At 48.2% G+C, this 72089-nt stretch overlaps 2 protein-coding genes across 2 annotated transcripts in view; one reads left to right on the forward strand and one right to left on the reverse strand.

Annotated features, from left to right (window-relative positions):
• LOC116966220 (antigen peptide transporter 2-like) overlaps window positions 1–13679 on the forward strand; it is a 26591-nt gene extending 12912 nt beyond the window's left edge. Inside the window, exons 6-9 of the mRNA XM_033012365.1 lie at window positions 5865–6038; window positions 7951–8110; window positions 12668–12804; window positions 13461–13679. Of these exons, the coding sequence (XP_032868256.1) occupies window positions 5865–6038; window positions 7951–8110; window positions 12668–12804; window positions 13461–13679 (690 nt within the window). The remainder of the gene's footprint in view (window positions 1–5864; window positions 6039–7950; window positions 8111–12667; window positions 12805–13460) is intronic.
• Window positions 13680–29731: 16052 nt separating this feature from the next.
• On the reverse strand, window positions 29732–48542 carry LOC116966275 (E3 ubiquitin-protein ligase TRIM39-like). The gene is made up of 6 exons (XM_033012403.1): window positions 48492–48542; window positions 48320–48415; window positions 37377–37610; window positions 35291–35313; window positions 35079–35194; window positions 29732–30575 (listed from the first exon to the last, which is right to left on the reverse strand). Exons 1-6 carry the CDS (start codon window positions 48522–48524, stop codon window positions 30043–30045), a joined length of 1035 nt encoding a protein of 344 aa, XP_032868294.1. The 5' UTR covers window positions 48525–48542; the 3' UTR covers window positions 29732–30042.
• Window positions 48543–72089: the final 23547 nt, after the last annotated feature.

Genomic DNA, 72089 nt, shown 5'->3' on the forward strand with positions numbered 1-72089 from the left:
TCACGATGGTTAATTAGTTTATTTATTGTCACGTGTACCGAGGTATAGTGAAATAATGGCCTCCATAGTGAAAAGCCTTTGTTGCGTGTTAACAGTCAACAGCAAGACAATACATGATTACATTCGACCCATTTACAGTGTATAGATACATGATAAGGGTACAACGTTTAGTGCAAGGTAAAGCCAGCAAAGTCCAATCCAGAATAGTGAGGGTCACCAAGGAGGTAGATAGTAGTTCAGCGCTGCTCTCTGGATGCGGTAGGATGATTTAGTCGCCTGATCACAGCTGGGTAGAAACTGATCCTGAATCTGGAGGTGTGCGTTTTCACACTTCTATACCTTTTGCCTGATGGGAGAGGGGAGTAGAGAGAGTCGTCAGGGTGCAAGTTGTCCTTGATTATGCTGCTGGCCTTGTCAAGGCAGAGTGAGGTGTACATTGAGTCAATGGAAGGGAGGTTGGTTTGTGTGATGGTCTGGGCTGATTTCGCTGAAATTTCTTGAGGTCTTGGATGGAGCCGTTCCCAAACCAAGCTGTCATGCATCCTGTTAAAATGCTTTCTATTGTGCATTTGTGCATGTTGGTGAGAGTTGTAGGGGACATGCCAAACTTCCTAAACCTTCTAAGGATGTAGAGGCATTGGTGTGCTTTCTTGGTTGGTACTTCAATATGGGTGGTCCAGGAGAAGTTGTTGGTGATATTCACCCCATAGGAATTTGAAGTTTTCAACCATCTCTACTTTGGCGCCATCAATGCAAACTGGTGTGTGTGTGCGCCGCTTGTGCCCAATGTATAGGTATGTTAAAATACTTACCTTCAGCAGCGCTGCAATTCTGCCACTGGCCATGTGCGCGATTTGCGCATTTGAGGGGGGGGGGGGGGGGGGGGGGGGCGGGGTTAAAACGCGGTTTTCTCCGACCTGGTCCTGGATATGTTTTGTTGGCGTGCAAGCTTTTGCTGAACAATTGTTCCGACGGCCGTTCTTTTTAATTTGCCCGACAAGTTCAGCGCTGGAGTAGTTTTAAAATCAGCTTCTAAAGCCGTCAACGCCGACAACGGGGACGGATTTTACGTAGGGGAAAGGTAAAAGATAGTCGTTTATTTTTATGTATAAAAGTGTTTCTTAAGATGCCATTAATTCACATTTTAAGTTGCGAAACGGTAATTTATTTCCCCATGCGAACCGGCAGTATTTTTCCTGCCGATATGGGGTTTCAATTCACCGCAGCCGCAACGTTCCAATTGATCGCGTTCCAGAAAAAAACACTCGCAAGATTATTTAAATGGCCATTAATTTGCAGGTATTAAACACTAAATTCCTTCCATTTGGCCTATAAATTCATTACAATGAGATTTAAAAATTATGTTATATTGTGAATTCTTGTGTGACTGTCATTTGGACACTAGGGCTATTTAAAAATGTTCATCTATTTTTAAGAAATTGATAGATGTCATGTCATGCCATTTATTACATGTAATTTGAACCTCAGTGAGGCTCAAACGGAACTCCGTTTCCACAGCCATACCAACAAAGACAATTTCCTACAGACACACAATTCAATTTACAGAAACATTAATCACAGTGAATCTCCTCCTCACTGTGATGGAAGGCAAAACACTGTGATGTTTAGATCTAGTAATTGAATTTTGTAATTAGCTACAATTAGGTAACTAACTAATTATGTGCTTTAATTTCAAGTTATCTAAGTAAGATTGTTTCATATTTGTTTCAGAATGCTTCAATGTTTAATATCTGAACATTTCTTTCAGTTCTCTTATTTTTTAAGAAAGTTATGGGCTTTTGACTGTCCTCGATCACAGCTTTTGTGTTCAGTCAATGGAAAAGCAATAGGGAACAAGATGCTAATTTCCGAATATGAAAATGGCCATAACTTATTTAATACTGAAGATATGAAAGTGAATTTGGTGTCAAATTAAACTTCTTTTTATGCTTTATCTGATGGGATAAATTACAGACTTGATTTGTTTAAATCTGGACATTTTGTGACATTGCAACAATGCACACAGGGATCAGGTGTGGACAGTAAACCCACAGGACACCCCAGTCAGCCCAGGGTCAATGCTGAAGAAAGGACATCTCCACCATAACCATACCTTTCCACTGTGTAGCACCCTGGAGTTAAACACCTGAAGCTGCTTGAAAAGTCACACGCGTTTAGTAGTCACATGTACCTGCGTAGAGAAACGTACTGGATAATGAAAGGCTTGGACAAAGTGGATGTGGAGAGGATGCTTCCACTCATGGCTGATTCTAGGACCAGAGGTCATAGCCTCAGAATTAAATGATATTCCTTTAGGAAGGAGGTGAGGAGGAATTACTTCAGTCAGAGGGCGGTGAATCTGTGGAATTCATTGCCACAGACGGCTGTGGAGGCCATCAATGGATATTTTTAAAGCAGAGATGGATTCTTGATTAGTATGGGTGGCAGGGCTTATTGCGTGAAGGCAGGAGAATGGGATGAAAAGGGAAAGATAGATCAGGCATGATTGAATGGGGGAGTAGACTTGGTGGGCCGAATAGCCTCATTCTGTTCCTATCACTAATGAACATGTACCACCAAAGGAACAAGGACATTCTTACTTGCCACCGCATTGGTGTTTATCATCTATACCAATGACATATCATGTTTTATGTGATACATGTAAGGTGTTGCTTTATGGAAAGTCTAACTAGGGCAGGACCTACACAGTGACTGGTTGATGCTTTGGGAGCATTGTAGAGCAGAGGGATCTGGAAGTGCAGATACATAGTTCCTTGAAATTGGTGATACGGGTAGAGAGGATGGGGTCAAGAAGGCTTGCAGCACATTGGCCTTCATCAGTCAGAGTATGAAGTATGGAAGTCGGGAGGTTATGTTACAGTTGTGTAAGACACAGGAGAGGCCGCACTTGGTGTATTGTGTTCACTTTTGTTCACCCTGGTATAGGAAATATATTGTTAAGCTGGAATGGGTGCAAAGAATATTGATGAGGATGTTGCCAGGACTCGAGGGCATAGAAACATAGAAACATAGAACATAGGGGCAGGAGGAGGCCATTCGGCCCTTTGAGCTGCACTGCCATTCGTTGTGATCATCGCTGATCGTCCCCAATCAATAACCCGTGCCTGCCTTCTCCCATATCCCTTGACTCCACTAGCCCCTAGACCTATATCTAACTATCTCTTAAATCCATCCAGTAACTTGGCCTCCACTGCCCTCTGTGGCAGGGAATTCCACAAATTCACAACTCTCTGGGTGAAAACGTTTGTTCTCACCTCAGTCTTAAATGGCCTCCCCTTTATTCTAAGACTGTGACCCCTGGTTCTGGACTCGCCCAATATTGGGAAAATTTTTCCTGCATCTAGCTTTGTAATTTTATGTTTCTGTAAGAACCCCCTCATCCTTCTAAACTCCAGTGAATACAAGCCTTGTCTTTTCAATCTTTCCTCATATGTCAGTCCTGCCATCCCAGGGATCAATCTCGTGAACCTACGCTGCACTGCCTCAATCACAAGGATGTCATTTAGCAAATTAGGAGACCAAAACTGTACACAATACTCCAGATGTGGTCTTACCAGAGCCCTATACAACTGTCGAAGAACCTCTTTACTCCTATACTGTAATCCTCTTGTTATGAAGGCCAACATTCCATTAGCTTTCTTCACTGCCTGCTGCACCTGCATGACAACTTTCAGTGACCGGTGTACAAGGACACCCAGGTCTCGCTGTACCTCCCCCTTACCTAACCTAACCCCATTGAGATAATAATCTGCCCCCTTGAGTTTTTGCCGCCAAAGTGGATAACCCCACATTTATCTATATTATTCTGCATCTGCCACCCATCTGCCCACTCACTCAACCTGTCCAGGTCACTCTGCAACCTCCTAACATCCTCTCCACAGTTCACACTGCCACCCTGCTTTGTGTCATCCGCAAACATGCTGGTGTTGCTCCTAATTCCCTCTTCCAAATCATTAATATATATGGTAAACAGTTGCGACCTCAACATTGAGCCTTGCGGCACTCCACTCGCCACTGCCTGCCATTCTGAAAAGGACCCGTTCACTCCTACTCATTGCTTCCGGTCTGCCAACCAATTTTCTATCCACATCAACACCCTACGCCCAATACCATGTGCTCTAATTTTAGTCACCAGTCTCCCATGCGGGACCTTATCAAAGTCTTTCTGAAAGTCTAGATACACTACATCCACTGGCACCCCTTCATCCATTTTACTTGTCACATCCTCAAACAAATCCAGAAGATTAGTCAAGCATGAATTTCCGTTCATAAATCCATGGTGACTTGGACTAATCCTTTTACTGCTATCCACATGCCCCATTATTTCCTCTTTAATTATTCTCCAGCATCTTTCCCACCACCGAAGTCAGGCTAATTGGTCTGTAATTCCCTGTTTTCTCTCTCGTTCCTTTCAAGAAAAGTGGGATAACATTAGCTATCCTCCAATCCACAGGAACTGATCCTGAATCTATAGAACATTGGGCCTGAGTTAAAGGGAGAGGTTTAGCGGGTTAGGACTTTATTCCTTGGAGCACCGGAGGATGAGGGGTGATATTATGGAGGTGCATACAATCATGGGGGGAGTAGGCTAAATATATAGTCTTTTACCCAGACTATGGGAATTGAGAACCAGTGGAAAGTGGACATAGGTTTAAAGTGAGGGGGGAAAGATTTAATAGGAATGTGAGGTTTAGAAGGATATGGGCCAAGCACAGGCAGGTGGCACTCATGTAGGCCGGCATGTTGATCGGCATGGGCATGTTGGGCCGAAGGGCCTGTTTCAACACTGTTTGACTCATGATTCTCTCCTCTCACCGTGAGCATAGGCCCTCTTGCTTTAGGACAATGCGTTAAGGGCCTGTCTCACTTAGGCGTCATTTGCGCATCACACAGGTGGCATGCGAGGATTTTGAGAATTCCAAAATCCTGGGGCGCCGCTCGCAACTGTGCGTCACTGCCTACGACACCACGTCTCAGCACGTGCCTTGCGCGCGTAACGCCTCGTGCATCATGACGCGTAAATGGTGTTGCGTAAATGACACCCAAATAACGCCCAAGTGGGACAGGCCCTTTAAAGTGCTGGAGTATCTCAATGGGTCAGGCAGAGTCTCTGGATATGTATCGGTGATGTTTCGGGCCTGCACCCTTCCTCAGACTAATTGTAATACGGGAGAGAAAGCTGGAAGGGGAAGTTGGTGGGACAAAGCCTGGTAAGTGATAGGTGGATATAGGTGACTGCGAGACGATTGATGGCAGATGGGTGGACACAGGCCAGAGATGGGAGAAAGATAAAAAGCACAAAATGTGAAGCAGAGGAAGAGATATATGTGGAAGGAAATGGAGTGGGGCAAGGAGGGCAGTGGGATGTTGCAGCTTAGTTACCAAAAATTGGTGAATTAAGTACTGTTGGGCTGTAAGCTATCTAAGTGGAACATGAGGAGCTGTTCCTTCGGTTTGTGTGTGGCCTCACTATGGCAATGCAGGAGGCACAGGGTAGAAGGTCAGTGTGAGAATGGAAAGAGGGCCATTTCACTGAAGTGACCCAGTTTCACTGAACACTTGCTCCAGGACCACCCAGATCTGCTGGATCTCCCAGCTGCCAGCCATTATAACTCCACTTCCCATTTGCACACTGATCTCTGTGTCGCAGGCCACCTCCAGAGTCCCCGGTCCGTTCCATGGGTCAGCTCCTGGTGAAAGGCTGTTGGGAGCGAAGGGGGATGGGGAGAGCAGGGTGTGGCGGAGGGAGAGAGGGTCATCTCTCCTTGGGCACGGGGGATGCTGGCAACATCGCAGGGAGTGGGGGCTTTGTTCTATTGCTCACTCTTCCTCTGTGTTTGCAGGACGTGTCGTTCGAGGTGCGGGCCGGGGAGGTGACGGCCCTGGTGGGACCCTCAGGAGGGGGGAAGACCACCTGCGTCAGCCTCCTGCAACGTTTCTACGAGCCTCAGTCCGGCCACATCCTGCTGGACGGGCGGCCCATCAGGGAGTACGAACACAAGTACTACCACAGCAAGGTCAGGGGGCACAGGGGGTCAGGACACATGGGGGTTACACTGGGACAGTGAGTGGTCATGGGGGGGGGTGTCAAAGGGCAGTGAAGGGGTGGTCAGTGGTCAACGAGGGGTGGGTCAGGACATGAGTGGGGGTGAATGAACAGTGTATTGTACCTATGTGTGATTTTTTTTATTTTTTTTTTTTAATTAACCTTTATTTAACCAGGAGAAGGCTCATTGAGATTAAACATCTCTTTTACAAGAGAGTCCTGGCCAAGACAGGCAGCAGCACAGTTCCACAGTTACAGACAATAATTTAAAAACAACAGAGAACATATAAATAGAGTCACAGTCAGAACATCATCAAACAAAGCATGTACAGACAGAAGAGCCCGCTTCAACATCATTAAGAAGGGATTTAAATCTGTTTATAGAAACCAGCTCCTTAAGTTTCAGTTCATTCTACAGCTGGTTCCATGCGAAGGCAGCAGCATAACTAAATGCACTTTTCCCTAGTTCAGTACGGACTTTAGGTACAGTTAGTAAGAACAAGTCCTCAGAGCGGAGCTGATAAGTTCCTGTGCTTTTTCGAATGACATACTTCTGCAGGTATGAAGGAAGAACACCGAGGATAGTCTTATAAATAAGGATATGCCAATGATGGAGTCTGCGGGTGGACAGGGCAAACCATCCAACTTGAGCATACAAAGTGCAGTGGTGCGTGAGGGTTTTAAAATTAGTAACAAATCTCAGTGCTCCGTGGTAGACCGTGTCCAAAGACTGTAGGCATTTTGAAGATGCATTCATATATAAAATACATGTTCACACTGCCATCTTGTGACGTGCAGACATTCAGTGCCCCTGTGTGACACATGTGCGCACTCAGAGCCAACATGTGACGTGTTAACAGTGTTTCCCCATATGATACGTGTACACACAGTGCCCCCCCCCCGCGTGATATATGTACACAGTATTCCCCCGTGTGATACATGTACACAGTGACCCTGTGTGGCAAGTGTCCACACTCAGTGCCACCCTATGTGTGACACATGTAGTGTGCCCGTGTGATATGTGCAAACTCAGTGCCATCCTCCATGTGACATGTGTGAACTGTGTGCCCCCATACGACACGTCTACACTCGATGCCACGCCGTGTGTGACACGTGTATAATGTGCGCCCATGTGACACATGTATACTCAGTGCCACCCCCAGTGTGACACATATACAAGGCGTGCCCCTGTGATACATGTGTACACACTGTGCCCCCATGTGACACGTGTACTCTCAGTGCCACTCCTAGGGTGACACATATACAAGGCGTTCCTCCGTGTGACATGTGTACACACTGTGCCCCAGGTGCCATGTGTACACTCAGTGCCACCCCATCTGCCACGTTTACACTCAGTGCCACCACATGTGCCATGCGTACACACTGTGCCCCCATGTGACACGTGTACACTCAGTGCCCCCATGCTACACGTGTACAATCAGTGCCCCCATGCTACACGTGTACACTCAGTGCCCCCATGCTACACGTGTACACACTGTGCCCCCATGTGACACGTGTACACTCAGTGCCCCCATGCTACACGTGTACAATCAGTGCCCCCATGCTACACATGTACACTCAGTGCCCCCATGCTACACGTGTACACACTGTGCCCCCATGCTACACGTGTACACTCAGTGCCCCCATGCTACACGTGTACACACTGTGCCCCATGCTACACGTATACTCTCAGTGCCCCCATGCTACATGTGTACACTCAGTGCCCCCATGCTACACGTGTACACACTGTGCCGCATGCTACACGGATACTCTCAGTGCCCCCATGCTACACGTGTACACTCAGTGCCACCCCCGTATGCCACGTGTACACTGTGCCCATGTGGTGCCAGCTCCCTGAGGCAGCTGCTGTCTCTTCTCCACAGGTGGCGCTCGTGGGTCAGGAGCCGACACTCTTTGCCCTTTCGGTGCGGGACAACATCTGCTACGGGCTGGATCACTGCCCGCAGGCAGACGTGGCAGCTGCTGCCCAGAGTGCCAGCGCACGGGACTTCATCGAGAGGATGGACCAGGGCTTCGACACAGGTACAGTCGCAGCGCTCCGGGGAGAGGGGGCAGGGAGCCCTCCTGACCATGGCACCCTGGCACTGCCCAGTGCCGGCTACAAGGGATCGGCACACTGGGGCACCACAGTGGCAGGTGGAGTCAGTAATCTAGATCACCAGGGTCTGATCACTATACTAGTGTGGGAGTCACTATAGGCTTAGTGTGCGATCGCTGTAGTGATAGTATGCAGTTCACCAACATCTGATCACTCTACTAGTGTGGGAATCACCAGCGTCTGATCACTACAGTCCCAGTGTGCAGTTCACCAGCGTCTGATCACTATACTCGTGTAGGGATCACCAGGGTCTGACCACTACAGTCCTAGTGTGCCGTTCACCAGGGTGTGATCACTATACTAGTGTGGGAATCACCAGCGTCTGATCACTACAGTCCCAGTGTGCAGTTCACCAGGGTGTGATCACTATAGTGCCAGTGTGGGCATCACTAGGGTGTGATCACTATAGTGCCAGTGTGGGCATCACCAGGGTGTGATCACTATAGTGCCAGTGTGGGCATCACCAGGGTGTGATCACTATAGTGCCAGTGTGGGCATCACTAGGGTGTGATCACTATAGTGCCAGTGTGGGCATCACCAGGGTGTGATCACTACAGTGCCAGTGTGGGCATCACCGGGGTGTGATCACTATAGTGCCAGTGTGGGCATCACTACGGTGTGATCACTATAGTGCCAGTGTGGGCATCACTACGGTGTGATCACTATAGTGCCAGTGTGGGCATCACCAGGGTGTGATCACTATAGTGCCAGTGTGGGCATCACTACGGTGTGATCACTATAGTGCCAGTGTGGGCATCACTAGGGTGTGATCACTATAGTGCCAGTGTGGGCATCACCAGGGTGTGATCACTATAGTGCCAGTGTGGGCATCACCAGGGTGTGATCACTATAGTGCCAGTGTGGGCATCACCAGGGTGTGATCACTATAGTGCCAGTGTGGGCATCACCAGGGTGTGATCACTATAGTGCCAGTGTGGGCATCACTAGGGTGTGATCACTATAGTGCCAGTGTGCAGTTCACCAGGGTGTGATCACTATAGTGCCAGTGTGGGCATCACTAGGGTGTGATCACTATAGTGCCAGTGTGCAGTTCACCAGGGTGTGATCACTATAGTGCCAGTGTGGGCATCACCAGGGTGTGTTCACTATAGTGCCAGTGTGGGCATCACCAGGGTGTGATCACTATAGTGCCAGTGTGGGCATCACCAGGGTGTGATCACTATAGTGCCAGTGTGGGCATCACCAGGGTGTGATCACTATAGTGCCAGTGTGGGCATCACCAGGGTGTGATCACTATAGTGCCAGTGTGGGCATCACTACGGTGTGATCACTATAGTGCCAGTGTGGGCATCACTACGGTGTGATCACTATAGTGCCAGTGTGGGCATCACTACGGTGTGATCACTATAGTGCCAGTGTGGGCATCACTAGGGTGTGATCACTATAGTGCCAGTGTGGGCATCACTAGGGTGTGATCACTATAGTGCCAGTGTGCAGTTCACCAGGGTGTGATCACTATAGTGCCAGTGTGGGCATCACCAGGGTGTGATCACTATAGTGCCAGTGTGCAGTTCACCAGGGTGTGATCACTATAGTGCCAGTGTGGGCATCACTAGGGTGTGATCACTATAGTGCCAGTGTGGGCATTACCAGGGTGTGATCACTATAGTGCCAGTGTGGGCATTACCGGGGTGTGATCACTATAGTGCCAGTGTGGGCATCACCAGGGTGTGATCACTATAGTGCCAGTGTGGGCATCACCAGGGTGTGATCACTATAGTGCCAGTGTGGGCATCACTAGGGTGTGATCACTATAGTGCCAGTGTGGGCATCACTAGGGTGTGATCACTATAGTGCCAGTGTGGGCATCACTAGGGTGTGATCACTATAGTGCCAGTGTGGGCATCACCAGGGTCTGATCACTATAGTGCCAGTGTGGGCATCACCAGGGTGTGATCACTATAGTGCCAGTGTGGGCATCACTAGGGTGTGATCACTATAGTGCCAGTGTGGGCATCACTACGGTGTGATCACTATAGTGCCAGTGTGGGAGTCACCAGGGTGTGATCACTATAGTGCCAGTGTGGGCATCACCAGGGTGTGATCACTATAGTGCCAGTGTGGGCATCACCAGGGTGTGATCACTATAGTGCCAGTGTGGGCATCACTAGGGTGTGATCACTATAGTGCCAGTGTGCAGTTCACCAGGGTGTGATCACTATAGTGCCAGTGTGGGCATCACTAGGGTGTGATCACTATAGTGCCAGTGTGCAGTTCACCAGGGTGTGATCACTATAGTGCCAGTGTGGGCATCACCAGGGTGTGTTCACTATAGTGCCAGTGTGGGCATCACCAGGGTGTGATCACTATAGTGCCAGTGTGGGCATCACCAGGGTGTGATCACTATAGTGCCAGTGTGGGCATCACCAGGGTGTGATCACTATAGTGCCAGTGTGGGCATCACCAGGGTGTGATCACTATAGTGCCAGTGTGGGCATCACTACGGTGTGATCACTATAGTGCCAGTGTGGGCATCACTACGGTGTGATCACTATAGTGCCAGTGTGGGCATCACTACGGTGTGATCACTATAGTGCCAGTGTGGGCATCACTAGGGTGTGATCACTATAGTGCCAGTGTGGGCATCACTAGGGTGTGATCACTATAGTGCCAGTGTGCAGTTCACCAGGGTGTGATCACTATAGTGCCAGTGTGGGCATCACCAGGGTGTGATCACTATAGTGCCAGTGTGCAGTTCACCAGGGTGTGATCACTATAGTGCCAGTGTGGGCATCACTAGGGTGTGATCACTATAGTGCCAGTGTGGGCATTACCGGGGTGTGATCACTATAGTGCCAGTGTGGGCATCACCAGGGTGTGATCACTATAGTGCCAGTGTGGGCATCACCAGGGTGTGATCACTATAGTGCCAGTGTGGGCATCACTAGGGTGTGATCACTATAGTGCCAGTGTGGGCATCACTAGGGTGTGATCACTATAGTGCCAGTGTGGGCATCACTAGGGTGTGATCACTATAGTGCCAGTGTGGGCATCACCAGGGTGTGATCACTATAGTGCCAGTGTGGGCATCACCAGGGTGTGATCACTATAGTGCCAGTGTGGGCATCACTAGGGTGTGATCACTATAGTGCCAGTGTGGGCATTACCGGGGTGTGATCACTATAGTGCCAGTGTGGGCATCACCAGGGTGTGATCACTATAGTGCCAGTGTGGGCATCACTACGGTGTGATCACTATAGTGCCAGTGTGGGAGTCACCAGGGTGTGATCACTATAGTGCCAGTGTGGGCATCACCGGGGTGTGATCACTACAGTGCCAGTGTGGGCATCACCAGGGTGTGATCACTATAGTGCCAGTGTGGGCATCACTACGGTGTGATCACTATAGTGCCAGTGTGGGAGTCACCAGGGTGTGATCACTATAGTGCCAGTGTGGGCATCACCGGGGTGTGATCACTACAGTGCCAGTGTGGGCATCACCAGGGTGTGATCACTATAGTCCCAGTGTGGGCATCACCAGGGTGTGATCACTATAGTGCCAGTGTGGGCATCACCAGGGTGTGATCACTATAGTGCCAGTGTGGGCATCACCAGGGTGTGATCACTACAGTGCCAGTGTGGGCATCACTAGGGTGTGATCACTATAGTGCCAGTGTGGGCATCACTAGGGTGTGATCACTATAGTGCCAGTGTGGGCATTACCGGGGTGTGATCACTACAGTGCCAGTGTGGGCATCACTACAGTGTGATCACTATAGTGCCAGTGTGGGCATCACTAGGGTGTGATCACTACAGTGCCAGTGTGGGCATCACCAGGGTGTGATCACTAAAGTGCCAGTGTGGGCATCACCAGGGTGTGATCACTAAAGTGCCAGTGTGGGCATCACTAGGGTGTGATCACTATAGTGCCAGTGTGGGCATTACTAGGGTCCTGTGCTCTAGGGATGGTGCCGTCTCTGCTGTGACACAGCAGTTGCATGGTTTGCGCGTCGTGTGACCTCAGGTCTGTGGCACGCACACCGTCCACGTGAACGCGCTCCTTTTTTTGTCCTTCTTAACAAGGACTTAATTCAGTATTTGCAATTTACAGTGTAGCAGAAGTTACGAAGACTTTCAGTAGTCGCTTTACATCAGGCAATCATTATAATGCAATAGTGCCATCTTTATCTACAATACACTCAACCCCCCGCGGTGACCAGCATTCATGGATATTTGTACAGGGGCTGCAACCTCTCACACTCCATATACACGTGGAATACAGTATCTTCCTCACCACAGAAGTTACAGGCGGTTGGCAAGTCCCGCACTAAGTCAAATATTTATTTCACACCACAGCCCTGTGCAACACTCTCCCCCCCAGGTCCCCGATGTAAAGGGGTAGGACACTCATATCCCTTATATATAGACCTCCACTGGGGACCGCGCTCTGTGCGTGTGACCGCTCTCTGTCCATGAGGACACTTGCTGTGTTGTTAGTAACGGCGTCTCTCGGTTGAGCAGATGTGGGCGAGGCCGGCGGGCAGATCTCAGCGGGACAGAAGCAGCGGATCGCCATCGCCCGTGCCCTGGTCCGGCAGCCGCGGATTCTGGTCCTGGACGAGGCCACCAGCTCCTTGGACACACACACCGAGTTATCGGTGAGCAGTTGCCGCCTGCCCACAGCGCGCTGTGCCGTTACCGTGTGCACGTCAATGTGGGCTGAGCTCTGGGGAACGAACGCTCACTATCAGCTCAGTCACGCTGTTGTCTCATCTACTTGCCCCACTCACCCTCACCCACATCTACACATCCCCCCACCCACCCGCGCACCCTCACCACTACCCAACCCCAGACATCGTCCACAACCCTTCTCCTGCTGGACTTTACAGGAATATATTAATTAGAGCGAGGCTAACAACGTAAATAGGTGGAAGCTGGGAGGGTGCATTTTTTATTTTTATGTTTATTATACAAATACTTTTAATCAAAATAGAATAATAAACATACAGATTATTAACACAATCAAAAGTAGTTGTTATTCCGTAAATTCACATCTAACATGGAAGAGTCGTTTACAACCAGTTGATCAAACTGTTCACCTCCCTCACCCCCTCCTCCTCTATCATCCCCCCCCCCCCCCCCATGCTATTTCCCCCACCAACCCCATTCCCGCCTCCCAGTGCGACAGTGTCTACCAGCGGCCGGGGCGATGTGAGCCGGCGCCGGACGGGTGTGGGATTTGCACGGGCGGTGGGGTTGGGGTGGCCGCGGGTACGGGGCAGGCAGGCTCTGACTAAACTCCGCTTCCCCGCAGATCCAGCGGGCCCTGGCCCGTGAGCCGGTGGCCGCAGCTCTGGTGATCGCCCATCGGCTGAAGACAGTGCAGCGGGCGGACAGGATCGTGGTGTTGGAGGGCGGCCGTGTGGTGGAACGGGGCACTCACACTCAGCTGATGAAGCTCGGCGGCTGCTACTCCCGCATGGTGCTGCGGCAGTTCACCAACGGAGAGCAGGGAGCGGCCGTGGGAGAGTAGGGGTAGGGTCACGGGGAGAGAGAGTGAGGGTGGGGAGAAGGGGGGCAATGAGGGAGGAAGAGAATGAGTGGGGCGGGGAAACAAGGAGGGACAGGGTGGGGAGTTGGAGTGGAAGGGAGAGAGTGAAGAGAGAGATGAGGGACATAGACATATACATAGAAAATAGGTGCAGGAGTAGGCCATTCGGCCCTTCGAGCCTGCACCATTCGTCATTCAATATGATCATGGCTGATCATCCAACTCAGTATCCTGTACCTGCCTTCTCTCCATACCCCCTGATCCCTTTTGCCACAAGGGCCACATCTAACTCCCTCTTAAATATAGCCAATGAACTGGCCTCAACTACATTCTGTGACAGAGAATTCCAGAGATTCACCACTCTCTGTGTAAAACATGGTTTTCTCATCTCAGTCCTAAACGATTTCCCCCTGATCCTTAAACTGTGACCCCTTATTCTGGACTTCCCCAACATCGGGAACAATCTTCCTGCGTCTAGCCTGTCCAACCCTTTAAGAATTTTGTAAGTTTCTATAAGATCCCTCCTCAATCTTCATGGAGAGTTTAAGGGAGAAGGAGAGAGATGTTGACAGTGCAGACCGAGGAGAGAGAGAGGGTAGTGAGCCAACGAGGGGAGTGAGTTAGATGAGGGAGAATGAGGGCGGGGAAGTTAGTGGTTCTTGCAGATAGTGAAGATGGTTGTGAACGATTGGAGCAGGATCCGAATCGATTGGCCAGGTGGGTTGAGGAATGGTTGGTGGAATTTCATACAGAGAAGTGTGAGGTGTTGCATTTTAGGATGTCTAACATGGGCAGAACCTACAGAGTATGGTAGGCCTCTGGGTAGTGTTGTCGAGCAGAGGGATCTAGGAGTACAGGTGGAGATTGTGGGCGGGGGGGCATGCATGGGGAGAGGATAGCGAGGGGGCAGATAGTGAGGGGGAGGAGGGGGAGGGGGGGGAAAGCGAGTGAATGGACGGAAGGGAAGGTGGCAGTTGGGAAAGTGAGTGGGGTGTGGTGTGTGTGGGTGGTGAGTGTGGGGAGGGAGTGTGGTGTGTGTGGTGGTGAGTGTGGGGAGGGAGTGTGGTGGTGAGTGTGGGGAGGGAGTGTGGTGTGTGCGGTGGTGAGTGTGGGGAGGGAGAGTGGGGTGTGTGGGTGGTGAGTGTGGTGTGTGTGGGTGGTGAGTGTGGGGAGGGAGGGTGGTGTGTGTGGTGGTGAGTGTGGGGAGGGAGGGTGGGGTGTGTGGGTGGTGAGTGTGGTGTGTGTGGGTGGTGAGTGTGGGGAAGGGAGGGGGTGAAGGTGCGGGGTGGGAAGGGGGAGTAATTGTGTGGGATGGGTGGGGAAGCGGATGGGGACGTGCATCCGCCAGTGCAGGGTCTGGGCGCCCCATTTTCCAGCGCCCACTTCCAGGTTAATTACACTTCAGTGCATTAAACGAGATTTTCACTTAAACTGGTATCCGGTTTGAGCTCATTTGTAGACTCACAGTGACCAGAGGGCGTCTGTCTGTAGGTCTCTCTCCCTCCCTCAGTCTCTCTGTACCGAGTGCTGCGATCTGGACGCAGCAAGTCGAGCAGCATCTGTGGGGGAGACTCCGGGGATGGTTTGTACCGCGACACAGCACCGGCACTGGGAACGCGAAAAAAATCACCGTGTGCTGGAGTAACACAGCGGATCAGACGGCATCTGTGGAGAAGGTGGATTGGCGACCTTTCAAGAGACTTATTGAGACTGATTGTGATTGTGGTGGTGGGAGGGAAAGGGGGATGGTGGGGAGCTGGAAGAGGGGAAGGACTAGACAAAGTCTGGCGAGTGATAGTTGGGTACCGGGGAGACATATTTTTTGATTAGCAAATGGTTGGATAAATGCCAGATATGAAAGTGTGAGATATGAAACATAGAAAATAGGGGCAGGAGAAGGCCATTCGGCCCTTTCGAGCCAGAACTGCCATTCATTGTGATCATAGCTGCTCGTCCCCAATCAATAACACGTGCCTGCCTTCTCCCCATATCCCTTGATTCCACTGGCCCACAGAGCTCTGATGGGGGAAATGTGAAGCCAGAGGACGGATAGAGGCGGTGTGAGGGGGGGAGGGGGGGGGGGGGTGGCGGGTAAGGGGGGGGGGGGTAGAAAATGGGATATATGGGTGCAAACCCAAATGGAATACAGGGAAGAGGGGCGCGGAGGGGTGAAGGGAGGGAGGTACATTAGTTACTTAAAGTTGGAGAATCGAATGTTGTAAGCTATCTAAGCGTATGGCCTCACTCTGATAATGGAGGAGTCCCAGAACAGAAAGGTCAGTGTGAGAATGGGAAAGGGAGGTAAGATTAGAGCTCCAGCAGACTTGGATAGTCGGAAAGAAGGGGATCAATATTCTGCAGCGTGACTTTAGAGAGCTCGGAAAAATGCTGAAAAGCAGGACCTCCAGGGTTGTTATCTCCGGTTTGCTTCCAGTTCCTCGTGCTGGTGAGAGCAGGAACAGGGAGATACGGGACCTGAATGTGTGGCTCAGGAACTGTTGCACGAGGCAGGGATTTAGATTCTTAGATCACTGGGATCTGTTTTGGAGTAAGGGGGACAACTGTACAAAAGGGACGGATTGCATCTTAACAGGTGGGGGAACAGCATTCTGGCAGGCAGGTGTGCCACTGCTACGCGGGTGGTTTTATACTGAATAAGGGGGATGGGGTGTCAAATGGGATATTCGAGGATGGAGTTAAATGGAAAGGGCTTCTTAAATGTGTGTGCGGAGAGACAGAGGGGTGTAAAATGAGGGTAGCAGCAGTGGGTAGCAAAGTGAAAAGTAAAAGTGGCAGGCAGACAAATCCAGGGCAAAAATCAAAAAGGGTCACTTGTCAACATAATTGTATAAGGGGTAAGAGTGTTGTAAAAACAAGCCTGAAGGCTTTGTGTCTCAATGCAATGAGCATTCGTAATAATGTGGATGAGTTGAATGTGCAGATAGCTATTGATGACTATGATATAGTTGAGGTCACGGAGACATGGCTCCAGGGTGACCAAGGCTATGAGCTAAACATCCAGGGATATTCAATATTCAGGAGGGATAGACAGAAAGGAAAGGGAGCTGGGGTAGCATTGCTGGTTAGAGAGGAGATTAACGCAATAGAAAGGAAGGACATTAGCTTGGAGGATGTGGAATCGATATGGGTAGAGCTGAGAAACACGAAGGGGCAGAAAACGCTAGTGGGAGTCGTGTACAGGCCATCTAACAGTAGTAGCGGAGTTGGGGATGGCATCAAACAGGAAATTAGAAATACGTGCAACAAAGTTTAAACGGTTATAATGGGTGACTTCAATCTACATATAGATTGGGTGAATCAAATTGGCAAGGGTACTGAGGAAGAGGGTTTCTTGGAATGTATGCGGGGTAGTTTTCTAAACCAACATGTAGAGGAACCAACGAGAGAGCAGACTATTCTAGACTGGGTATTGAGTAATGAGGAAGGGTAAGTTAGCAGTGTTGTTGTGCGTGGCCCCTTTGGGCAAGCGTGACCATAATATGGTTGAATTCTTCATTAGGATGGAGAGTGACATTGTTAATTCAGAAACAAGGGTTCTGAATTTAAAGAAAGGTAACTTTGAGGGTATGAGACGTGAATTGGCCAAGATAGACTGGCAATTGATTCTTAATGGGTTGACGGTGGATATGCAATGGAAGGCATTTAAAGACTGCAAGGATAAACTACAACAATTATTCATCCCAGTTTGGCAAAATAATAAATCAGGGATGGTAGTGCTTCCGTGGATAACAAGGGAAATCAGGGGTAGTATCAAAACAAAAGATGAAGCATAAAAAATTAGCCAGAAAAAGCAGCCTACCAGAGGACTGGGAGAAATTCAGTGTCCAGCAGAGGAGGACAAAGGGCTTAATTACGAAAGGGAAAATAGTTTATGAAAGAAAACTGGCAGGGAACATAAAAACGGACTGCAACAGTTTTTATAGATATGTGAAGAGAAAAAGATTAGTTAAAACAAATGTAGGTCCCTTGCAGTCAGAAACAGGTGAATTGATCATGGGGAACAAGGACATGTCAGACCAATTGAATAACTAATTTGGTTCTGTCTTCAATAAGGAAGACATAAATAAGCTGCCGGAAATAGCAGGGGACCGGGGGTCAAATGAGATAGAGGAACTGAGTGAAATCCAGTTTAGACGGGAAGTCGTGTTACGTAAATTGAATTGATTAAAAGCCGATAAATCCCCAGGGCCAGATAGGCTGCATCCCAGAGTACTTAAGGAAGCAGCCCCAGAAATAGTGGATGCATTAGTGGTAATTTTCCAAAACTCTTTATATTCTGGAGTAGTTCCTGTGGATTGGAGGGTAGCTAATGTGACCCCACTTATTAAAAAGGGAGGGAGAGAGAAAACAGACCAGTTAGTCTAACATCGGTAGTGGGGAAACTGCTAGAGTCAGTTATTAAAGCTGGGATAGCAGCACATTTGGAAAGTGGTGAAATCATTGGACAAAGTCAGCATGGATTTATGAAAGGTAAATCATGTCTGATGAATCTTATAGAATTTTTCGAGGTTGTAACTAGTAGAGTGGATAAGGGAGAACCAGCGAATGTGTTATATCTGGACTTTCAGAAGGCTTTCGACAAGGTCCCACATAAGAGATTCGTATACACACTTAAAGCGCAAGGTATTGGGGGTTCAATATTGATGTGGGTAGATAACTGGCTGGCAGACAGGAAGAAAAGAGTAGGAGTAAACGGGTCCTATTCACAATGGCAGGCAGTGACTGGTGGGGTAACGCAAGGCTCAGTGCTGGGACCCCAGCTATTTACAATATATATTAATGATTTGGACGAGGGAATTGAATGCAACATCTCCAAGTTTGCGGATGATACGAAGCTGGGGGGGCAGTGTTAGCTGTGTGGAGGATGCTAGGTGGCTGCAAGTTGACTTGGATAGGCTGGGTGAGTGGGAAAATGCATGGCAGATGCAGTATAATGTGGATAAATGTGAGGTTATCCACTTTGGTGGCAAAAACAGGAAAGTAGACTGTTATCTGAATGGTGGCCGATTAGGAAAAGGGGAGATGCAATGAGACCTGGGTGTCATGGTACACCAGTCATTGATAATAGTCATGCAGGTGCAGCAGGCAGTGGAGAAAGCGAGTGGTATGTTAGCATTCATAGCTAAAGGATTTGAGTATAGAAGCAGGGAGGTTCTACTGCAGTTGTACAGGGTCTTGGTGAGACCACACCTGGAGAATTGCGTACAGTTTTGGTCTCCTAATCCGAGGAAAGACATTCTTGCCATAGAGGGAGTACAGAGAAGGTTTACCAGACTGATTCCTGGGATGGCATGACTTTCATATGAAGAAAGACTGGATAGACTCGTCTTGTACTCGCTAGAATTTAGAAGATTGAGTGGGGATCTTATAGAAAACTTACAAAATTCTTAAGGGGTTGGACAGGCTAGATTTAGGAAGATTGTTCCCGATGTTGGGGAAGTCCAAAACAAGGGGTCACAGTTTAAGGATAAGGGAGAAATCTTTTAGGACCAAGATGATAAAAACTTTTGTCACACAGAGAGTGGTGAATCTCTGGATTTCTCTGCCACAGAAGGTAGTTGCGGCCAGTTCATTGGCTATATTTAAGAGGGAGTTAGATGTTGCCCTTGTGGCTCAAGGGATCAGGGAGTATGGAAAGAAGGCAGGTACAGGATACTGAGTTGGATGATCAGCCATGATCATATTGAATGGCGGTGCAGGCTCGAGGGGCCGAATGGCCTCTACTCCTGCACCTATTTTCTATGTTTCTATGTTTCTATGATAGGCCGAGCGCAATTGTTGGAGTAAACGGTCGCCTGCCCCACACTTGGTCTTGACGATGTGAAGGAGTAAACATGGAGAAAACTTGAGGAAACTCGAGGAACAGCATCTCGTGTTCCTTTAGATACATTACAATCTGTCGGAAATTCTCAAATTTTAGGTTATAGCATAAATATAACTAGAGTGAAAGGATTATCGATGGTTGGTACAAACTCGATGGGCCGAAGGGCCTGTTTCTATGCGGTATCTCGAAAAGTAACTAAATTACAAACAATACCCCTTCTTCTCCTTGCTTCCCCTTGTCACACCTGCATTCCCCTCCCCGGCACATTCCACTTTTATTCTTTCCTCGGGCTTTTCAATGCGTTCCTCCTTATCTCACACATTTTTGTCTTTACATCTCTGTCTAACCACTCACCTGCCAAAACTCCTCACCCCCACCTTTATCGCCAGAATTTACCCATTCCTCAGCTCTCTTCCAGTCCCCCCCCTCCCTCCCCCCTCCCACGCCCCCAGTACAACCCCCAGTCCTGACTATAGGTGCTGTCTGTACGGGGGTTATACGTTCTCCCCGTGATATATCCAGGTTTTCTCCCGGATATCGGTTTCCACCCACACTCCAAAGATGTGCGGGTTTGTTTGTTAATCGGTTTGGTAAAATTGTAAATTGTCCTTCGTGTGATCGCTGGTCGGTGCGATACTCTAGTCCAAACTTAGTCTCGATGGTTCACCGTGGTTACAATTCTCACCGCATGGTATGTGACTGTCAATTAATCTGGCCTTGTAACTCCAGGGGAGTTCCCTGGTTAACCCGGTCCCCGGTGTGGGTCCAGGCAGCGTAGGCTCAGACCGGTAGAGTGTCCAATAAACGGGGTCCAGGCGCTCTGGAGTTCGGCCGGAGTTGGATCCGTTCTGTATAGGTCCGGCCGGGGAAGGGTGGACCAACGTAACCTCCCAACGATCAGTCTGGGCTCCGGTCCTGTCCCGGGTTAGAGCCGGGAAACTGAACGCGTCCGGGCAGCCAGTTTCGGCTGGCCCGCGATGCTCCGCCGCTGACAGCTCCGATTGTTGGCGCCTTAAAGCCATTTCATCGTGATTATAATCTCCCGGGAGGCCAAGGCAAGGTTGGGAGGTCAGGGCAAGTTGTGTGGCTGACAGGTCAACGGCCCTGCAGCAACGGGACCGTTCAGAAGATACCCCGGTGCCCGATGTTGCGTCCGGCGAGCTGAGGGTCCGACCGGTGTGGGATCCGGCCGTGTGGGAGTCCGAGCGGAATACGGTCCCGATGGTCAATAGGGGCTTCGACCCGTCCTGTTGCCCAGTCTTGGCTCAGACCCTGTCGCGACAGTCAGTATGGGGTGGGTCGGTCTGTCCCGACGTTATGTCTGGACTTTTACCCCGCCAGGTCCCGGGCGGGTCACCGTGTGGGTGGCTGACCGTGCATCCGGTCCGGTAGCGCCCGCAACGATCCCGGGATAAACCCGCGTCCGGAGCATTGGAGCCACAGGGTCAGACATTATGGCAGCGTCCGCGCCACCACCTGGCCTGCGAGAACGTGTAACGGGTACATACGTCCTCGTGGTTACTCTGGGCTCCGATCCAGTCCCGAGATACAGACAGGGTCCTCAACGCCGTCCCGACAGCTAGCGTGAGCTCCAACCCGTCCCTTCGGCCAGTCTGGGCTAAGGCCGCGACCTGCGCCGCTGGGAGCACTGGTATACTGCGCGATACCCCAGCGCTTGCGATGCCATTTCATGGTCGTCCCCATTTCCCGCCCGGGATAATCCAGCAGCGGGTGCTTTCCCGGGATCATCTGGTGCTGGGCGCATGGCCGGGATATCGGGCACCTGCAAAGCGATGCGGTCATTGGCCGTGATGCGGACGGAGCGGCTTAGCGTCCCGCCAGTCAGTCTGATCTGAAACCCCGTCCCGCCGGTCGGTCTGATCTGAAACCCTGTCCCGCCGGTCAGTCTGGCCGACCCGGCCGCTGAAGGCTCCGGAATCTTTGGCACAACTTGCCACAACGACCAACCTGCCGGGACTGTCCCCGGGATAAACCGCCAGCGAGAGTTTTCCCGGAATAAGCCGGTGCTGGGAGTAGGCTCCACCCGCCATATCCTTCTAAACCCCACCTATCCATGTACGTGTCCAACTGTTAAATGTTGGGATAGTCCCAGCCTCAACTACCTCCTGTGGCAGCTTGTTCCATACACCCATCACCCATCATGTTCTTATTAACCCCCCCCCCCCCCCCCCCCCCCCCCCCCCCCCCGGACAAGAGCCTCGATGTGTCTACCCGATCTATTCCTCGCGATCAATTCCATGGACTTGACAATTTCCCGGTGGGTCACCGTGAGGTTGTGTGATTGACAATTCCTCCGCTCCTGCAGTTCCCGGCCGGAAGATTCACAGGATAAACCTGCGCCGTGTCTGCTCCCGGGATCAACCGGCGCCGGTTGTGCTCTGGGATAAACCGACTGAATGCAGGTGGGATTCAGTGCCAGTGAACTGAATTCACGTGGGTCCAGTGACAGTCCAGACAGAGGTGGGCTCCAGTGCCAGTGGTGCGGACTGGCTCGAGTGCCAGTGTACTGGACAGACGTATGCCCAGTGCCGGTGGGCTGGACGGAGTGTCCTGTGCTAAAGAACTACATAGAACAGCACAGCATAGGGTCCACAATGACTCTGCTGAACAAGTTAAATTAATTTCTGCGGGTACATGATCTTTCTACCTCCATTCCTTGTATATATATGATGGCAAACCACTAGCAATATTCATGGCGGTGACGGTGGCGCAGTGGTAGAGTTGCTGCCTCACAGCGCCGGAGACCCTGGTTCAATCCCGACCACGTGTGCTGTCTGTACGGAGTTTGTACTTTCTCCCCGTGACCGCGTGGGTATACTACAAAATCTACCCACCCTCCCACACTCCATAGACATACAGGTATGTAGGTTAATTGGCACGACTTGCGCTCCGGTGAGGGCGGACGGCGCGGAGCTGAGACACTCATGTGTGAGCGGCACGGCTACCGGCTGGAAGGCGCTCCCGTGTGAGCAGCCCGGTGCGGGGCTGAGACGCTGCCTTGTGGGCGGCCCGGTGCGGGGCGGAGACGGTGCTCTGGCGGCTGAGGCGGCGTTCTGGCGGCGGCGACCTGGATCCGGGGCTCGGCCGCGGGCCAGTGGAGGACAATGTCGGGAGCTCGCAGATCACAGGCTGGTGCCTGTTTTACGGAGCACCCGTTGCAACAGCTTCGGGCAGCTTCGACCGCCCCCGGGCCGCGGAGCTTGAACCGCGGGACTGATGCCATCGCCCGGTGGGGTATCGCCTCGGCGCAGAGGGAGAAGAGGAGGGAAGAGACAATAACTCTAAGACTTTTTGCCTCCATCACAGTGAGGAGGTGTTTGGTGAACTCACTGTGGTGGATGTTAATTTGTGTTTATTGTGTTTTGTTATTATTACATGTATGGCTGCAGGCAACAGCATTTCGTTCAGACCGAAAGGTCTGAATGACAAATAAAAGGATTCAGTTGCCATACCATACTGTGATGCAGTTGGTAAGGATGCTCTCGATGGTGCAGCGGTAGAAGTTCACCAGGATCTGAGGAGACAGATGGACCTTCTTTAGTCTCCTCGGGAAGAAGAGACGCTGGTGAGCCTTCTTGATCAGAGTTGAGGTATTGTGGGTCCAAGAGAGGTCATCGGAGATGTTGACCCCCAGGAACCTGAAGCTGGAAACACGTTCCACATCCGTCCCGTTGATGTTGATGGGGGTGTGCGTGCCGCTCGTAGACTTCCTGACGTCTACAATGAGCTCCTTGGTCTTCTTGGAGTTAAGGGCCAGGTTGTTGTCAGCGCACCATGCTGCTAGGAGCTGGACCTCCTCCCTATAGGCCGACTCATCGTTGTTGCTGATGAGGCCAATCACCGTTGTATCATCTGCATACTTGATGATGGTGTTAGTACCATGTACAGGTGTGCAGTCATAGGTGAAGAGGGAGTAGAGGAGGGGGCTCAGCACACAGCCCTGTGGAACGCCGGTGTTCAGGGTGAGGGTTGAAGAGGTGTGCTTGTCTAACCTAAAAGACTGGGGTCTGTTGGTTAGAAAGTCCAATATCCAGTTGCAGAGGGAGGGGGTAGATGCTCAGGTCACCGAGTTTGGTGATCAGTTTAGAGGGTATAATGGTGTTGAATGCTGAGCTGTAATCGATGAACAGCATTCTTACGTAAGTGTCTCTGTTGTTGAGGTGGGAGAGGGCGGAGTGAAGTGCCGTTGAGATGGCATCCTCCGTACTCCTATTCTTGTGGTAGGCAAACTGATAGGGATCCAGTGTGGGGGGTAGGCAGCCTTTGAGGTGTGCCAGGACCAGCCTCTCGAAGCACTTGGTGATGATGGGGGTAAGTGCAGCTGGGAGGTAGTCGTTGAGGCTTGCCACAGTGGAGTATTTTGGCACTGGCACGATGGAGGTGGTTTTAAGGCACGTGGGGACAACTGCTTGGGCAAGTGACAGGTTGAGGATGTCAGTCCAGACGTCTGTCAGCTGCGCAGCACAGGCCCTGGGGACGTGCCCGGGGATGCCGTCAGGGCCAGCAGCCTTACGTGCATTAGTCCTACTCAGTGCCATGTACACGTCGTAGGGGGTGAGTGTGAGGGGTTGGTGATCAGCAGGGAGCACAGCCTTGATGGCTGTCTCTAGATTGTCCCTGTCGAAGCGGCCATAGAAGTGGTTTAGCTCCTCAAGGAAGGAGGCGTCGCTGGATGTGGGGGTGGTGTTCGTGGGTCTATAGTCCGTGATGGCCTGGATGCCTTGCCACATGCGTCGGGGGTCTGAGTTGTTGTTGAAGTGCTCCTTAATCCTGAGTTTATGGCAGTGCTTGGCCTTCTTGATGCACCTCTTCAGGTTAGCCCTGGATGGACTGTAGGCTCGAGCATCGCCTACTGGATTCCACCGCTGGCAGCGCTGACTTTCCAGCCACGGGCGGCGCTGACTGGGAGGTTAATTCGTTGATTTGTAGCGGTCGATCCGGCGGCTCTGGGCCGCTGAGACAGAGCTCCCAATTTATTTTTTTACAATACAATACGGTGTATTTGTCACATTGCACATAAGTGCAAGTGAAATGAATGTGTCAGCAGCGGTACAATGATAAAGAGCACACACAAAAACACAATAAAAATGTAACACAAACATTCACCACAGCATTCCTCACTGTGGTGGAAGGCACACAATTTGGCCAGTCCGCCTCCATTTTCCCCCGTGGTCGGGACCTCAACCCTCCGCAGCCGTTGCTGCGTGAGTCCAGATGGTAAAAGGACAAGGTACAAGTCCAGGTAAGTCCAGAGTCGGCTCTTCCCCACCGGAGACCGCGGCTTTAAGTTGGTGTAGGCCGCAGGCCGGCGGTCGAAGTTTTAAAGTTTAAAGTTCCCGCCGCGGCGCAGCCAGAAGCACCGCAGACCGCAGGCCGGGTGGTCGAAGCTCCCCTCCACGGGTGATGGTAAGTCGCCACCGCGCCCGCGGTAGAAGTTGGCCGCGGGCCGGCAGTGATGGCTTCTTCTTCCCCCGGATCCCCCACGAGGGATCCCGGGCTGTACACGCCGCGCCAGGTGGAACTCTGCAGACCGCGGCTTCAGGCTGCCGGCTGCCCCGGGCCAGCGAAACGGAGCGCTTCCCTCCAGCGAGCCCCAGCGAGGGCTCACCCGCTCCACGCCGAGAGTCCACGCTGTACCCGCCGCTGAAGCCCCGGGCGCGTCTCCGGGAAAGGCCGCGCCGATCCTTGTTGTTAGGCCACTTGGAGGCGACCTGGAAAAAGTCGCCTCTCCATGGAGGAGGCGACCGAAGCGGTTTCCCCCTCACAACCCCCACACAACCCGCCACACAAGACACACAAAGAAACATCAGAAACATACTTCAAAACATACTTAAAAACAAAAAAAGCTGGGAAAAACTGACGCGCTGCTGACAGGGCTGCCGCCATTGCAGCGCCCCCACCGACCAATTGGGCCCCCACGCTGCAGTAATCTACTCTCGGCTCGGGACCCCGGCATCCACTCCCGCCGCCGGCCCACTCCCTTACTTCTCTCCTCCCCTCCCCTCCTTCCCTTCTGTCCCCTCCCTTCCCTTCTACCCACCCCTCCCTTCTCTCCTTCGCTCCTTCCTTCCTCTACCTCTTTTCCCTTCTCTCCTTCCATCCTTTCTTTCTCTCCTCCCCTCCCTCCCATCTATCCTTCCTCCCTTCTCTCCCTCCCTCCCTCCTCCCTTCTCTCCCTCCCTCCCTCGTCTCTTTCCTCCCTTCGCTCCCTCCCCTCCCTTCCTCCCAGACACATCGCGCTCAGCCAACAAACACACACATCACGCACAGACAACTATCACACCACAACTAACACACACACACAGACACACGCCTAAGTTAGGATGGGGTAGAAGCCAGTGCCTCCCCATCCACTGACCTCATCGCAAGTCACTGACTACCTCCTTTGGCAGCTTGTTCATTAAACCCACCACCCTCTGTGAGAAAAAGTTCCCCCTCGGATTCCTATTAAATCTTTTCCCCTTCATCTTAAACCTATCTCTCTCTCTCTCTCCCTCTCTCTGTCTTTCTCTCTCTCTCTCTTTCTCACTGTATAATAATAATAATAATAATGGATGGGATTTATATAGCGCCTTTCTAATACTCAAGGCGCTTTACATCGCATTATTCATTCACTCCTCAGTCACACTCGGTGGTGGTAAGCTACTTCTGTAGCCAGACTGACGGAAGCGTGGCTGCCAATCTGCGCCTACGGCCCCTCCGACCACCACCAATCACTCACACACATTCACACACAAGCAAAGGTGGGTGAAGTGTCTTGCCCAAGGACACAACGACAGTATGCACTCCAAGCGGGATTCGAACCGGCTACCTACCGGTTGCCAGCAGAACACTTAGCCCATTGCGCCATCTGTCTCTCTCTCTCTCCCTCTCTCTCTCTATCTCTCTCTCTCTCTCTCTATTTTCTCACTCAGTCTCTCCAGCTCCACCTTTGCCAGGGAACCACAGATGACCTTTCACCCCCAGAAGGTTCACGACCTCCTCCTGCCTTTAATCACACCATCCCAGCGCCAGACAGAAACAAACGTCTCTCCACGCCGACTTCAAGACAGATTAGATGTTCCCTTTGGAAGGATTTCAATCTCTTTTAAAATTATTTTAATTTGTTTCACTGCCCACAACAAAAATGGCGGAGAAAAGCGGCGATAATGGGAACGAATGGGCAGAGCTGCCCTTAACAAAGATGGCCGTCCTCCCCTGGGGATCCGGGACATTAGTGCCCCTAACAAAGATGGCCGCCCTTCATCAAGTTGCCGACTGGGAAGACATTCTCCTCTTGCTGTGAAATCTCCATCAGTTCAGTGACGTCAGTGCCCGCTACAAAGATGGCCGCATCGCCGTTTCCGGTGCCGGTGACGTCATGGCGGAGCGGAGCAGCAGCGATGGCGGTTTTCCCCGGAGCGCGGAGGAGGAGGCGATGCACAGAAAGTACAGCAAGATGTGGAAGATGGTGGAGTGGAGAGGGTGAGGAGAGACACGGGGAGACAGGGGAGGAGGGTGGTGAGGGACACGGGGAGACATGGGGAGGAAGGTGGGGGTGAGGGGGAGACAGTGGAGGAGGGTGGTGAGGGACACGGGGAGATAGGGGAGGAGGGTGGGGGTGAGGGGGAGACAAAATACAGGGGAAGTCAAGTCAATTTTATTTCTATAGCACATAATTTGGGGGAGGGAGGAGAGGGAAGTGGGGGAGGGGAGGTGGGGGAGGGAGACAGAGGGAGGGGGGGTTCATTTCACTGCATTAATGTGCATGTGACAAATACAATTGACTTTGGGGGAGAGATAGAGAGTAGAGCAAGCTGAGGAAAAAAAGGTGGGGTGGGGAGAGAGAGAGGGGGGGTACAGCAAACTGAGGAAGAAGGTGGGGGAGAGAGAGGGGGAGTGGGAGAGAGTGGCTAGGGCACGGTGGGGGGAGAGAGAGGGGGCATAGTGGAGGAGGGTGAGGGGGAGAGAGCAAGCTGAGGAAGAAGGTGGGGTTGCGGAGAGAGGCAGGGGAGAGGGAAGAGTGAGGGGGAGGATGGGTGGGCACAGAGAGAGAGAGAGGAGAAAATACAGCACGCTGAGGAAACAGGTGCGGGGGGTGACAATGGGGGAGAGAGCGGGGAGGGGAGAGAGGAGGGTGGGGGTGTTGTGATGGGGGCGAGGAGATAGATGGGGGGGTTGGGAAGAGAGGTATTTGGGGGATGAAGGGGGAGGAGAGGCCAGTGATGGAAGAAGAGAGGGGGGGGGGGTAATGGAGGGGAGGGAGGATAGTGGGGGAGGTGGATGGAGGGAGAGGCGATGGAGGAAAGGGAGAGGCAGGTTGATGGAGGGGCGGGAGGAAGGTGATGGGGATGACGAGGGGGAAGGAGTTACGGGGGGGGGGGAGGTTGGGGGTGATGGTGGAAGTCTGTGGGGTGATTATCTGACATTTGAGGGGGAGGTGAGACGGGGGGGGTGTGAGAGAGGGGGGAGAGAGGTGGGGGTTGAGAGAGATGGGTGGTGTGAGAAGGGGTGGGGTGTGAGAGAGGGGGTGGGGGTGAGAGAGTGTCGTTGTGGCTCCCGGTACCTGACCAGGAATGTTCCGTTTGCAGAAGAAAGCGCTGCTGGCCTTGAAGAAGCAAAGTTCAGGAGCTCAGAGCAGCCAGGGAGGCATCAAAAGCTGTTGGTGACCTCGCAGTGACCTCCTCCTCGCTGAATTACGCTCAACACCCCCGCTCAGTCCGTCTGCCAAGCGCAGGCTCGGCGAACGCTTCGCCCAACACCTCCGCTCAGTCCGTCTTAACCCACCTGATTATCCCAGTGGCTCAGCACTTCAACTCCCCCTCCCATTCCCAATCTGACCTTTCTGTCCTAGGCCTCCTCCATTGTCAGAGTGAGGCCCAGCGCAAATTGGAGGAACAGCATCTCATATTTCGCTTGGGTAGTTTACACGACAGCGGTATGAACATTGATGTCACTAACTTCAGATAGCCCTTGCTTTCCCTCTATCTACATCCCCTACCCCTTCTCAGATCTCCCACAAGTCTCACTGTCTCCGCCTACATTCTTTCTTTGACCGCCCCCCCCCCCCCTCTGCTGACAACAGTCTGAAGTAGGGTCTTGACCCGAAACATCGCCTATTCCTTCCCCCCAGAGATGCTTCCTGACCCGCTGAGTTACTCCAGCACTCTGTGAAACGTCACCTATCCATGTTCTCCACAGATATTGCCTGACCCGCTGAGTTACTCCAGCACTCTCTGAAACGTCATCTACCCATGTTCTCCATGGCTGCCTGTCATAGAGTGATACAGTGTGGAAACAGGGCCTTCGGCCCAACTTGCCCACACCGGCCAACAATGTCCCAGCTACCCTAGTTCCACTTGGTCCATATCCCTCCAAACCTGTCCTATCCATGTACCTGTCCATCTGTTTCTTAAACGATGGGATAGTCCCAGCCTCAACTACCTCCTCTGGCAGCTTGTTCTATACACCCACCACCCTCTGTGTGAAAAAGTTACCCCTCGGATTCCTATTAAATCGTTTCCCCTTCACCTTGAACCTATGTCCTCTGGTCCTCGATTCCCCTACTCTGGGCGAGAGACTCTGTGCATCTACCCGATCTATTCCTCTCATGATTTTATACACCTCTATAAGATCACCCCTCATCCTCCTGCGCTCCATGGAATAGAGCCCCAGCCAACTCCAGCTCTCTCTATAGCCACACCCTCTAGTTCTGGCAACAACTCTGAACTCTTTCCAGCATGACAATAGGTGCAGGAGTAGGCCCTTCGTGCCACGTAAAGGATTTTTGTGTCTCCCTCCCCCCCCCCCCGCCAGCAGCGGCCCCTCTCCCCACCTCCCTCCCACCCTAACTGTTGTTCCGCCTCTTCCCCTGCCCCCCAACCGCCCAGTGCTGACCGACACAGCCACGTCCACAGTGGAGGCCAAGATGCTGGTGAAGACGGGAGCCATCAGTGCCATCAAAGCCGAGAACAAGAACTTCGGCTTCAAGCGCTCACGCACCCTGGAGGGGAAGCTCAAGGTGAGAGAGTGCGTGTGGTAGTGGTGGTGCCATTATGAAAGGGACCCGTTAATCCCCACACTTTGTTTCCTGTCTGCCAACCAATTTTCCACCCATGTCAGCATTCTACCCCCAATTCCATGTGCCCTTATTTTGCCCACTAATCTCCTTTGTGGGACCTTATCACAAGTTTCAATCTTTATATTTTCACAATAGTATTTCTGTTCCGTTGACGGACGCAGTTAACGCGTTAAAATGAACGGATCGACAGACAGCTCTGATTTCAATTGCTATTTATTTTACTCTTCCCACATTTACATTCCCCATGGTTTTATTGACTGGAGAGCACGCAACGAAAGGGTTTCACAGTACGTCGGTACATGTGACAATAAACTAAACTAAACCAAACTATTTCCGCGCTCACAGGGGTTTTGCGACGTGAAATTTGGGGATTAAAATAGGAGACCCGCTCCTTTCACCGGTCCCGGCAGCCGACTCTTTTACACACCCGGAGAGGAACCGCCGCAGATACCCAGCCACTGGTTTGGTCCCCAAGGCCCGAAGAAAGGATAAAGTTTCTCCGTGAATTTATTCCCAGTGAAGGTGTGGAGATGGGACATGGTGTCCGCGTCGTAAAATGAAACTGTCCCGGACTCGTAACTGAGATAAACTCCCACCCTCCCGGGGATGGGACGGGCGCGGAGACGGGATGGAGGGGAGGTGACTGAATCAAAGTTGTCACCATCCCGCCTAATCCTCCAGACTCCAGTCTCCGGGGTCAGTTTCACCCCTTTCTTCCTCTCCACAGACTCTGCGGCGACTCCCAGACTCCAGCCCCGACTCCCCGCCACCTCCACCTCCCAGTAATGTCTCCCTGATGTGAATCCCTCCGATCCCAGCACACACGCCCGGACTGTAAACCTCTTCCCGGTGTCAGGAAGACTCCTCCGGGTCCCCGTCAGTCTCACACTCTTCCGATCCTCAGACACTTCGAGCCCCGGATGCGCTGTTTCCTCGTCCAGAGTGACGGAGACTGGGGGGAGAAGCAGAGAATCAGAGAGTCCCCGGGGGTCGGGGGGGAGACTCGGGCAGCGCGGCCCCGGGACCGGGGGAGAAGCTGCTCGGCCTCAGGCACAGGCGGGCGGACAACTGAATTAATTCTCGGGGTTCCCCCCCACCCCCCTCCTCAACAACATCGGACGGACAACAGTTATCATTACCGGAGTTGGGGACTTTCTCGGATTATTGGAAACGGGATGGGGCAGGGCGTGCGGCCAGGGACAACGAGTAAAGAAAGTGCGTGAACGATTGCGGGTGGGGATGGAGAAATAAGGCGGGTATTCCCATACCTTGCCAGTAGATGGCGAGGGAGAGTTAGATTGGAGGATGAGGAGGTAGACAAAAAACTGGAGAATCTCAGCGGTGAGGCTGCATCTATGGAGCGAAGGAAATAGGCAACGTTTCGGGTCAAAACCCTTCTTCAGGAGACAGGTGTGAGTGGCAATTAGAGGTGGTTAAAGAAGAGGTTGAGACGTGGGGTGGAGTTGCCGTGATCATACAGAACGGGAGTGGACTATAACTGATTTTGTGAGTGGTCGGCGAGACAGAGGGAGGGGTGGCTTGGACCATCGAAGGAAGCATAGGTTGAATAATTAAGAGTTAAGTAGAATGTGTGGAGACTTGGGGTTGTAAGGCCACTAGAAGTGAAGGGATTCAGTGTGGATTTGATGGGTGTGTACAACCAAGTACACACTGGTTTCATTGTGAACCAATATATGAAATTCAATGAGGGACCAGACAATGGGCCGCATGTAAGGCTGGTCCCGAAAGCGAAGGTAGGTGGTTTCCGAGCGAGCTGGTAAAATTGATCCCAAATTGGCTTGCTGCTTTGAGGGAGAAGGTAACGGTGGAAGGATGATTGTTCTGCTTGGAGGTCTGGTGACTGGTGCAGAGATCGGGCTGCAACCGTTGCTATTTATTAAAATATTTTCATGGCTTCGATCTGGATGTAAGAGTTGTGCCTAGAACATTTCTGGAGAACGGGAAATGTTGTGGATAGCGATGAAAGTGATCAGATTCTGCAGCAGGATATAAGATAGATCATCGAACACTTCTTCTAATGCAAGGATATCAAATCTGGAGGGTGTGGGTTTAACACGAGAAGATAGAGTTTTAAAGTGGATCTGAGTGGTCAGTTTTCTTCACATAGATAGTGGTTGATACCAGGAATATTTTGCCAGAGGAGATGGTGGAATTGGATGTAATCACAACATTGGCGTTGTGATTTAACAGACGAGGTGTGGAATAATACGGTTCTAATGTGGGCAAATGGCATTAGAGTGGCTGGGAATAAGGTGGACATGGACGTGATGGGCCAAAGGGCCTGACTCTGTTATGTACAACCATGGCTCTCTGGCTCCAAGAGCACTGAATGACTGATTATCCACAGTCACCGGTGCAGGGAATTCCAAAGGTTGCCCAGTCTCTGCGTGCAGTAAAGTCTGCTCATCTCTGTCCGAAATGGTCCAGCCCACATTCTGCGAGTGTTTCCGCTGACTCCAGACCCCTCAGACAGGACAAACATCGTCCCTGCATCCAGCCCACTGAGCCGTGTAAGGACTTTGTGTTTCACTGAGATCTGCATGTATAAAATCACAGGAGGAATAGATCGTGTAGATTCGCAGTCTCTTGATCAGAGTAGGTAAATCGAGGACATCGGTTTGAGGTGAAGGGGGAAAGATTTAATAGGAGGGAATAGTAAAAAATTGGAAAAAGCCATGGTTTTCAAGGGAAATTGGACACGGTTCGGAAAAAGAGCGAGATCTACAATAATTATAGGCAGCATGGAGTAAATGGGGTGCTTGAGGAGTATAAAGAATGTAAAAAGAATCTTAAAGAAATTAGAAAACCTAAAAGAAGATATGAGGTTGCTTTGGCAAGTAAGGTGAAAGTAAATCCAAAGGGTTACTACAGCTATATTAATAGCAAAAGGATAACGAGGGATAAAATTGGTCCATTAGAGAGACAGAGTGGACAGCTATCTGCAGAGCCAAAAGAGATGGGGGAGATATTGAACAATTTCTTTTCTTCGGTATTCACCAAGGAGAAGGATATTGAATTATGTGAGGTAAGGGAAACAAGTAGGGTAGCTATGGATACTATGAGATTCAAAGAAAAAGAAGTACTGACACTTTTGAAAATATAAAAGTGGATAAGTCTCCAGGTCCTGACAGGATATTCCCTAGGATATTGAGGGAAGTTAGTGTAGAAATAGCCGGGGCTATGACAGAAATATTTCAAATGTCATTAGAAACGGGAATAGTGCCCGAGGATTGGCGTACTGTGCATGTTGTTCCATTGTTTAAAAAGAGTAAACCTAGCAATTATAGACCTGTTAGTTTGACTTCAGTGGTGGGCAAATTAATGGAAAAGATACTTAGAGATAATATATATATAAGCATCTGGATAAACAGGGTCTGATTAGGAACAGTCAACATGGATTTGTGCTGGAAGGTCATGTTTGACTAATCTTGATTTTTTTGAAGAGGTTACTAGGGAAATTGGTGAGAGTAAAGCAGTGGATGTTGTCTATATGGACTTTAGTAAGGCCTTTGACAAGGTTCCTCATGAAAGGTTGGTTAAGAAGGTACAATTGTTGGGTATTAATGGTGGAGTAGCAAGATGGATTCAACAGTGGCTGAATGGGAGATGCCAGAGAGTAATGGTGGATGGCTGTTTGTCAGGTTGGAGGCAGGTGACTGTTGGGGTGCCTCAGGGATCTGTGTTGGGTCCACTGTTGTTTGTCATGTACATCAATGATCTGGATGATGGTGTGGTAAATTGGATTAGTAAGTATGCAGATGATACTAAGATAGGTGGTGTTGTAGATAATGAAGTAGATTTCCAAAGTCTACAGAGAGATTTAGGCCATTTGGAAGAATGGGCTGAAAGATGGCAGATGGAGTTTAATGCTGATAAGTGTGAGGTGCTACGTCTTGGCAGGACAAATCAAAATAGGACGTACATGGTAAATGGTAGCGAATTGAGGAATGCAGTTGAACAGAGGGAACTAGGAATAACTGTGCATAGTTCCCTGAAGGTGGAATCTCATGTAGATAGGGTGGTAAAGAAAGATTTTGGTATGCTAGCCTTTATAAATCAGAGCATTGAGTATAGAAGCTGGGATGTAATGTTAAAATTGTACAAGGCATTGGTGAGACCAATTCCGGAGTATGGTGTACAATTTTGGTCGCCCAATTGTAGGAAGGATGTCAACAAAATAGAGAGAATACAGAGGTGATTTACTAGAATGTTGCCTGGGTTTCAGCAACTAAGTTACATAGAAAGGTTGAATAAGTTAGGTCTTTATTCTTTGGAGCGCAGAAGGTTAAGGGGGGACTTGATAGAAGTCTTTAAAATGATGAGAGGGATAGACAGAGTTGACGTGGATAAGCTTTTCCCATTGAGAGTATTGAAGATTCAAACAAGAGGGCATGGCTTCAGAATTAAGGGACAGAAGTTTAGGGGTAACATGAGGGGGAACTTCTTTACTCAGAGAGTGGTAGCTGTGTGGAATGAGCTTCCAGTGGAAGTGGTGGAGGCAGGTTCGTTTTTATCATTTCAAAATAAATTGGATAGGTATATGGATGGGAAAGGAATGGAGGGTTATGGTCTGAGTGAAGGTAGATGGGACTAGGGGAAAATAAGTGTTCGGCACGGACTTGTAGGACCGAGATGGCCTGTTTCCGTGCTGTGATTGTTATATGGTTATAGGAGGGGTTTCATTTTCACACAAAGGGTGGTGGGAGCAAGCTGCCACAGGAGGTCTTTGAGGCAGGGACTATTCCAACATTTAGGAAACATTTAGACAGGTACGTGGATTGGACAGGTTTGGAGGGATGCGGGACATACGCGGGCAGGTGGGACTAATATAGAACTGTTGGTCGGTGCGGCAAAGTTGGGCCGAGGGCCTGTTTCTATACTGTATCACTCTATGACTCTTTCTCCCATAATGCATGTGAACCCTCGAGTACACAGGTCCACGCAGTTTCATCCCACACAGCATATATAATCACGGGGAAAAAGTATTGTCAATCTTTGCCGCAATCCCTCTGTGTGGCATCTATCCTTTTTTTACGTACGCATGAGCACAAGAACACAAGAAAATAGGCCCCGCCGCTCGGGCCCGCCACTCCATTCAATGTGATCATGACTGGTTGGATCTTGCACCGATTCCTGTTCTGTGTGAGGTCACAATAATCTTGGCCAAAGGGGCGGAGGGACGGCAGATGGGATTTATTCACGTACAGGTGAGCTGATGCACTTTGCTGAGAGAATCCACGGCAGGACACACACACAGTAAATGGGGGAGCTTTACAGAACTAGGAGATTGCGGTGTGCTTCTGTTTCTGTGGTGCTTTGCTCTCTGACTCTGGGATGCTTTCCCCTCAAGTCCATTAATAGCATTAACTTCGCAACTAAGCATTCCATAAAAATGGCGTTAAAAAAAGAACAATGGAAAAGGTATTCTATTTACCTCGCTTGATGATATCAGATGCTTCTCTCAATGCCATGTTGAAAAAGGAGGGATCAAACTTTTCAATCGGCCACGCACCATCTACCACCAGCATTGGTTTGGCTTCATCACTAAACCTGCAAATGTTGAACAGCTGGTTATTAACTGAGCATTAGCAATTTTTAAGCTGTTCTATAATAACATACCGTGTTTCAGTCAAAAGCATGTCCTACCTGCTCTTGCGACCAGCTTCTTCCTGAAATAAATAAAACACAACTCAGTTAACTGAGATGGATCGTCATGAACCCGACAGCGGGTATTTCACCAAATTGCTACAAAAAACACTCTGATAATTCCCATTTCCCAACTCTTTCCCGTGTCACACAGACAGAAAGTGGATATTGTTGTCGAGACACCGAACACGGGGCAAAACGTTAGGAAGGTAGATTAAAATAACAGAGCATGTAACTTACGAGTAAGACCGGGAAGGTCGTGGGATATTAACTGGAAATGATATCAGAGATAATGGGATGGAATATTTTAAGTTAGTGGCGGGTTCAAATGGGTGGAGGGTATAAATAATATTAATACTTGTGGGGAGACCAAAAATTGAAGCTAGATTGGCCTTCAATAAAGTCCATTAGAAATGTAGTAAAGACAACGTGGAACTCACAGGACGCCATGGTCATTATTTGAGATAAATTTAAGTTGAAGTGGGATAAATACACGAGGATTCCTGGAAGTCGGTGCATTATTTCCGCATGTGGTGAGTAGTTGAGAGGGTTCTTGAAAGGAGCAGCAACATGGGGACAAGAAGATAGGCCGAATGGCATTTTGTTCTATGGTGAACATAGAGGGAAAATACAAGCGGTGCAAAGTACCCCAAGGTGATGGGAACCGGATACAGATGATAAACCTGATGTGTGAGTCACGTTCTAGATTCCATTGTGAATCCCCACAATGTGGTCAAAGCTGATCTAGCCCAGGACAGAACTTTTCCTCATTCCCTCACCCCCTTCGTTTTCAGTTCCCAGATTTTTCCAAAAAATATATTGCCCTCTAGTTTAAATACTTCCAACAAGTTAAGCCTCACAAAGACTCTGGCTTGGAGATGACCAGAGATCCACTGCTCTATTTCCAGCTGTGGACCGTAGGATCAGTTATAAGTAGGGAAAAGGGGAAGTACAACGGGATTGTTGGGTACTTGTTCATCTGTCAATGAAAGTAAGCATGCAGGTACAGCAGGCAGTGAAGAAAGGGAATGGCATGTTGGCCTTAGTAACAAGAGGAGTTGAGTATAGGAGCAAAGAGGTCGTTCTGCTGTTGTACAGGACCCTAGTGAGACCACACCTGGAGCATATGTAGTGTGCAGTTTTGCTGTCCAAATTTGAGGAAGGACATTCTTGCTATTGCGGGAGTGCAGCATAGGTTTACAAGGTTAATTCCTGGGATAGCGGGACTGTCATATGCTGAGAAAATGGAGCGGCTGGGCTTGTATGCTCTGGAGTTTAGAAGGATGAGAGGGTATCTTATTGAAAAATATAACATTATTAAGGGTTTGGGCACGCTGGAGGCAGGAAACATGATCCCGATGTTGGGGGAGTCCAGAACCAGGGGCCACAGTTTAAGAATAAGGGGTAAGCCATTTAGAACGTAGACGAGGAAACACGTTTTCACACAGAGTTGTGAGTCTGTCTCAGAGGGCGGTGGAGGCGGGTTCTCTGGATTCTTTCAAGAGAGCTAGATAGGGCTCTTAAAGATAGCGGAGTCAGGGGATATGGGGAGAAGTCAGGAATGAAGTACTGATTGTGGATGATCAGCCATGATCATTGGCGGTGCTGGCTCAAAGGGCCGAATGGCCTACTCCTGCACCTATTATCTATTGTCCATAGCATCATCCGTGATTGTTCTGAACTGCAAAGAATACAAACGTCACGTGCTTACCCACGACTGATAAAACAATGCTACGATCCCAGAAATTGCCTGGTGATTAAAGTTGTCCTGCGTCCAATGCCAGGACATCCTCTCTTCATTAAGGTCACCAGATCTATGTACATTGCTCCAGGTGTGGTCTCGCCAACACCATGAACAATTGAGAGAGAAAATCTCCCTATTTCTAAATTCCAAACCCTTTACGCAAAAGGTCAAAGTGCCAAAATCTGAAAGATTATATGGGAGGCCATTCCGTTTTGGCACAATATCAGCGCAGCGCTAGAATAGACGAAACATTGAACTATTACAGAATTACTGGTAAATGCAGAATTTATTTCAGAAATGTAACCCATCATTTTGTAAATGTACACATTCACTTCGCCTCACCTTCAGAAATATCATGTTGTCCTTGTGGTCTATCTGTCCCTGTAACATTAATAGTTCATCCTGAATGGAATTTAAATTCTCTTGAATCGCTTGAAGATTTGTCTCCATTATTTTGACAATCTTCTCTTCTTCTTCCCGAATATCTCCGAGTAAACGCTGCTCTTTCTCCGTGAGAATCTGGTGCAGTTCAGCAAACTGGGATATGGTCTGTGACTGACGGTTGAGTGACTCTTCCTGTCAGATGAAAGATGAGAATCAATATATTATGTCACTGCCGTGTTTCCTCAGGACATTTGGCTCGTCAATGTCGAGTTCTGGAATGCAGAATTAGGCCATTATGCACTGTATGTATCTGCACTAATCCCATTTACGAGCATTTCACTCGTAGGTTTCATTCCTTCGGCAATTCAAGAGGTTGTCTCGATAATTCTGAAAAATATGGTGAAAGGAATGTACAATCACATAATTCCCATTTCCCCAATTCAATTCCCTGCAAGCTGTTACATTTCATGTGTCCATTAACCTTCACTGGACAGAACCAGGTCACCAGAACTAGGAGAACTATGTTATCCCACTTTTTAAGAAAGACGGGAGAGAGAAAACAGGGAAGTACAGACCAGTCAGCCTGACATCGGTGGTGGGGAAGCTGCTGGAGTCTTTTTGCGTATGGCGTGCACAGCCAAAAGTTGTAGGACAACTTGTTCTATTTAATCTTATTTGATTGTGCATGCCAGGTTGATTGCATTTGTCGAAACGGCGTACCACATGAAGGTTGCAATGCTGGAGTCAATCATAAAAGAAGAAATAGCGGGACATTTGGATAGCAGTAACAGGATCCGTCTGAGTCAGAATGGATTTACGGAGGGGAAATTATGCTTGACTAATCTTCTGGATTGTTTTGAGAATGTAACTAGGAAAATGGACAAGGGAGAGCCAGTGGATAGAGTGTACCTGGACTTTCACAAAGCATTTGATAAGGTCCCACATGGGAGATTGGCAGGCAAAATTAGGGCACATGGTATTGGGCGTAGAGTGCTGACATGGATAGAAAAAATCGTTGGCAGACAGGAAACTAATAGTAGGGATTAACGGGTCCCTTTCAGAATGGCAGGCAGTGACTAGTGGGGTACCGCAAAGCTGGGTGCTGGAACCGCAGCTATTCACAATATACATCAATGATTTAGATGAAGCGAATCAAAGTAACATTAGCAAATTTGCAGATGAAGCAAAGCTGGGTGGCAGTGTGAACTGTGAGGAGGATGCTAGGAGAATGCAGGATGACTTGGACAGGTTGGGTGAGTGGGCAGATGCATTGCAGATGCAATTTAATGTGGATAAATTTGAGGTTACCTGAAGCCTCGGCCTCAGGTTTAACAGCATCCCGAGAAGACATCTCAAAGAAGAAGTAAAAGACTGAGATGGAAGAATTAAAAACGTTTCTTAAGGAGGAACTTAAAAATCTTAGACAGAACTTTAAAGAGGAGCTGACATCTTTTAAAAAAAGAAATTAAAGAACAAATTAAAGAAGATGTTACAGAGATTGTACACGAAGTCCTTGAAGACTGGAAATTAGATATGGAAAGAAATTTGACTCAAAATGTTGAAGAAGTAAATGAAAAACTGAATATGATGGAATCCATATTTGATTCTAAACTTGAACCTATCTTCCAGACATTAAACCAACACCACAAGATTGTAAAAGAACTTGAGGAATTTGCTGAGACAAGCACCGCAACTACAAAACAACTCATCACTGAGAACCAACGCCTATCAAAGTTATTGCGTCAAATAACCGAAAAATGTACAGACTTGGAGGGACGACAGAGGCTTCAGAACTTAAGAATCGTGGGCATCCAGGAAGGCAGAGAGGGGACTCGTGACCCCCGTGAATTTGCTGCAGATGTACTGAAACCAATTTTGAACCTGGACCAGGCGCCATTACTTGCCCGAGCGCACAGAGTGCCGAGACGTCCCCCAAAGGTGGGCGACCCTCCAAGAATAATGATAGTAAAGGTCCAATATGACCATGTATTGGATGACATGATGAGGAAAATTGTCAAAAGCAGAAATCTTGTATATGAAGGAGACAAGATTAGCGTATTCAGAGATTATCCTGTGGAAGTTGCTAAGAAAAGAGCATTGTTCACAGAAACAAGAAGAATACTGAAGAACATAAAGAATTTGAGATATGGACTCTTTTACCCCGCAACACTAAGAGTTAGTTACGAAAATAAGGAATACTTCTTCATCAAGCACACAGAAGCATTTGAATTTGCCAAGAACATCGAGGACAAGATCGAAGATTGAAAAATATTCAACACTCAACACCTACCTGGATACTGCTATCTCGCAGAGAAGATATGGAACTCTAAACTCTAAACTTTAAACCATTATATTTAAGAGTTGTCTAAAATTCGCAATAAGATTTGGGTAAATATCCTGCAACGGATCTATAATACTTACATTTTAGTACTAACTTCTAACAACTTCTAACAACTATTAATAATCATGAATACTAACTAACACTAATTATTGATAATTAGATTATTTAGATTATTTAAGAATTAACTAAAAGTATGAAACATAAGTAAAGTGTGATACAGATATTTTACAATGAAAAATGTATGGTGGCTCTCTCTCTGATGTTTTTGTTTTTGATTATTCTTTTATAAATGTTTATATTATACAAAACTAACATTTCAATTTGAGACTACTAATTATATCATTAATGGAATATAATCATTATTTCTTTCCCCCCCCCCCCACAAATTGTTTACATCGAATTGGAAACTTTCCTTTCAAGGAAAGTACGGAGCTAGTATTTTTATTAACCAAGAGCTACGGAAGTCCATAGATGCTTAGCCACATTAGGGTGGCTATCACTAACTGCACTAATTGTAGTTGTAGTTGCTTTTTCTTTTTACTTTCCACACTTTACTAATCCAATTTGCTATTACTTTTTTTATTTTATATCATATTATATTTTGTATTTGGAATGGAATTGCATATTTTACTTAAGGAGATATGTTCGGATGGAAAACAGACGTGACCTAAAATTCATCTACCTGATGTTCGAGTATAAGGTAGGGTTGAGTGTGCTGAATCAACTGCTCTAACCACTTAATCACAAGATGCAAGACATGAATATAAAAATTGGGGGTGAGGGAATTAAATTCTGTAGTTGGAATGTTAAGGGAATTAATGAACCTATCAAGAAAGGCAAAGTGTTAGCCCATTTAAAATCATTGAAAACAGATATAATATTTCTCCAGGTGACACACCTTAAAAAGGAAGCACAACACAAATTGAAAGCAAAATGGATTGCTAAAGCGTACCACTCTTCATTCTCACATAAATCTAGAGGTGTTGCAATATTAATTCGTAAAGGTATACCCTTTAAACATATATCAACGATAGAAGACACTGAAGGCAGATATATTGTAATAATAGGGGATTTATACTTAAAAAAGGTGACTCTCCTCAATGTGTATGGACCAAATTTTGATAGCCCACTGTTTTTTAAGAGAATTCTTAACAATATCCCGGAATGTACACAACAAAACTTAATAATCGGTGGAGATTTAAATTGCACAATGGATGCCTGTTTGGATAGATCATCAACTCAAAGATAACTAAAATCTCGATCAAGTGAATTTTTAAACTCATACATTAATACTACTAATATTAAGGACGTTTGGAGAATTGAAAATCCATCGGGCCGAGAATATTCATTTTACTCACCAGTACATAAAACTTACTCAAGGATAGACTATTTTTTAGTAGATTCAAAACTAATCCCATTTACCTATAACTCGCAATATCATAACATCATAATCTCAGACCACGCTCCACTAACATTTATGATCAAACTAAACGGAATGGTAGAGACACAGTCACAATGGAGATTTAATCCCCAAATCTTAAAAGATAAGTTATGTAATGAATACCTAGTAAAACCGATTAAAATGTATTTTGAGGCTAACGATAGCCCTGAAATCTCTGCTTTCCTTCTTTGGGAAACATTTAAAGCATTTGTACGTGGAGCATTAATTTCTTCCCAATCATTTTTTAATAAAGAGAATAGGGCCAAACAACAGAAACTGGAAATGGAAATAAAGCAATTAGACACAGAAAATGCAGCAGCACCATCCACGATAAAACACAATAAAATTGCAGTACTGAAATACAAACTAAACAAGATATATTCAGACCAAGTTATAAAACTTTATCAACATACAAAACAATTAAGTTTTGAATTTGGTGATAAACCACAAAAACTTCTAGCACGTCAACTTCGAAAATTGGATGGGGAAAAAACAATATACAAAATTAGAACAGACAAGGGAGAAACATTAACACTGCCTAAAGATATTAATGATAGATTTCTACAATACTACCAAAAATTGTATTCATCTAAAATAACAGAACAATCAACGGGAATGGAAACATTTTTACAGAATTGTAAGTTTGCGGGTCTAGATCAGAAAGAGAGAGAATTACTAGGGGCTGAAATTACGATAAAAGACATCGAAGAGGCAATCAAATCTTTAAAAAACGGAAAGGCTGCAGGTCTAAATTCTGAATTTTATTAAAAAAATTATGATTTGCTTTCCCCACGCCTACAGACAATGTACAAATACGCCTACACTCAACAGAAACTCCCAGAAACTCTAAATTAATCTACAATCATACTCATACCAAAAACGGACAAGGATCTTGAAGACGCAGGTTCATACAGAGCTATATCCCTCTTAAATACTGATCAGAAAATATTAACTAAAATTGTATCTAATAGATTGAGCTTAGTAATCAGTAAATGAATACATCCCGACCAAACAGGGTTTATACCAAAACGTTATTCATTTTATAATCTGAGAAGATTATTTAATATTATATACTCCAATAGAATTCCTAATGCAGATCTAGCAATTATTTCGTTAGATGCTGAAAAATCATTTGACCAGGTAGAATGGCCATATTTATTCTCGGTGATGGAAAAATTTAAACTAGGAGACAAGTACTATACATGGGTTAAATTGTTATATTCTAATCCAACAGCCAGAATATTAACAAACAAAATGTTATCAACTAAATTTAATCTCTCTAGAGGCTGTAGACAAGGATGTTCACTGTCCCCACTATTATTTGCTCTTGCAATCGAACCCCTAGCAGAAACCGTCAGAAACCATCCAGGAATATATGGATACAATACTAGAGACACAAGGAATAACATTTCCTTATATGCAGATGATGTACTAATATATATTACAAAGTTAGAAACTAGTATTCCAAACTTATTAAATCTAATAACTCAATTTGGTCAGTTTTCGGGATATAGAATTAATTGGAATAAAAGTGAAATCATGCCAATAACAAAATTCATTTTACATACAATACAACAATCCCCTTTTAAAATAGTTAAAGATAAATTTAAATACTTAGGAATCTATGTAACTAAGACATATACCTCTTTATTTAAACTAAATTTCCCACCCTTACTGAATAAACTACATAAGGATATTCAATACTGGAAAACACTCCCCATTTCTATGCTTGGGAGAATTAATGCTATAAAAATGATTTTTTTACCGCAACTGCTGTACCTATTTCAATTAATTCCGATATATATTCCAAAAACTTTTTTCAAAAAAGTCGACTCCATTGTTACAAATTTTGTCTGGGATTATAAGAATCATAGAATAAGTAAAAAACATTTATGTAAGTCAAAGATAAATGGAGGTTTGGCTTTGCCAAATTTCTTATTTTATTTTTGGGCAGTCCATATTAAAAACATGAATTTCTGACTGGAAGAAATGGATCGACAACCAGATTGGTTAATGATGGAAAAGGAAGACTGTCTACCTTTTGAAATAGGTCCGATCATATTTGCCCCCACAAAACTGCACAAAAAAACCTATAAAGAAAACCCCATAATACATAGTGGAATACGAATTTGGAAACAAATAAAAAAAGATTTAAAATTGAATAATATACCACTATGCCTTCCCATTGTAAATAATCCTTCATTCAAATCATCCTTATGGACAAAGGTTTCACACAATGGAAAAATTATGGAATCACAAATATTGGACATCATTATGGGAAAGGCACTTTTCTTTCATTTCAAGAGTTACAACTGAATTATGGACTGCACTCAAATAATTTCTTCAGATATCTACAAATTAGAGATTATGTTAAATCTAATACACAAGTCTACAGGAGTAGGGAATCAGAAATTCTTGATGAATGTTTGAACAGGCATCCTAATACTGAAAAACTAATAGCTTATATTTATAACACCCTACTAAACAACGAGGTACCACCGACCGAACCATATAGATACAAATGGGAAAATGAAATAGGTCACCCTATAACGAAAGATATGTGGGACGAAAGTTTACAACAAATAGATCAATGTTCATTAAATGCCAGACATACTTTAATACAATTCAAGGTCTTACATAGACTACACTACTCTAAAATAAAACTAAATAGAATCTTCCCACAAATCTCTCCTATTTGTGATAAATGTCTACATCTTGAGGCTAATTTAACACATACGTTTGCAAACTGTATAAAACTTAAACATTTCTGGACTGATATTTTTGAAATAACTTCAGAAGTTATTAATACAAAACTGGACCCAGACACAAAATTAATAATACTTGGAATATCAGAACAAAGTTTAACACTCACAACAAACCAAAGAAATTTCCTCGACTACAGTATAATAATCGGAAAAAAATTAATATTAAAATTTTGGAAAGGTCCTACAACCCCCACAATTAATATGTGGATTACGGAAATGTCGGAGACCCTATACTTAGAAAGAATTAGACTTGTCTTAATGGAAAAACAAGATATTTTCGATAAAATCTGGTCTAAATTCATTAACTATCTGAAGGGATAGATTGGCACAGCACGAGGACCCAACTGAAACTTGAACTCAGGACCAGATGAAAAGCTATACTTTATAATCTACGAACCTATCTCCATTGACGTATTACAGGTAACCCATTCCGCCTCCTTTGTTTTTCTGTGTTTTTTTATTTATTTTTTATTTGTAACTTTCTAACCTCTTTTTCTCTCTTTTTCTATAAAAAATAAAAACACTAGAAGCAGAAGTAATTGATAATTGAAAATTTTAATAATGTATGACTGATGTATATGAAAAGTCTTTTTACTATAGTATGTAACTATACTTTATAATATGTCTACTTCTAATAAAAATATTAAAAAAAAAAAAAAAAGTTACCCACTTTGGTAACAAAAACATGAAGGCAGATTATTACCTAAATGGTGTCAATTTGGGAAAAGGGGAAGTATAACGGGATCTGGGGGTCCCTGTTCATCAGCTAATGAAAGTAAGCATGCAGGTACAGCAGGCATGAAGAAAGCGAATGACATGTTGGCCTTCATAACGATAGGATTTGAGTATAGGAGCAGAGAAGTCCTTCTGTAGTTGTACAGGGCCCTGGTGAGACCGCACCTGGAGCATTGTGTGCAGTTTTGGTCTCCACATTCCAGGAAGGACATTCTTGCTATTGAGAAAGTGCAGCGTAGGTTCACAAGGTTAATTCTCGGGATGGTGGGACTGTCATATGTTAAGTGAATGGAGCGGCTGGGCTTGTACACTCTGGAGTTTAGAAGGAAGAGAGGGTATCTTATTGAAACACATAATATTATTAAAGGTTTGGACAGGCTAGAGGCAGGAAACAAATTCCCAATGTTGGGGGATTCCAGAACCAGAGGCCAGTTTAAGAATAAAGGGCCAAGTCATTTAGAACAGAGATGAAGAAAGACTTTTTCACACAGAGTGTTGTTAGTCTGTGGAATTCGCTGCATCAGCGGTGGAGGCCGGTTCTCTGGATATTTTAAGAGCTAGAAAGGGCTCTTAAAGATAGCGGAGTCAGGGGATATGGGCAGGAACGTTAGAAATATAGAAAATAGGTGCAGGAGGAGGCCATTCGGCCCTTCGAGCTAGTACCGCTATTCATTGTGATCATGGCTGATCGTCCCCCATCAATAACCTGTGCCTGCCTTCTCCCCATATCCCTTGATTCCACTAGCCCCCTAGAGCTCTATCTAACTCTCACTTAAATCCATCCAATGACTTGGCCTCCACTGCCCTCTGTGGCAGGGACTTCCATAAATTCACAACTCTCTGGGTGAAAATGTTTTTTCTCACCTCAGTCTTAACTGACCTCCCCTTTATTCTAGGACTGGCCCCTGGTTCTGGACTCGCCCAACATTGGGAACATTTTTCCTGCATCTAGCTTGACCAGTCCTTTTATAATTTTATATGTTTCTACAAGATCCCCCTCATCCTTCTAAACTCCAGTGAATAGAAGCCTAGTCTTTTCAATCTTTCCTCATATGACAGTCCCGCCATCCCAGGGATCAATCTCGTGAACCTACGCTGCACTGCCTCAATCACAAGGATGTCCTTCCTCAAATTAAGAGACCAAAACTGTACACAATACTCCAGATGTGGTCTCACCAGAGCCCTATACAACTGCAGAAGAACCTCTCTACTCCTATACTGAAATGCTCTTGTTATGAAGGCCAACTTTCCATTAGCTTTCTTCACTGCCTGCTGTACCTGCACGCCAACTTTCAGTGACTGGTGTACAAGGACACCCAGGACTCGCTGTACATCCCCCTTACCTAACCTAACCCGATTGAGATAATGATCTTCCCCCTTGTTTTTGCCGCCAAAGTGGATAACCTCACATTTATCAATATTATACTGCATCTGCCACGCATCTGCCCACTCACTCAATCTGTCTAGGTCACCATGGAACCTCCTAACATCCTCTCCACAGTTCACACTGCCACCCAGCTTTGTGTCATCCGCAAACTTGCTAGTGTTGCTCCTAATTCCCTCTTCCAAATCATTAATATATATGGTAAACAGTTGCGGCCCCAACACCGAGCCTTGCGGCATTCCACCCGCCACTGCCTGCCATTCTGAAAAGGACCCGTTCACTCCTACTATTTGCTTCCGGTCTGCCAACCAATTTTCTATCCATGTCAACACCCTACCCCCAATACCATGTGCTCTAATTTTAGTCACCAGTCTCCTGTGCGGGACCTTATCAAAGGTTTTCTGAAAGTCTAGATACACTACATCCACTGGCATCCCTTCATCGATTTTACTTGTCACATCCTCAAAAAATTCCAGAAGATTAGTCAAACATGATTTCCCTTTCATAAATCCATGTTGACTTGGACTAATCCTTTTACTGTTATCCAAATGCCCCATTATTACCTCTTTAATAATTGACTCCAGCATCTTTCCCACCACCAAAGTCAGACTAACTGGTCTGTAATTCTCCGTTTTCTCTCTCGCTCCTTTCTTGAAAAGTGGGATAACCTTAGCTATCCTCCACTCCACCGGAACTGATCTTGAATCTATTGAATATTGGAAAATGATCACCAATGCGTCCACTATTTCTAGAGCTACCTCCCTGAGGACCCTGGGATCCAGACCATCAGGCCCAGGGGATTTATCATCCTTCAGTCCCATTAGCCTACCCAATACTATTTCTCGCCTAATGAAAAATTATTTCAGTTCCTCTACCCCCTTAGATCCTCTGTCCTCCAGTACATCTGGGAGATTGTTTATGTCTTCCTTAGTGAAGGCAGATCCGAAGTACCTATTCAACTCTTCTGCCATTTCCTTGTTGCCCATAATAATTTCTCCCGTGTCTGCCTTCAAGGGACCCACGTTTGACTTTGCTACTCTTTTTCCCTTAATATATCTAAAGAAGCTTTTACTGTCATTCTTTATATTCCTGGCCAGCTTCCCCTCGTACTTCATCTTTTCAGCCCGTATTGCCCGTTTTGTTTCCTTCTGTTGTCCTATGAAAGTTTCCCAATCCTCTGGCTTACGGCCACTCTTTGCTGTGTTATACATCTTTTCTTTAATTTTATTCTACCCTTAACTTCTCTTGTCAGCCACGGTTGCCTCCTACTCCCCTTAGGATCTTTCTTCCTTATTGGAATGAAATGATCCTTCGTCTTCCAGATTATGCCGTGAAATCCCTGCCATTGCTGTTCTACCGTCATTCCTGCTAGGATCCCTTTCAAGTCTACATTGGCCAACTCCCCTCACATGCCCTCATGGTCCCCTTTGTTCAACTGCATCACTGACACTTCCGATTTAACGTTCTCCTTCTCAAATTGCAGATTAAAACTAATCATATTATGATCACTACCTCCAAGCAGTTCCTTTACCTCGAGTTATCTTATCATATCTGGATCATCATTGGACAACACTAAATCCAGAATTGCCATTTCGCTGGTCGGCTCCATTACCAGCTGCTCTCAGAATCCATCTCGATTATGGATGATCAGCCATGATCACATTGAATGGCGGTGCTGGCTCGAATGGCCGAATGGCCTTCTCCTGTACCGATTGTCTGTTATCTATTGAGACAGCAGAATGACAGACTTCATAGTCATACAGCAAGGGGTGTTAGATACCGACCAAGACGCCCCATCTGCGGTATTTCCATGTCCGCATTTGCCCAGATAGTTCGAGAACTTTTCTCTCACGAATTTGTTCAAATATATTTGAAATGTTGTTATGGTACCTGACTCAAGTACCTCATCTGGTAGCTCGTTCCATATACCCACTACCATATGTGTGAAAAAAGGTTGCCCTTCAGGTTCGTATTGAAGCTTTTGCCGCTCACATTAAACCTATGCCATTGCATTTTCGACACCCCTATTCAGGGTATCAGTCTGCACACACCATCATTATCATGTACACATCCATATGGTCACCTCCCTGAATCATACGCTCCAAGGAATAAAGTCCTTGCCTGCCGAACCTCAGGCCCTCGACTCCTGAGGGGTAGAGGGCTGCGCTATTTTCTACACGCATCGCGCGGATCAAATCTGCACAAGATCTGCAAATCGAAACTGGAAAGCCTCACCTGAACATTAGAAATTCCCAATTTCTGTCGCTGCTCCATTTGCTTGATTTCTGATTTCTTTTCTGTGAGAGATTCGATGGAAGATTTAACCTGATCCTGATCAGAGAATAAAAATGTCAGACAATAAAGAAGGAAGTAAACAATCATGTGATCAAAATCGGTTTGCTTTTACCTTGTAGGTTTCAACAGCTTCTTTAACCGGCATGAAGCTGTGAGACTTGTGTTCTCGCCCAGCTGCACAAATCACACAGATCAGCTTCTTGTCCGTTTCACAAAACAGCTTCAGTTCTTCCTGATGTTCCTCGCACTGAAGTTTACTTTCCTTCTCTGTCCGATTCAGGCTCAGTGTTCGAGCTTTCTCAGACAGTCCAACCAAGGCCCGGTTCACCCTGAGGGTGCGGTCTGTAAACTCCTCTCTACATTCCGGGCAGGAGTTTCTCCCCTCCCTGTCCCAACTCTGTGTGATACAGGAGCGGCAGAAGTTGTGCCCACACTCCAGTGCCACCGGATCGGTGAAGAAATCCAGGCAGATGGGACAAACTGCTTCCTCGGTCCAACTCTCGACCGGGTCTTTCGCAGCCATTTTAATCCTCCACTTCCTGGTTCAAAGTCTTTCCCACTGCGCGCGCTGCGGTCTCGGGGAATGAATGTGATTTGGCTGCAAGTGTTCAGTGTTCGGTGTCCTGGCCGCTCCCAACTAATCTCACTCGAGGGAGGGATCAGTTAGACATTAAACCGGCCTGAATAGACGAAAGCGGAGAGATTGCCTTGGGATTGTCTAAGGCAGGACAGAAAGGGACAGGGACCAGCGCTAAGGAGGTGTAACTGAGGAGTCGTTGCTCCTGTTGGAAAGTGGAACCCGCCGCCCGCATCTCCCTTCACAGCCCGGGATCAGGATGGAAGTAGACATATTTTAATCCACATCAATACACTCGTCTCTGACGCTCCAGTCTTCAGGCGCATCTATATTTGGAGAAACCGTGCATCATTTCATATTATGGATGGTCACTTTGGAGTAACATGTTCAGCTTTGTTCACTCTGCTGTGGATACTTTGGAAAGGGAGTAGACAATATTTATGTGGATGTTGCCTGGGCACTAGAGGGGGCAGACAAGGCCCTTATTCCTTGGAGCGCAGGTGGATGAGGGGTGATAGAGGTGTGTAAGATCGTGTGCGGACGTGGCGCCGACGGACGAGAGGCCGAAGCAAAGAAGTCGAAGCCAAAGAACCGAATGGGAACGAGGCCTAAACGCCAATCAACGGGAAGAGTCCGAAGACGAAACTCCTACTAACCGAAAGGGCGGGACGCCTAAATGCAAACTAACCGAAAGGGCGGGACGCCTAAAAGCCAACGAACCGAAAAGCTGCATCGCCTAAAATCAAACTTACTGAATGCCCGCTCTGTCGATACGCCACCTACCCGAAAGGTGGCGTCGCCTACAAGCCAAAGGACCGACTGCCGCTCAACAGAAAGTCCAATAACGGACATCAAATCACTGTGAAGGCATGAACATTGTCCCAAACCTCCGCTCCACCCGACCCGCAGCCCACGGAGGGTGGCCGTGGGAGAGTGAGGGCTGTCCCGTGCGATGCGCACATTCGGCCGCTTTCAACTTGGTGCTTGGATTCAGATTGCCCAGTCACCTATGGCTTGTGTGGGAAAAGGAACTCCGCGCTCCCGTCTCCCCCCTCTCTTTCCCTTCTCTCTCTCCTTTCTTCTCTCTCTCCTCCTCTCTATCCACTCTTCTCTCTCTCCTCCTCTCCCCCCCCCCCCTGCCTCTCTCTCCCTTCTCCCCCACCCCCCTCTCTCTCCCATTCTCTGCCCATTCTCTCTCTCCTCCGTCTCCACCCGCGGGAGCGTCCCACAGTCACTGACCGCGATGCACCACCATCGGACCCCAACCCCTTCACCAGGCTGAGTCACCCCCACCGCGGGGACAGACGGTTTATTTATTACCGTCGCGGTGTTTGCGGAACGCACCCAAGCTCCCACGCACATAACAGTCAGCATCTCTGGAGAGAAGGAATGGGTGAAGTTTCAGGTCGAGACCTTTCAGACGCACTCTGTAGAATGGTCTCGGCACGAAACGTCACCCATTCCTCTCTCCAGAGATCCTGCCTGGTTTGTGCGTGGGAGCATGGGTGCGTTCCGCAAACACCGAGACGGTAATAAATAAACCGCCTGTCCCCGTGGCCGGGGTGAGGAAGGGAGAGAGAGGAGGAGAGAGACGGGAGATGGAGAAGGGAGAGAGAGAGGGGGCGAGAGAGAAGAGGGGAGAGAGAAAGAGACGGGAGCGTGGAGTTCCTTTTCTCACACAAGCCATAGGTGACTGGGCAATCTGAACCCAAGCACCAAGTTGAAAGCGGCCTAAGGTGTGCATCGCACGGGACAGCCCTCACTCTCCCACGGCCACCCTCCGTGGGCTGCGGGTCGGGTGGAGCGGAGGTTTGGGACAATGTTCATGTCTTCACAGTGATGTGATGGACGCGGGGGTCTGGACCAATCGCTGACAAGTCCCGCCCCCCGGCAACGTCATGTCTATTATTGGACGTTTCTGTTGAGCGGCAGTCCGTCCTTTGGCTTGTAGGCGACGCCGCCTTTCGGCTAGGTGACGTTTCGACAGAGCGGCCATTCGGTAAATCTGATTTTAGGCGACGCAGCTTTTCGTTTCGTTGGCTTTTAGGCGTCCCGCCCTTTCGGTTAGTTTGCATTTAGGCGTCCCATCCTTTCGGTTTGTAGGCGTTTCGTCTACGGATTTTCGGTTTATTATCGTTTCTGCCTCGTTTCCATTCGGTTCTTTGGCTTCTACTTCTTTGCTTCTTTGGTTCGGCTTCTTGTCTGTCGGCGCCACTGGTGCGTGTAAGATCATGACGGGAATAATTCCGGTTTTAAACATGGTTATTAACTCAAGGGCCGCAATCCAATAGGAACTGGTGAACTCGGAGAATCAACTGAAGGTTGGGGTGCGGTGATGAGGCATCGATTTAGTTATCGAACGAGGAATCCAGTGGCACAATCCAGGGACACAATTTTAAGTATTTTCTCCCACCTTAAATACACCGTAATCACCTCAAATGCTTGAAACAAAAAAACTGTCTGAAATACGATGACCGCAACACTCTTATTTTGTTCAAGATCCAACTCGTACTAAGTGGTTGAAGATCAAATGTACTTGGAAATGTCCGAGCGATCTACGCACAGGGCAATTAGTGATGTGCAATAAATGCTGGTCTTGCAGCGACATCTACATCTTGAGAAATTGATCAGCTACTTACATGAATTCCTTAATAAGGTTAAGTTCGGTTTAGACAGCTCGGAGGTAGACACAAATATGTGACGTTCCGGGTCGAGACCCTTCTTCAGTCTGAAGGTCTCGACCCGAAACTCACCTATAGGGAGGTTTCACGGCAGTCGGGTCACGACCCATGACCCGTACTGTTGTTACGCTGCACCAAGTGGAGTACACGCGATGAACTGCAGGTAGGCACTTACCATTGTTTCCAGCGTAGCGGGTCCGTTAAAACCCCACCGCTGAAATTGTCAATTTTTGCGCTGTAAATAATGATGGAAATCGGGGTGAGCGTGTGACACATTTAGCCTACTTCAGAATTCCAAAAGTGAGGAGAAATGACGGTAGATAGAAGCGAGAGCTGAAGGGACAATAACAGCCCGAGTGCTTGGCGAACATTGGCCGTTTGCTCACTGCATTTCATCAACTAAGGCATTATTTGTGTTTTTCTTGATTCCTTTGGCATCTAAAAAGTTGCAGAAGTGATAAATCTGGCTGTAAAATGTTTTAATCGCCCATGGTTCCCAAGTGGGTTTTTACATACAAAATGAAAACGCATCTGAAAAAAGATTTCAGCCAGATTTATCACTTCTGAGACTTTTTAGATATCAAAGGAATCAAGAAAAACCACAAATAATGCCATGAAATGCAGTGAGCAAACGTGATAATTCCCAATATTTTCAATTCCGATATGTGCAGGGCCAATGTTCGCCATGCACGTTAGCTGTTGTTGTCCCTTCAGCTCTCGCTTCTCTTTACCTTCATTTCGCTTCACGTTTGGAATTCTAAAGTTGGGTACATATCTCTAACACTTACCCCGACTTCCACATTTTTTTACAGCTGTTTTTAACAGGTGGGAAAGTACGCGTTTCTTGCATTAATATCATATACCAGAGGTTACGGATGTCCTCCAGATGGATTGAGCGGCCCCGTGCGTCAAGCCATATGACCCAGTGACCTTACGTGCAACCTCCCTATTTCCTTCGCGCCATAGATACTGCCTGACCCGCTGAGTTTCTCCAGCATTTTTCTCTACCTTCGATTTCTTTCTTAAACATTTAAACAGCTTGGCATCATTTGAAAGTGGCACTTGCGTGAGGTTGCGTGCATGAAATTGCTACTAACCTTCTTGACGTGCTACTTATTTTTCAACCAAATCCTACTATTTTGAAGTTCTACAAGCATGCGATTTATTTAATGTAACAATTCGCACGACCGATAAAACGCACAGAACCTAATAGAAAAGTAGTGTTTATTCGAATTTCGTGCATTGGTGCTTTCAGTGTTTAAATGAAATAAACACCAAACTGTATGGACTTTAGAGCTTGGTTTTAAAATCTGCTACAGTGTAAAGCTTTTGTTGCATGCACTCCAGTCAGCGGAAAGACACTGCATGATCACAATCGAGCCATTACAGTGTATCATAATCATAATCATAATCAAGGCCGCCAGCTCCATGGTGCTAGACCGCAGAGCGACTGGAGATATGGTCCGGAAAATCATCGCATCTCCGGCAAGGTAAGAGATTGAAAAAAGTTTTCTCCCGACCCATCCCCCAACCCCCGACATAAAACAAACCAGAGAAGATTAACCCACAGTTTTAAAACACACTGAAAATAACAAAAAAGTTGAAAAAGCAGACAGACTGTTGTGTGATGCAGATCTACCAGTGAGGTAGATATTAGTTCAGCACTGTTCTCTGGTTGTGGTAGGATGATTCAGTTGCCTGATGACAGTTGTGGGAAGAAACAGTCCCTGAGCGTTTTCACGCTTTCAACAAGCCAATGGAATACAATGTTCGTCTGAAGATCGGATTCCGAGGGCGATGGTAGAAGGTTGCTCCTCAGAATGGAGACAGACGGCAGATGGTTTGCCGCAGGGCTCGGTGCTGGCTCAACTGGAGATCATTGTTTAAAATGTAAACGATTTGGATGTGTATGTAGGTGGCAGAGTTAGATAGAGACATAGAAAATAGGTACAGAATTAGGCCACGCGGTCCTTCGAGCCAGCACCGCCATTCAATGTGATCATGGCTGATCATCCAGTGAGATATATCCAGTGAATCGGCCTCCATTGCCTGAGGTAGAGGATTCCACAAATTCACACAACTCTCTGGGTGAAAACGTTTGTCCTCATCTCAGTTCTAATAGCTAGTCAGTTTGAGATGAGACTAACATTGGTTAAAACAATTGTCCCTTGTATGTAGGATAGTGTTAGTGAATGTGTGATCGAGAATGGACCGACAGGGCTAATATTCACTGGAATTTAGAAGGATGAGATGGGGTCTTGTAGAAACATATACCTTTTTACCAGATTGGATAGGCTGGATGCAGGAAAAATGTTCCCGATGTTGGGGGAATCCAGAACCTTCACAGTTTAAAATTAAGGGGTCATATAGGACTGAGAAGAGGGAGAACTTTTTCACCCGGAGAGTTGTGAATCTGTGGAATTCACTGTCACAGAAGGCAGTGGAGGCCAATTCACTGGATGTATTCAAGTGAATGTTAGACATAGCTCTTAGGGTTAATGGAATCAAGGGATATGGGGAGAAAGCAGGAGCAGGGTGCTCTGCTGGACCCATCCCAAGCCCACTTGACTATCTCAGCTTTGTCCACCCACACAACTGAGGTCTGGGCTCAGGCAAAAATGTCTGAGTCAGAGATTTTACAACCCACTTTGTTGGGAGTTGGGAATGCTGATTACAAATCTGGAAGATTACGGACATGGGGGATGGAATGGCAACATTCCTTGAATGAGGAGTGAGGATTATTTACCAACATTGGAGTCAGGAAGAGAAGCGTGGCCCACAGTTTAAGGAGGGTAAGTCGTGAGGAGTGATATATATGCAAACTCAGGTTAAGGACAAGTAAGAATTTCATTACTCCGCCCCGGTACATATGACAATTAACAACTCAAGACAAATTCTCTCTCTTGGGCTGAGGCCGGCGATTAAACTTTCACCTGATGGATTGGGTGAAAGAATGGAAGAAACAGAGGCAGATAATCAGAGGAAAACATGTAAAAGGGGTTGGTTCATTGAAATCAAACCCACTTACAATGTTGTAGGTCAGTAGATACATACAACAGATGCATTTAATACCCGTTTGTTAAAGTTGGATAATTCGTACAACCAATAACATTCATAAGAACCGAATAGAAAGATTGTGTTTAATCGGATTATGTGCTTGGCGCTTCTAATACTCTAATTGTAATAAACCGAACCCGGTGTGGACAGTATATCTTGTTTTTAAACTCTGTTTGTGAATGTTCCTGACTGCAGGTTGACTGATGCATTTCAATTGGAGTTCGTGGCTGCACTTTAAAGAGATTTACGTCAATAAAACACTTTGTGGTCTCCTAAAATATATGCGAGGACCTTGTGTAAATGTAAGCGGGTTGTTGCTGTACGCACTGGATCTCGGAGGGAATATTCAATTTTCGATGAGCAAACAGGGATAGTGGATAGACAAGGCAGCCGATGGCGTCCGCGGGCTTGGAATGGATTTTAGCCTCTCGAGTTTTCTCTGAAACGGTGACAAACACGGCGAGAAAGCGAAGGGAAGGGTCGGGTCTCGAGCAGAGGAAATTGGGAGCTGGTTGGAAACGGGCAGTGAGGGAAATGAAGCGTTAAAGCGGTGAACGAGAGGCAGCAAACATGTTCCCGATGTTGGGGAGTCTGGAACCAAGGGCCACAGTTTAAGAATAACGGGTGAGCCATTTAGAAGGAGACAAGGAAAAACTTGTTCACACACGGAGTTGTGAACCAATGGAATTCTCTGCTTTAGAAGGCAGTAGAGGCCAATTCTCTGGATGCTTTCAAGAGAGTTGGATAGAGCTCTGAAAGATAGCAGAGTCAAGGGATATGGGGAGAAGGCAGGAACGGGGTACTGATTGTGGATGATCATCCATGATCACATTGAATGGCGGTGCTGGCTAGAAGGGCCGTATGGCCTACTTCTGCACCTATTGTCTATTGGCTGTTGTCTATTGACTGATCTAAACTGATGTAAGCAGCTCACCCTCTCCACAGTTGTCCCATTTATCTCCAGTGGTGTGTACTTCCTCGGATGTTGTGGCCTTCTAAAGTCCACAATCATCTCCTTAGTTTTTGAGACAATCAAGAGGAGGCTGTTGTCCTGACACCAGGGTGCAAGATCAGCCACCTCCTCCCTGTAGGCCTTCTCATCCTTATCGGAGATCAGGTCACCCACCGCGGTGTCATCAGCAAACTTGATGATGCAGTTGGAGCTGACCCTGGCCACGCAATCATGTGTGTACAGGGAGTACAGTAGGGGGCTAAGGACACAACTCTGGGGGGATCCTGTGCTCAGGGTGAGGGGTTGATTTAGGATGATTCAGTTGCCTGATGACAGCTGGGAAGAAACAGTCCCTGAATCTGGAGGGGTGCCTATTCACACTTTAAACAAGCCAATGGGATACAAAATTCACCTGAAGGTTGGATTCCGATGGCGATGGTAGAGGGTTACTCCACAGAATGGAGACAGACGGCAGATGGTTTGCCGCAGGGCTCGGTGCTGGTTCAACTGTTGACCATTTTTTAATGTAAATGATGTGGATGTGTATGTACGTGGCATGGTTACATAGGTACAGAGAAAATAGGTGCAGGATTAGGCCATTCGGTCCTTCGAACCAGCACCGCCATTCAATGTGATCATGGCTGATCATCCACAATCAGTACCCCGTTCCTGCCTTCTCCCCATATCCATTGATTCCTCTAACCCTAAGAGCTCTATCGAACTCTATTTTGAATGCATCCAATGAATCGACCTCCACTGCCTTCTGATGCAGAGAATTCCACAAATTCACAAGTCGGGGTGAAAAATGTTTGCCTCGTCTCAGTTCTAATGGTTAGTAAGTTTGTTAAAACAATTGTTCCTAGTGTGTAGGATAGTGTTTGCATACGGGTAAACGAGAATTGATCGACTGGGCTTATATTCACTGGATCAGCCAGGATCTTATTAAATGGCAGTGCTAGCTCGAAGGGCCGAATGGCCTACTCCGGCACCTATTTTCTATGTTTCTATGTGACAATAAACTAAACTGAACAACTGACCTGACTGCTTTTATAGTACCTACCCCCTCACCTCCATCCAGGGATCACAGCCGACTGGATGGAGAGAGGAATCACTCCGACTGAATGCCTCGCCAGCAGGCACGACCTCCCATGGCCAACCTGGAAGACCCTCAACAGATTACGAGTGGAGCAGGGGAGGTGCAAAGCACTTATGAAAGCATGGAACTACCAGGCAGAAGACACATGCAGCTGTGGAGCAGTACAGACAGTGTCCCACCTACTGGAGTGTGACGACGCCCCCCCCCAGTGCAGCCCCCAGGACCTGGCTGAACCGACCCGACCAGCAGTGACCTGCGCCAGCCACTGGCAGAACGACATCTGAGATTGCAACGGACTCGAAGAAGAAGAAGCCGTCCTTCCAAATGAGACAGAGGTTCACGGTCATCTCATCTACTGCATCCTGTATTCCTGGTGACGCCTGGTGCGCATTCGTGAGTAAGTCCAGAGTCGCCGACCATGTGGCTGAACACTTGCACTCCGTCCGCCAAGGACTGTCGGATGCCAACCATTTTAACTCCTCTTCCCATTCCCACGTTGACATTTCTGTCCTGGGCCTTCTCCGTTGCCAGAGTGAGGTCATACACAAACTGGAGGAACAGTGCCTCATATTCCCAACAACATCAATAACAGTATTTTTAATGTGCAGCAGGACTGACAGGGTCAGGGAAAATTTCGACCAGGGACTCGGAATGCGAACTCATGTCCTCTCCTCGCAGATCCTGCCTAACCAACTGTGGACCCATCCCAAGCCCACTTGACTATCTCAGCTTGGTCCACCCGCACAACAGAGGTCTTGTCTCAGGCAAAAAGGTCTGAGTCAGAGATTTTACAACCCACTTTGTTGGGAGTTGGGAATGCTGATTACAAATCTGGACGATTACGGACATGGGGGATGGAATGGCAACATTCCATTGTTCGCCAAGTACTTTAGCTGTTGTTGTCCCTTCAAATCTCGCTTTTCTTTACCTTCATTTCGCTTCACTTTTGGAATTCTAAAGTCTAAACATTCTAAACATTGGCCGTGCAGATATCGGAATTGAAAGTATTGGGAATTCTCGCGTTTGCTCACTGCATTTCATCAACAGTAAGGCATCATTTGAGTTTTTTATTGATTCCTTTGGTATCTAAAAAGGCTCAGAAGTGATCAATCTGGATGTAAATTTTGCTTCAGAGACGTTTTATTTTTGTATGTAAAAACCCACTTGAGAACCATGGGCGATTAAAAAAAATTACAGCCAGATTGATCACTTCTGAAACGTTTTAGATGCGAAAGGAATCAAGAAAAAACACAAATAATGCGTTAGTGTTGATGAAATGCAGTGAGCAAACGGCCAATGTTTGCCAAGCACTCTGTCTGTTGTTGTCCCTTCAGTTCTTGCTTCTATCTACCGTCATTTCCCCTCACTTTTGGAATTCTGAATTATGCTAAATGTCTCACACGCTTATCCCGATTTCCATAATTATTTACAGCGCGTAAATTGACAATGTCGAGGGATTTTAACGGGCCCGCTATGCTGGAAACAATGGTAAGTGCTTACCTGCAGTTCATCACGTGTACTCCACTTGGTGTAGCGTAGCAACAGCACGGGTCATGGGTCGTGACCAGACTGCCGTGAAACCTCCATATACCGGAAGTTACGGATGTCCTCCAGGTGGATTGAGCGGCTCCGTGCGTCAAGCCCTATGACCCAGTGACCTTACGTGCACACCCCCTATTGCCATTCCTGGCTGCACTTCAAAGAGAATTCCACACTTTGTGGACTCCTAAAGGAAATGCGAAGACATTGTGTAAATGTAAGCGTGTTGTTGCTGTACGTAGCAATGTTACAACATTTTGAGATTTTAAAAATCAAGTCTGAAATTTATCCCATCAGATAAAGCATAAAAATAAGTTTAATTTGACACCTAATTCACTTTCATATCTCAAGTATTTAAAAGGTTATGGCCATTTTCATACTCGGAAATTAGCATCTTGTTCCCTATTGATTTTCTATGGACATAACAAAAAAGTTGTGATCGAGGACAGTCAAAAGCCCATAACTTTCTTAAAAATTAAGAGAACTGAATGAAATTTTCAGTTATCATAGATTGAAGCATTCTGAAACAAATATAAAATAATCTTACTTGGATGACCTGAAATTAAAGCATATAATTAGTTAGTTACCCAATTGTAGCTAATTTCAGACTTCAATTACTAGATCTAAACATCTATCCATTTCTTAATAAATGCTTAACATTTTTAAATAGCGTAAGAGTCCAAATAATATTCACAAATAATTCACAATAAAATATGATTTTTAAGTCTCATTTACATTAATTTATAGGCCAAATGGAAGGAATTTAGTGTTCAATTGCTGTAAATTAAAGTCCATTTAAATCAGCTTTCTAGTGGGATCCTGTGAACGCGCTGGTTTAGAACGTTCACATTGCGGTAGGTTTGTGCCCCAAATGCCCAGAAAAATACTGCGGGATATAATGGGGCCCATATGAGCTACTCGCAACATTAAACTTTGTATAAAGGGATCTTAAGAAGCCCTTTTTAATGTAAAAATAAACAGCCTACCTTCCGTTTTCCCCTGTATGAGATCCGACCCGTTGCCGGCGGTCGGGGGTTTAGAGGTTGATTTTTAACCTACTATAACAAGTATAGAAAATCCTTAAAAGTAAAAATAGCTCCAGCTACGGAATCTTCCAGTGATTTTTCGTTAATAATTAACTAGGCTGAACATCCTCGATTTGAACAGCCTAGTGAAAAATCGCGTTTTAAACCCGCCCCCCTCTAAACGGCGCCAAAATCGCGCACACGGGCTGGGACAGATTTTCAGTGACGCTTCAGGTAGGCTTTGCAACATACCTACTGTACGCACTGGATCTTGGATGGAATATCCATTTCCGACGCGCAGAATGGGGTATTGGATAGACGAAGTAGCTGATGGCGTCCGCGGGCTTGGAATAGACTTTGGCCACTCGCGTTTTCTGTGAAACGGAGACAGAGACGGCGAGAAAGCGAAGGGAAGAGTCGGGGCTCGAGCAGAGGAAAGTGGGAGCTGGTTGGAAACTGGCAATGAGGGAGATGAAGCGTTAAAGCGGTGAACGAGAGCAGGAAGCAGCACCGATTCAGATATGATGTACCTGAGAGAGAGGTGAAGGAAGGATCTGGAGGCGACTGAAACAAGGAATGATCTACATATTCTACAGAGAGACAGGCAGAGCCTGAGCTCAACGGGCTCCCACCTGGAACCGGGAATTTAGTTTAAACCCATTCTTCCAAAGATCCGTTCCACAGTAAACGAATCTGTTGTGTGGAGAGCAAATGCCGCAAACACGCTATAAATTCACAGAGTCGGCGGACTTTAGCACCCGGGGGAGCCCGGAGCTCTGGACCCGCCGCCCGCGGCTGCTGCTGAACCCGCGGGAAGGGAGATTGTTTAAATCTTTATATTTTCACAAAAGGAATTTCTGTTCCGTTGCCGGACGCGGTTAACGCGTTAAAATGACCGGATCGGCAGACAGCTCTGATGTAAGTTGCTGTTTATTTCACTCTTCCCACATTTACATTCCCCCTCGATTTATTTCCGCGCTCACTGGGGTTTCACGAAGCGGAATTTGGGGTTTAAATGGGAGCCGTTCAGCGCCGCCCTGTTGTCCACCGGGTTACTGCCCCACAGCCCCTGAGCCCCGCTCCTGACGACGGTCCCGGGACCCGACTCTTTTACACACCCGGAGCGGAACTGGAGCAGATTCTCAGCCACTCTTTTATCTGCCAAGTCCAGAAGAAAGGATAAAGTTTCTCCGTGAATTTATTCCCAGTGAAGGTGTGGAGATGGGACTTGGTGTCCGCGTTGTAAAATGAAACTGTCCGGGACTCGTAACTGAGATAAACTCCCACCCTCCCGGGGATGGGACGGGCGGGGAGAGGGGATGGAGGGGAGGTGACTGCTTCAAACACGTCATCAATCCGCCTGATCCTCCAGACTCCAGTCTTTGGGGTCAGGTCGACCCGTCTCTTCCTCTCGACAGACTCTGCGGCGACTCCCAGCTCCACCACTCACTCCCCGCCAACTCCATCTCCCAGTAATGTCTCCCCGATGTGAATCCCTCCGATCCCAGCACACACGCCCAGTGTGTAAACCTCTTCCCGGTGTCAGGGAGACTCCTCCAGGTCTGGGTCCATCTCACCCTCTTCCGATCCTCAGACACCTCGAGCAGCGGATGCGCTGTTTCCACATCCAGGGTGTCGGAGACTGGGGAGAGAATCAGAGAATCAGAGAGTCCCCGGGGGTCGGGGGGAGACTCGGGCACAGGCGGGCGGGTAACTGAAACATTGCCCAGGGTGACACCCAATCACGCGAGATGGACCACACAAACCTTTCAGCGCGTTTCACTCCGAGGAAAGGGGAGGGTCGGAGAGAGAGCGAGAGAGAGCGAGGGAGAGCGAGAGAGAGAGAGCGAGAGAGAGCGAGAGAGGGAGAGGGTGGGCATTTGGAGCTGTTGGACAGGGTTTTGTGAGCTCTCGCTGTTAGGTGGTGGAGAGGGAATCAGATTATCAACTAGCGGATTGAGATAAATCGTAACAGGAAGTATGTATAAAGGCAGGCAGGATGTCGGATGTAATATTGGAGAATTGGGGCCTAGTGTGGAACTGGCACATAGCAAGAGTTGAGACCTGGGGCAGAGTCCGCATCATCACACTGAATAGAGACAACTTCAAATGCCAGTTGTGATCCTTCTGCTCATCTTCTCTGCAGCAGAGGGAGAGACAGAAAGAGGGGTGGCTTCCACCACTAAAAATGTCGGGATTGAATGGCCCTTGTGCCATTCATTGGTTCATTGGTGGAAATGATCCTGGACCTGTAACCAAAAATTCATTCAACTCTGGCTAAACCAATATATGGGCTTTCGTGAGGCATTGGACATGTTCCCTCATGGTGGGCGAGTGGCCACTGGTCAGCCTCACTTGGTGTATTGTGTGTAGGTTGACACACTCAAGGAAGATGTGTTTGTGCTGGAGAGGGAATTGAGGATATTCATTGGGATGTTGCTTGTGTTGGTGGACTTTCATTACAGGGAGAAAATGAGCGTAAAATCTCAATTTTCAGGTGCATATGTGCAAGAGGATCTCATGGACAAGTAACTGGGTGTTTTCCACCGAGACAAATGCCCAAACTGAGGTCAATGCTAGTTTCCCAAATCAATCTAATTCAAACAATGCCTCAGTATGATCGAGAGTTAATAACAGTGAACCTCTCGATTCCCACAGGGGGCAACACTGAGTTACCAGAAACTTCAGTCACTGACAGATTAGGCCGAGTTAAAGGACAGATTTCTTCCATGAAGATCGCCCATAAATGTTGATAACAATCCCGGTCAGCTCATTGATAACGGATTTCAATCCTTATCAGATCATAAAGTTATAATTGATGGAAGTAGAACCCTTCCCATTAAGTCTACTTAATAATGGCTGATCTATCTCTCACTCCTAACCCAATGTTCCTGCCTTCTCGCCATAACCTCTGACTCGTGTGCTAATCATGAATCTATCCATATCTGCCTTAAAAATATTCACTAACTTGTGCTCCACAGATTTATGTGCAAATAATTCCACAGATTCACCACCCTCTGACTAAATACATTTCTCCTCATCTCCTTCCTCAAAGGCCATCCTTTAATTCTGAGGCTGTGCCCTCTAGTCCCAGACTCTCCCACTGGTGGAACCATCCTCTCTGCATCCACACTATCCAATCCTTTCACTATTCTGTATGTTTCAATGAGATTACCCCTTATCCTTCTAAACTCCAGTGAGTTCAGGCCCAGTGCCGACAAGCGCTCATCATGGGTTAACCTACTAATTCCTGGGATCATTCGTGTAAATCTCCTCATGCCCTTCTCCAGAGCCAGCACATCCTTCCTCAGATATGGTGTCCAAAATTGTTCACAACATTCCAAATGCGGCTTTACCACCGCCTGATAGAGCCTCGCCATTACCTCCCTGGCTGCCGTCAATGCGAGTGTGTCTAACGGGACGTATTAAATAATTTTTTTCTTTTCTTTAACGACTTCTCTTTTGAGAAGCCAGGATGGAAGAATATATCTATTATTATATAAAACTCTCGCCCCATCCGTCCGACATCCGTCCGGCTCCCTTCCTGCCTTTCGATTCGTTCCCGCCGTGCGATGTCACAATGCCCGATGCTCGCAGATGTCCAATCGCGATGCCCGACGCTCGCAGACGTCCAATCGGAATGGAGTCATTTACATGTACGGCTTCCGGCCGCATTTCTTCCTTTGATTCCCTGCAACTCCGAAACCGGACGCGGAATCGCCGACATCTTTTCCATTTCGGTAGGGATTTCACTTTTCTTTCTAAGTATCCGCTCCTCATTACATTTCGTCGTGTTTAAGTGCACGTTTTTAATCAAATCCTTCACCCGCCCCCCCCCCAATATTTCAAAAATAAACTGGCTTCACACCCATAGAAGCCCCAGCCCCTGGTGAATGTTCCATTGTGTGATGTCACAATGCCCAATGTTCACACATGTCCAATCGGAATGGATTCATTTACATATGCCTTTGCAGGAGCCCCAGCCAATGGTGAACGTTCCATCGTGTGATGTCACAATGCCTAATGCTCAAAGACATCGTTGCCATAGAGAGGGAGTACAGAGAAGGTTCACCAGACTGATTCCTGAGATGTCAGGATTTTCAAATGAAGAAAGACTGAATAGACTCGGTTTGTACTCGCTAGATTTTAGAAAATTGAGGGGGTATCTTAAAGAAACGTATAAAATTCATAAGTGGTTGGACGGGCTTGATGCAGAAAGATTGTTCCAGATCAAGGGGTCACAGTTTAAGGATAAGGGGTAAATATTTTAGGATCGAGATGAGAAAAACATTTTTCACACAGAGAGTGGTGAATCTCTGGAATTCACTGGCACAGAAGGTAGTTGAGGCCTGTTCATTGGCTGTATTTAAGAGGGAGTTAGATGTGGCCCTTGTGGCTAAAGGGATCAGGGGGTATGGAGAGAAGGCAGGTACAGGATACTGAGTTGGATGATCAGCCACGATCATATTGAATGGTGGTGCAGGCTCGAAGGGCCGAATGGCCTACTCCTGCACTTAATTTCAATGGTTCTGTTTCCCTCTCCCTCTCCCAACCATCCCTCTCTCCCCCACCCACATTCCCTCTCTACGCCACCCCTTTCCCTCTCCACCCGCCCCCTTCCTCATACCCCTCTATCCCTCTTCCATCACTCCCCCTACCCCTCTCCACCTCCCTCCCCACTCTTTCACCTCTCCCCTTCCCCCTCCACTCTCCCTCCACACTCTTTCCCCTCTCTCCCCCACCCCTCTCCCCCTCCCTCCCTCCTCCCCATCCCCCCTCTCCCACATCTCTCCCCCCATCTCTCACCCCCTACCCCGCTCTCCTTTCCCTCCCAAATCTATCCCGTTTCCTCCTCCTCCTCTCCCCTCCCTCCCCTCCGTCCCCTCTTCTCACCCCCCCCACCCCCCCAAACGCGCGTTGGGTAAACAGACCCAACGGGTCTGCACTTGGTCTAGTTATTATATAAAAGTCTGTGGCTGCCGCGTCCGTCCGGCTGCCTGCCTGACTTGTGGTTGCCAGCCTTTGATTCGTTGCTACGCCAAAACCAGACGCAGAATCGCCGAGATTTCTTCCATTTCGGTAGAGATTTCACTTTTCTTTCTAAGTCTCCGCTCCTGATTACATTTCGTCGTGTTTATGTACACATTTTTAATCAGATCCTTCTCCTTCTCCTCTCCCCCTCCCCCCCCCCACCCCCCCCCCCCCCCAATATTGCAAAAAAAAAACTTGCTTATAACCCATAGAAGTAGCACCAGCCCCAGGTGAACGTTCCATCGTGTGATGTCACAGTGCCCAATGTTCACAGATGCCCAATCGGAATGGATACATTTACATATGCCTTTGCCCCAGCCCCAGCCCCAGCCCCACCCCCGCAGCCTGTGTCATCACGTGTGTGGGAATAGAGAAAGAGGATTGGAGGTGAAAGGGAATGGGGAACAGATGGACTGTCCCTCCCCCTCCCCCTTCATCTATCCCTCCCCACTATTTCCCCTCTCTCCCCCCCACCCCTCTCCCCCTCCCTCCACACTCTTCCCCCTCCCTCCCGTCCCATCTCCCTCCGCCCCCCTCCCCATCCCTCTCTCCCCCTCCCCATCCCTCTATCCCCCTCCCCATCCCTCTCCTCCCCTTTCTCAATCTCCCTCTCCTCATCCCACTACCTCTCCTCCCACCCCATCCCTCTCTCCGCCACCGTCTTCCCTCTCCCCCCCACCCCCTTCCCTCAACCCCACCCCCTTCCCTCTCTCCCCCACCCCTTCCCTCTCTCCCCCACCCCCCTCCCCACACCCCCTTCAGTCCCCCACCCTTTCCCCCCTCCCCACTCCGCCCCCTCCATCCACTCTTCCCCCTCTACCCCTACCACATCTCCCTCCTCGCCTCCCTCCCCTCTCCCCACACCTCTCTCCCCTCCCCCACCCCTCTCCATTTCACTCTCCTCAGCCCTCTCCCTCTCCTCCTCCTACCTCCATCCCTCTCACCCTGACCCCATCTCCCTCCCCCCCTCCCTCACACCTCTCTCCCCCTCCACTCTCTCTTCCCATCCCCCACCCTCTCTCCTCCCCCCTCTCCATCTCCCTTGCCAAAGACATTCTTGCCATAGAGGGAGTACGGAGAAGGTTCACCAGACTGATTCCTGGGATGTCAGGACTTTCATATGAAGAAAGACTGGATAGACTCGGCTTGTACTCGCTAAATTTTAGAAGATTTAGGGGGGAACTTATAGAAACTTACAACATTTTAAAGGGGTTGGACAGGCTAGATGCAGGAAGATTGTTCCCGATGTTGGGGAAGTCCAGAACAAGGGATCACAGTTTAAGGATAAGGGGGAAATCTTTTAGGACCGAGATGAGAAAAACATTTTTCACACAGTGGTGAATCTCCTCCCCCTCCCACCCCATCCCTCTCTCCCTCAACCCCCCCTTCTCCCTCACTCTACACTCTTCCCCCTCTCTCCCCTACCCCATCTCCCTCCTCCCTCTCTCCTCCCCTCTCCCACCTCTCCATCTCCCTCTCTTCACCCCTCTCCTCACCCCATCCCTCTCCCCCACCCCCCTTCTCCATCCCCACTCTCCCCCTCTCTACCCCACCCCATCTTATTCCTCCCCTCCCCCTCCCTCTCCCACAACTCTCTCACCCTCCCCTCTCCTCCCCTCCCCTCTCCTCCTCCCTCATCTCCATCCCTTCACCCCTCTCCATCTCCTTCCCCTCCTGCTCCCACCCCATCCCTTTCACCCACCCCCCTTCCCTCTCTCCCCCCCACCACTCCATCTCTCCCCCCGCTCCCTACCTCTGTCCCTCTTCCACCACCCCGTTCCCCTCCCCCTCCCTCCCCACTCTTCCCTTTCTCTCCACCTTACCCCACCCCTCTCCCTCCTCTACCCCCTCCCTCCCCCCTCGCTCCCGTCTCTCGCCCTCCCCTTCATGATGTTATAGGCCGCGGGCCGGCAGTCGGAGCTCTTCTCGGGCGAGGGATCCCAGATTCTGCGAGGGAAAGTGCACGCTGCCCGCGCGACAAGAAGCTCCGCACACCGCGGCTTCAGTGTGTTATAGTCCGCGGGGCCAGCGATCAGAGCAATTCTCCCGGATCCGCGATCTGAGCTATAGGAAGAGATCGGCCTCAAGACAGAAAGTTATCATTTGTTCTTACCTTTCGTCTTTAGTTGGGAACCTGAAGAACCACTGCTATAAAGTGCTTGAATCACTCACATTGGCGATTCAAGCACTATAGCAGAACGGCTCGCCACACGTGTAGATGTGGGCTCCATGACAGCAGCCCATTAAAAAAAACCCTAATATCTATGATTACCAAAATGACGCGCCACAAATTACCCATGAGCCCATGACCGTACTACAGCTTTTTCGTCGAGTGGTTTATCTTGCTCCTCTATAATCTTTGCTCACCACTCTCTGTGGGAAAAAGTGATTCCTCGTCTCCGTTATAAATGGCCGACCCCTTATTCTTAAACTGTGTGTGTGGACCCTGGTTCTCGACTCCCCCAACATCAGGAACATGTTTACTGCCTCTAGTGTGTCCAAGCCCTTAACAATCTTCTGTTTCAATAAGATACCCTCTCATCCTTCTAAACTCCAGAGTGTACAAGCCCAGCTGCTCCATTCTCTCAGCATGAGTCCCGCCATCCCGAGAATTAACCTTGTAAACCTACGCTGCACTCCCTCAATAGCAAGAATGTCCTTCCTCATACTAGGGGACCAAAATTGCACACAATACTCCAGGTGTGGTCTCACTAAGGCTCTGTACAACTGCAGAAGGGCCTCTTTGCTCTTGATATTTGATTCCATTGATATAAAGGCCAACATACCAGATTCGCTGTCTTCACTGCCTGCTGTACCTGCATGCTTACTTTCATAGACCGATGTACAAGGAACCCCAGATCCCGTTGTACTTCCCCTTTTCCCAACTTGACGGCATTTAGATAGTGCGGGAATAGGTGCAGGAGTACTAGTTGCCTCATGGCAACATCCTTGTAAAAATCTTCTCAAGAGCATTTTCTTTCTACCTCTCTGTTATTTAATGCAGAATAAGAACATATTGACTGCATGATATTTTCTGTAATTTCAGATGTCGACAGTGTGTCCAGAATACTCGCTGACATGATCTCCTACACTGAACTGTGGAGTATTTGTCAAATAACTGCCATCTTATGTACATTGTGTGAAATTGTGATTTGTTAGCTGCACAAAACAATGCAAATGGCGATGTATTTATTATTGTATCTACGTTGGACGTTTTGCTCTTTGGTGAAGTAGGGGTGGGGCTATCATTGTGTTACAACGTTGAATTGTACATCACTTTCACGGTTAGCTGAAATGCTGAACACTGCAACCCTGTATATCTCGCGCACAGAATAATGTGAATTATGTAATTATTATTATGCATGTCAGAAATAAAGTGTTATCCATGTTAATGGATTTCTATTATGAATTATTTAAAATTGAGTGGGTTGGTGCAATATTGGTGCCATATGCTGCTAATGTGTCGTTATCAGATATTCAGTGTTAAAAAGAGAAAGATCACAATAAAAACGAAAAGATGTTCTTTCCATAGCGTGCGGGGAGTCTGGCCTGGATCAGCACGGATGAGACACCAGAGTGAAGTTGCGGGGAGGTTTACAATGTTTTTTTATTTAATGTTGTCCCTTGTCTAGTCTGAAATAAAGTTCATCATTGGATATAAAAATCGGAAGAAATGTAAATGTGTGTGCTATATTATCATATACATCTATATCACATTCATGTATTTGTGTTCTTTCCAGCACAATCTAATCAGTTGTATGCTCGCTGAATAAAACCATCCTTAAGTTATACATCATTTGTAAATCTTGCTCATTACAAATTTAATTTTGTGAAATACTTAATTTAGATAACCCCACCATTACAGACAGATCTCATTCCACTCTCTGGCTATTGGGAAGACCAGACCCATTTTATTGTGGAGAAACAACTCCATAGACACAAAAACATTAAGGAACATTCCAGGGCGATAGGAACTGGAATCTTCATATTGTAGCGCGTGTCTTGGAATAAAGCACGAAGTCGTGTTTAGAGAGACACTTTTTATTCTGATCCTCCCGGTTGTAGGGAAGACCAAACGAGAGAAAGATGGCACCCAAACCCCAGCCTTTAAAGCCTCCGGCTAAGGGCCGCCTCCGGACTGAACCACTCCTGTGCCGAGGGGTTCGACACTAAGGTGGCACGACCCTTGGGAGCCGCCACAGGACCCCCCCCCAGAACCAGAGGCACGAAACGCACCGGCGGGCGAACGACCCGGCCGGCCCGTGTGCGGAAGTTAGCCGCTCGTGGGGCTTGCGGAGGCATAGGTGGAGGGACAGGACGAGGGACCGGCGGGAGGACAGGTGGAGTGACAGGCGGAGGGAGCCGTGAAGGGGGGCGCCCTCGAGGCCGAGTTTGGGCAACCAGCACCGGCTGGTCAATGTCCAGGTGTGCCGGCTTCAACCGGTCGATCGACACTGCCTCCGGCCAGCCCCCCATGTCCAGGACAAAAGTCGACTGCCCGTGTTCCAGCACTCGGAACGGACCCTCGTACGGCCTCTAGAGTGGAGTCCGGTGGGCATCACGGCGCAGGAAGACGTACGGGCAGTCCCTGAGGGCTGATGGCACGTGTGGGCGAAATGTCCCATGGCGGGACGTCGGGACGGGTGCGAGCCTGCCAACTTGCTCGCGAAGGCGCTGTAGGGTGGATGAGGGCGTTCCCTGCTGCCCCGGCGCCGACGGCACGAACTCCCCGGGCACCGTGAGTGGCGACCCGTAAACGAGCTCCGCCGATGATGAGCCCAAGTCCTCTTTGGGAGCAGTCCGGATGCCCAGCATGACCCACGGCAACTCGTCCATCCAGTCCGGGCCGGAGAGTCGTGCCTTCAGTGCTGCCTTCAGCTGCCGGTGGAATCTCTCCACCAGACCGTTAGCTTGCGGGTGGTAAGCCGTGGTGTGGTGTAGCCGCACCCCCAGCAAGTGAGCCATGGCTGACCACAGCTCGGAGGTGAACTGTGGCCCCCGGTCTGAGGAGATGTGCGCCGGCACCCCGAAGCGAGCAATCCAGTGCGCGGACAACGCACGAGCACATGTAGCCGTTGAAGTATCGGTCAACGGAATGGCCTCCGGCCACCGCGTGAAGCGGTCCACCATTGTAAGCAGGTGGGTGATGCCCCGGGACGGCGGGAGAGGCCCTACAATGTCTATGTGGAGATGGTCGAACCGCCGGTGAGGTAGACCAAACTCCTGGAGCGGCGCACGGACATGGCGCTGGATTTTTGCCATCTGGCACGGAATGCAGGTGCGAGCCCAATGGCCAACCTGCTTGCGCAGACCGTGCCACATGAAACGAGCGGCCACTAGTGCCGTTGTCGCCCGGATTGATGGGTGAGCCAGTCCGTGGATCACCTCGAACACCCTCCGGCGCCAGGTGGCAGGGACGATGGGGCGCGGCTGACCGGACGACACATCGCACAGGATTGTCACTCCACCGGGACCGAGAGGGACATCCTCAAGGCGGAGGCCGGAGATGGCAGTCCGGTAGGCGGGCACCTCATCGTCCGTGAGCTGTGCCGCCGCCAGAGCAGAATAGTCCATTCCGGGCGCCACCTCGAACACGGCGTTGATAGCGGGCCGGGACAATGCGTCGGCCACCCGCTTGTCTTTCCCCTTGATGTAGCGGATGGATGTCGTATACTCCGATATATAGGCCAATTGCCGCTGCTGACGTGCGGACCAGGGATCGGAAACTTTCTGCAGGGCGAAAGTGAGCGGCTTATGGTCGGTGTAGGCGGTGAACGGGCGGCCCTCCAGGAAGTAACGAAAATGGCGCACAGCCAGGTACAGAGCCAGGAGCTCACGATCGAACGCGCTGTACTTGGTCTGCGCACGGTTGAGGTGCCGACTGCAAAAGGCCAGGGGCCGCCAACCTCCGCCCGTCAGCTGCTCCAGCACAGCACCAACCGCCGACTCCGAGGCGTCCACCGTGAGAGCAGTCAGGGCATCTCCCCGCGGGTGTACCAGCAGTACGGCCCGAGCAAGGGCCTCCTTCGCGCCGTCAAAAGCTGCCTCCGCCTCGTGGGTCCACTCAACGCTCTTGTGCTGCCCACCCGCCAGAAGTTGATACAGGGGCTGCATGATGTGGGCCGCGGATGGCACGAAACGATGATAAAACGCCACCATGCCGACAAATTCCTGCAGGCCACGCACCGTGCGTGGGCGGGGAAACCGGCGGATGGCGTCGACCCTGTCAGGCAGGGGAACCGCGCCTTGCGCAGTCACGCGGTGGCCGAGGAAGTCAATTTCATTCACCCCAAAACGGCACTTGTCCAGGTTGATGGCCAAACCATGCTCGCTGAGCCGCTGACAGAGCTGCCGAAGGTGAGTACAGTGTTCCTGTTGCGAGCGGCTGGCCACCAGGATGTCGTCCAGGTACACGAACACAAAATCGAGGCCGCGACAAACCCCGTCCATGAGGCGCTGAAAGGCCTGTGCTGCGTTTTTGAGGCCGAACGGCATCCGAGTAAACTCGTCGGGGTCACCAATGTAGCGCGTGTCTTGGAATAAAGCACGAAGTCGTGTTTAGAGAGACACTTTTTATTCTGATCCTCCCGGTTGTAGGGAAGACCAAACGAGAGAAAGATGGCACCCAAACCCCAGCCTTTAAAGCCTCCGGCTAAGGGCCGCCTCCGGACTGAACCACTCCTGTGCCGAGGGGTTCGACACTAAGGTGGCACGACCCTTATTGCTATTATTTTCCCAAATACTGCAGTTGTGAACAGTGTGATTAGATGAATGAATTACAGAGTGCAAGTGTAATACAAACATCAACTCAAACACAGCATATGAGCCATTTAAAAATAAATAATTTAAAAAACATTAAAAATTACCAGTCAAAATTTATAAACATTTTATTCTTTAACAAGAATTAACCAAATTATGAAGGAACAGAATTATGAACTAACTCTATATCACACACACAAACTGTTCCCCCGCAGCGTTGATTACACTGCGAGTCAGATCGGGTCCGGTTACTGAAATGGACAACAAAAGGCCCAGGTTCCGCTCCATTGCCTACACGTCAGCCCATTGCATTACGCAGGAGTGGCCTATCTTGCTCCGCTATAGGATCTTTGGTAGGGATTACCTGAAATTAGAGAAGTCAATGATCATACCGCTGGGTTGCAAACTGCCCAAGCGAAATATGAGGTGCTGCTCCTCCAATTTACGGTGGGCCTCACTCTGGCCATGGAGGAGGCCCAGGACAGAAAGGTAGGATTCAGAATGGGAGGGGGAGTTGAAGTGCTGAGCCACCGGGAGATCAGGTTGGTTAATGCGGACCGAGCGGAGGTGTTTGGTGTGTGTGCGTGTGTGTGTGTGTGAGAGGGAAAGTGTGTGTGAGAGAGAGCAAGAGAGAGGATGTGTGTGTGCGTGAGTGTGTGTGAGTGAGAGCAAGAGAGAGAGGGTGTGTGTGTGCGTGTGAGAGAGGGAGTGTGTGAGAGAGGGAGTGTGTGAGAGAGGGAGTGTGTGAGAGAGGGAGCGAGAGAGGGAGTGTGAGAGAGAGGAGGGGGGCACGAGAGGGTGAAGTGGACAGAATTTATGTACGAGTAGGGGGGAAAGTGGGGAGAGGGGAGAGAGAGGAATGTATATGTGCAGCTTTAAGGGTCAATGGTCAGGTAGCATTTGGAGTATTGCATACAGTTCTGGTCACTCCATTACAGGACTGATGTGGAGGCTTTGGGGAAGGTACAGAGATGGTTAACCAGTATGGATTAA

This window comes from Amblyraja radiata, chromosome 36, assembly GCF_010909765.2.
Source record: "Amblyraja radiata isolate CabotCenter1 chromosome 36, sAmbRad1.1.pri, whole genome shotgun sequence".
NCBI classification, from domain to species: Eukaryota; Metazoa; Chordata; class Chondrichthyes; order Rajiformes; family Rajidae; genus Amblyraja; species Amblyraja radiata.

Excerpts from the sequence above, each read along its gene's own strand:
- LOC116966275 (XM_033012403.1), bottom strand. The coding sequence starts at position 48,524 with ATGCCGGTTAAAGAAGCTGTTGAAACCTACAAG. Across the intron at positions 37,611-48,319 it reads TGGGAATTTCTAATGTTCAG|GAAGAGTCACTCAACCGTCA; the intron begins GTGAGGCTTTCC and ends TTCATCTGACAG. Across the intron at positions 35,314-37,376 it reads ACAACATGATATTTCTGAAG|GAAGAAGCTGGTCGCAAGAG; the intron begins GTGAGGCGAAGT and ends TATTTATTTCAG.